General features: G+C 34.6%; 1 pseudogene; it reads right to left on the bottom strand.

The window, feature by feature from the left end:
- Positions 1-28848: 28848 nt before the first annotated feature.
- LOC124964971 (afadin- and alpha-actinin-binding protein-like) lies at positions 28849-38050 on the bottom strand (annotated as a pseudogene).
- Between the last annotated feature and the right edge of the window lie 34039 nt (positions 38051-72089).

Here is a 72089-nt window from a genome sequence, read left to right as displayed (position 1 = left end):
AATATTGCTTGGAAAATTCTAATCATTTTCTAACAGCTGTGTGCTCTAAATACTCCTTTTGAAGGTTAGTAACTAGGGAGAAGTTTTCACTTAAATCTGGCAAACACAACAGTTTAGCAAAGATTGCTTTAAATGTACATATTTATTGTGGTTCATCCTGTATTAATCTTCCTTCCAGCTAACTTTTAGACTTTAGATTAAAGCACCACATGGTCAGGATGGGTTCTTCTAGGGATATAAATACAGAGGGCAGAGAGACAGAGAGAAAGGGGGACAGCGAATGGACTGAAAGTTGGCAGAAAACAACTATCTGTTCTGACAAATGTAACCTTATCACGTTTAAAAGTGTCATCAGTGTCATTTACAAGCTATGTGGAAAAGATGGTCTGTTATTGTAGGACACTGATTCTATTTATTTTTTATTTGTTGTTTTTAGATATACATTACAGTAGGGTTTATTTTGACATATTATACATACATGGAGTGCAACACACTATGATTTTGACCCCATTCTTGTGGTTGAACATGATGTGGAGTTCCACTGGTCATGTATTTACATATGAGCATAGGAAAATTATATCCAGTTCATTCTACTGGCTTTTCTATTCCATCCCCACTCCCTTCCCTTCATTCCCCTTTGTATAATCCAATGAACTTCTATACTTCCTTTCTCTACCCTCCCTTGTTATGGATTAGCATTCACATATCAGAGACAAAATTTTGTCCTTTGGTTTTTTTGGGATTGGCTTATTTCACTTAGCATGATTGTCACCAGTTCCATCCATTTACCAGCAAATGCCATAATTTCATTCTTCATTATGAGTGAGTAATATACCATTTGCAGGTATACCACATTTTGTTTATCAATTCATCTGTTAAAGGACACCTAGATTGGTTCTACAGCTTAGTTATTGTGAGTTGAGCTGCTATAAACATTGATGTGGCTGCATAACTTTAGTATGCTGATTTTAAATCCTTTGGATATAGACTGAGGAGTGGGATAACTGAGTGAAATGTTGATGTTTCCATTCCTCATTTTCTGAGGAATCTCCATACTACTTTCCAGAGTGGTTGTACCAATTTCTATTTATTAATTGAAAAGATTTTTGATAGACTTCTAGAAAGGAGTAGAAAGGAGAATTTAATTTACATAGAGTGAACACATGTTCACTTTCATGTGTACATGTGCACACACATGCACACACACACAGGTACTTTAACAAAATTACAAATTGAATCTGGAAATCAAAGTGCTTATTGCCATTGAATACAAATTGAAGACATGCAATAACTGAATATAAATCTAGCTTATAGAAACTGTCTATCCAAATATCAAATAGACTCTAACTTCCTTGTATTTTTTAAACAAGAATTGTTGTTTGAATCAAATGTAGAAAGACAAAAGTATTTTTTTCATTTTTGACCAGAAGTAACAATCTTGTCTTTTCTGACTTACTTTAAATTCTATTACATACAGGTTCATGAAAACCATTCTTTCAAGACTTTCCAAAATGTATATATGAGGACAAAATTAATTCAATATATACATTTACTCAAAAATACTATTATAAAATGAAATTTTATTATTTCAGGAAAACATTCTGAAAAACCCACTAAATGTCTCTATGTCTTAGCATTTTCACCCAAAAGGGCATTGCAATGTTATAAACCAGCAATGCTCAGATTAATACTTTGATTTGCTGGAAAGGTCTGATGAATTTCATAATAATAATACATCCGTTTTGGTTGAACGAAATAAAAATTCTTAATACTCATTTATCTAGCAAAGGTATTTGGGGATATTATGAGATATGCATGAAGTCACGTGGTCCCAGATTAATACAAGTACTCATGGAACATTTGTTATCTGTTAGATACTTCTCTAGGAAATGGGAACATACTAATATGTTCATATACTAATGAAAAAAATGTTCAAAATTCCCAATCCTTGTTTGAAGACGATGAACGTCAAGACAGACATGGCGGACAGGAAAGAATTAGAGATGGAACATGGTGGGGAAGGTCTTAAGGATGTCATTTTCAAAAGAGTGGTCTGGTGTGACCTCCTTAAGAACATTATTATTGGGAAAGACTGGAAGATGGTGAGGAGGCTGAAAGAAACAACCAAAGCTCACTCCCTATGACAGGAACATGCCTGGTGTATTCCAGATGAAGTACAGAGGAAGCAGAAGATGACAGAGAGGGAAAGGAACTGACTACAGGATCTCGTAAGGCACTACATTCTAAATGGAATGGGGAGCACTGCCAACTTTTGGAACAGGGGTAACAGGATTTGACTTTCATTTTAACTGATTCATTCTAGCTACTGTTTGGAGAATTGTGGGGAAGAAAAAAGGCTAATTAATCTGGGTAAAAGATGATGAGGCCTAAAAGAGGGAAGAATTAGTGGAAAGGTGGTAAGTCTAGGTTTATATATATAGTTTGATAGAATTTGCTGATGAATATATGGGAGGAGTTGGGGAAAAGAGACTTTAAGAATTATATCAAGACTTTGGTCCTTGCACCTTAGGGACAGATGTAATTGCCATTTACTTTTATTGGGAAGATTCATTTTTAGTATTTATATGACAAAAAAAATTAATACAAAGAAAAAAGATAATTTGGGACGGCTATCTATTAAAAATATACTGATTCAGGCTCACAAATATAGAAGTTTTAAGATCCTTCAGAGTTAGACTAACCCAAGACTTCCTTTGTATTATCTACAAACACACACCCCCCCCCCACACACACACAACACACAACACACCTCTGTCTTTTTAGAAGAATATCAATACTGCCCACAGATTCCTAGGAAGGGAAGAGAGGAACATTAAATTAACTTGGAAAAAGACTCTGTTTAGAAGTACCCCTCTTTATGGGAAGATTTAAAGAAAGCTCAGTGAAGCCTGAGCTTGGTGACACTTATTTTTGTGCAGCTGTGAACAGCTGCGTTGCCTGAGTCAGCCGCAGGGCTCATCTGCCTCTCAAAGTCTAATACGTTCATGGGCATACTAAATGACTAAAAAATGTCAGCCTCCCTCATAATCAAAGTCATGTAAATTTAATAAACAGAGAGATTCCACCTGATATTCATCAAATTGGTAAAGGTTTTAATTGTTTAAAAGAACACCTGATTTTCAGATTTAAGATGAACTGAGCGCATCCATTTGTCTCAGACAAAATCCTACTTGTATTAGACTTAAGGAATGATGGTAACAACAAGGAAAATGAGTACTAGAAGCAGATAAGAGATTTTACAAAGTTCCAGAGGAAGAAGTGCAGTTAGGATGCCCAAAGAGAGGAAGTAAAAGCTCAGAATTTGCACACAAGAAGGTTTTTATCAAAGGTGAAAACCACCACTGACCTCAGTGCCCTGGAGAAGGGCCAGCTATGTAGTCAGCATATTTGTGGAGCTAGCATGAGCTGTGGAGCTGAAATCAATATAATTAGTAGCAAGGCTGGCTACAGAACAGCTGGAAGATCCCTGCCCGCAACATCACCCCATATACATACAGGATGCCAGCCTGATGGCGTTTGGCCTCTTAGCAGAAACTAGATAATACTGTCCAAACAAATATGTCAATACTGGGGAGACAGTTGGGAAGAGGAAATATTCTGAAATAAAGTCACATTATTCACTGATAAATAGCATCTATTTTAGTGGCATCAGTTTCCTAAAGATTATCAAATTTGGGCTGGGGCTGTAGCTCAGTGGTAGAGTGCTTGCCTTACATGTGTGAGGCCCTGGGTTCCATCCTCAGCACCACATAAAAAAATAATAAGTAAAATAAAGGTCCATCTACAACTAAAAAACATTTTTTAAAAAAATTATCAAATTTTATTATTCATAAAAGTATTAGGGAATCAAAGTTGCTCAAGCTTAAGTGTTCATAAAGTCATCAGGAATCAAACTAACAAGTTGTATCCAAACTCCAGAAAGTCCAACTCAATAGGTTTGCATTGGGACCTAGGAATATGCATTTTAAAAAGAGCCCTGACTATGTTGTAGGTAGTATAGAGTAAAAAGGAAACAAATTGGAGGTATAGTTAGATGTTCCTGATCCATATGTACTCATCTACTTAAGTATCAAAATCCAACTAAAAGGTTTCACCTGCCTCCATTAAAATCTGTCCCTCTAAATGCCTATCTTCTGCCTTCTTTTCTTCCTATTCACATGGCAACTATGTGCTCTTTCAATATACCTGTATTATAATGTTAAACTGCTATCAATGCATCTCATTGGTAATCTATGTTCTAAAACGTCTCTTGTCTCACTAAACGGAGTATAATTTACTCAAGTGTTTGGAATATATTGGCTGAAGCAGTATTTATTCATGAATGAAGCATTTATCATTTTATTGGATAAATTGATACATCACCATGTCCATGTCTTCCATTATATCAGTCAGGGGAATAAAAGTAGAGAGGAAAGAGAAATACAGAAACTATGAGAAGCTAACTCAGACACCATGTCAAAATTTTAATGTTTATCATCTTCATGTATAATCATTTTATGTATTTTTAAGTGGCGGTTAAATATAATCTTTAAAAACATGGATTATTAGATTGTTCAATGATCTTAAGTTTGAAAATATTGTTACTTTTAAAATACATTTATTAATTTTTTTTTTTGAGGCGACTCCTCAGTTTATACCCAAAGGATTTAAAGTCAGCAAACTACAGTAACACAGCCACATCAATGTTTATAGCAGCTCAGTTTACAATAGATAGATTGTGGAACCAACCTAGATGCCCTTCAACAGAAGAATGGATAAAGAAACTCTGGTATATATACACAATGGAATATTATTCAGTCATAAAAAATAATAATATTATGGCATTTGCACATAAATGCTGGAATTGGAGAATATCATGCTAAGTGAAATAAGCCAAACCCAAAACACCAAAGGCCGAATATTTTCCCTGGTAAGTGGAGAATGATATATAATGGGGGTAGGGGTGGGGAGTGAGAGAAGAATGGGGGAACTTTGGATTATGTAGAGGGAAATGAGAGGTGGGGGGTATGAAAAATGATGGAGTGAGACAGATATCATTACCCTATGTACATGTATGATTGCACGAATGGTATGAATCTACATTGTGTACAACCATAGAAATGAAATGATGTACCCCATTCATGTACAATGAATCAAAATGCAGTCTGTAAAAAATTAAAAAATGAATTAAAATAAATAAATAAATTTTAAAAATACATTTATTACTTAAAATATAAAAGTAAAATATACTAATATTAACAGAGAATTTAAGACTAATAGGTAAGAATGTTCCTCAAATTCCCTGTCCTTTTCTACTTATTACACTCCTTTTCCCTGGATAAACTACCATTATTTCTTTATGTGAATTATCCCAAAGTAGGTTTCCATTCAGTCAAAAATAATAACAGTGACATTTATGGAGTGTTTATGCAGAAAACTTGACTATTGCTTTACCTGGACTATCTCAAGGATGAGGTCTACAATATGATGAGATACAGTCATTAATATCTCCATTTTGTCAGGGAAGAAACTGAGACTTAGAGAAGTTAAATAACTTGTTCAAAGGCATGAAGTAACTGGTGAAAATGGGATTCAAATCAAAGTATAATAGCACCAACACCTGACATCTACATACCATAATACAACTACAAAAATATGTACTGAATTATCAGTACATATTAGGTCCCAGTGCAAACAACTGGTGTATAGAAAACACACCAATGAGAAACTTTTAAACATATGACTTTTATCACATAGGTGTGATCATATTACATATATTTTTCCATGGTTTGTATTAAAGGAATTGGTCTGAGGAAGGAGCAAGTATTGTGCATGACATACAATCACGATTACTGTCCCTTGGAACTAAACACAAAGAGGCATTCCACCTCGAGTTATTTCTATTCAACTCAGCACCTGTCATATACTAGGTACCCAATGAATATTTCTTTCAGTTTTGTTTCAATATTTAGATAGACTTCAATTTAGTTTTTAAAAGAAACATTTTTCCTCTTCACTTCTATGGCAAATGGTTATTGATTTTGGTTGTACGCATTTCCTTTCAAAAAATAATAAATTAATCCAGGATCTCATGTTCTGATTTTTGGCCTTGAAACCAATTTACCTCAAAAAATTGTATGGTAAGGAACTTAATGATAACATCAAGAAATAAGAACCAGTGCCCCATAGTAATATATTTTTGATACACATTTTTTAGCTAAAAAAAAAAATTTGGAATGAAAGCAGGAAATTAAATGTCAGTATGTTCTGTCTTTTTTTTTTTTAAGAAGGATAGCTAAAGAAAAGGTGCAAAAATTGGAAATGAATCAAATTGTTAAGTAAAAACCAATATGGTTTATACATTTTTGGTACACAATATGTAATTTTGAACAAAACAAAATAAGTAACAGTTAATGAGTGTGCTATTATATTGCATCCTTTTCTAAACAAATTTTGGCTAAAACCCTTTATTTCATAAGAGAGTTTATTTAAAATAAATGAAGGTAAACTGATCTGATAGCAGATGGCTGATGGGGAAATCAATGATAGGAATATACGTGTCCTTTTGATCCATTTATAATAAAATCAAAAGGTTTCTGGAAGACTACACATTTTTCCATTTTCAGAAGGTCACTAGATAGCAGTAACTATAATAACTAGGAAATAGATATTTAATAACAGATTATTTCTTTTCCATTTAGAATCAGTGATTTTAAATTTATTTGCATGCATTATAGGGAATTTAGTCTATCTCAAAGTGTGGTTCATGGACAACCTACAACTCCCTAGAGCAGAATCACCTGCAGTGGTTGTTAAAAAGTGTTATTTCCCAGGCAAATGCAGAATACATCAAGCACAATATGGGAATTTGCATTTTTAATAAGCATTCCACGTGAAGCTTATGTTCCTGAAATTTTTAGTATCATTGGTTCAGATTTTACAGTAGAGTTATGTTGCTAGAAGTATCAAAATACATTGAAAAATGTTTTAAAATTAAAGCAAAATTTCCTTAATTTTTAATGAAGAAATAATAGAAATAAAATATTTGTCAGGAATTTCCCTTTATGAATGAATGATTTCATTTAGATGCTTTTGTGTGTGGATATAAAAGGGCGTTAATATACATTTTGATGCAACATGTCACAACTCCTCATGTCTAGATAACTTTGCCAGCAATAACAAGTGTAGCCTTCCTTTAAGAAATTAAATGTTAGATTTTTCACACTTAGTTTTGGTTTCCATAACAGGCATCTTCTTTGCACAGGGCAAATTATCAAGTATTCACTGGTTTGTGTTTTCCTCTATGATGAGAAATTGCAGTTTTTGCCTCTCTCACTATAGAATGTGTTAAATCAAGTCCAATTTTTTTTGAAGAGACAGTATATAGCACGAATTTGAATTGAATCTATAAGCAGGAAAGGAGCCCAAATTGAATCAGAACTGAAATTATACTTTGATTTAGTTCTTTCTCCCCAGAAAAAGCGTTCCACAAATAGTAGGAAACAATGCCTCCAACTTACATAGGAAATAACATGTAGTTCCACTGATAGAAGGGCAGATGAATGACATTAAATTACAATATCATTTGAGCACAGGCCAATCCCTGTGCTCTGGTTGATGCAAAACACACACAGTAGAGAGGACACAGCCTTTGCCCTCCAGGCACCAGCAGTCTGTGAATAAGGAGAGACACCACAGACAGAGACAGAGACAGAGAGAGACAGAAAGAGAGAGAGAGGTGCTACACAGGAGGTATGCAGACAGTGTCAGGAATTCCAGAGAAAAGCAAGTTTATTATTTAATAAAGGATCATGAAAGTCTCAAATAATGTTGACATTTGACATATGTTTTTCTGTAATTAGAGATGACAAAGAGAACCTCAAGTATAGGGTTTTAACAATCCATTCTATCTCCCCTAACATTTTTTGATTATGCTGTAGTCTCCTTGGTGGGGAGAAGAGACAAAAAATAGAAAATCACCACATTTCACAACCCAAACCAATTACAAAAATATTCTTTCCAAGGAAATAAAATCTACTATTGTCCAATCCTGGAGATTCTTCCCATGTGGCAGTAAGTAGAAGAGATGAAGCAATGTAGATATACCAATATCTAGATTTATAATCTGTCAGTGGGAGATGTCAGAAGTTTTACCAAAAATATACAAGCTCAGAGAAATCAATTTTATAGACAAATACATCCAGTGTCCTCTGAGTTCTGAGTTCCTCTTTTGCCTAATACAGAATTTTATTGGGAAGTTCTTCCAGATTTAGCAGAAGGCATGACTAGTTAGACTGCACACACTGCTTCCTGATAACTATATATGAATATATATAGATATAGATATATGGTTTAGCTCATTATTTTATGAACTATAACATATAAAGGGACTTATCACCAATGTTTGCACAACCCAGTTTAAATCGTATTACCTGCACTATTTGATCCATCTCTAATTTGATTCCTGGCCAATCAAACTACCTTTGAGACATAAATGTAAATATTCTTCAGTCTCCTCCTCCCTATCCTGTATTCTTTTCTGCAGTGTCTTTCTGACCTATACATTATTTCCTTAATTCATTGATTTTTCTCAATCAACTATTGATAATTTAAAGCTAAATAAGTCATAAGATTTTATTCCATTCTTACAGAAGACTTTCTTGATCCTCCATGTTTATCTATATTCTAAATATGTATCTATTTAGCTCATGCATCTGTGGGTCAAATGGGTGTCAACTGATCTAGGCTGGGCTTAGCTGAGTTCCTCTGCTTCTTTTGACTGAAACTGCTCATGTATCTCTCATCCTATGTCTGAGACCAACAGGATATTAGGTATGTATTATTTATGGGATAGCAGAGGTACATGTTAGCAAGCAAAAATGTAACAGACCTCTTAAATCACTTCTATCCCATTCTATCATTTACATTCCCCATGAGTTGAAGGGGAATAAAATCAGATTGCAAAATGACCAGATACTCCCCACATTTGAATTAGTCATTTCACCTATACACTTCTTCAATATATATTAACCTAAGAGTTATCACAACAGTACAGTAATCTGATAATTTGTTTTCTCCAAAGGACTTTCTTTGGGGCAAGAATCCTGCTATATTTATCATCATGGCATCTCTAGAACCTCAAATTCTGATATGTAGATATTAACATTATCTCATAAACAAATGGGTCAAGACTTGGAGAAAGATAGACCATACCTAACACAAGGTATAATTGTTGCTATATTACATAATTCTATTTTCCAAAATTTTTAGGTCTGGAACCAGTTTTTTGCATTCACTTTACAAGAATATCTAAAAATTATGTCTTAATTCTTGACGTAATCAAAGATAAACCAAAGATACACTCAAGATTTTTCCCTTAATTTTCTTCATGAATTCTTGGATTAAAATATTCCTTTATTCTGTGTATTAGTCTGTTTTACATTGCTATAACAAAATATCTGAGACTGGTTATACATAAAGAAAAGAGGTTTTATAACTCATAGTTTTGGAGACTGAAAGTCCAAAGATCACTGTGCTGGATCTGGTGATGGCACCTACTTGTTGCACATGCAAGGAGAGATCACACGGTGAGATGGGAACCAAGAGGGAGAATCAAGGGTCAGGCTTTTTATAATAACCATTGCAATAGGAAATAATTTGGCTACCACAATAGCTTAGTCCATTTTTGTTGTTTTCTAATAATGCAAGAATACTAACTGGATAAATTATAAACAGGTATATTTTGGCTCACAGTTCCAGTCCAAGGTCAAGGGACTGCCTCCAGTGATGAACTTCTTACTGGCAGAGGCCCAAAACAGTGCAGAATATCACATGTTGAGAGACAGGATATATGTGTATATGTGTTCTTTGGTCTGTCTTTCTTATAAAACCACCAACGTTAATCAGGGGACTCCACCCTGATGATGTCAGCTGATGCTGGTCACCTTGCAAACACCATAGTTGGATTAAGTTTCCACTTTCTTAATGCCTCATTGGAATCATATTCAAATGAGTTATGGAGGGAACAAACCATATTTGAGCCATCGTACCCAAGCATTAAGTAAATCCCTTTGGAGGGTAGCACTCCACCCTGCTAAGCCCCACCTCCTGAAAGTTCCACCACTTCCCAACACTGCCACCCTGAGGACCAAACTTCCTACATTGAACCCTGGGGACACACTGGAATCAATGGATTAATGTGTGGATGGGCTACTCCAAGTTTGATTGGATTTTATATTTGTAGATTATCTTGCTAATGGTTGTTAGTTCTCTATATTTGCAGGGCATTTTTTTTAACCCAAAGATCTAAAATTATGTAATAGCAATAGTGATTACTAGATAATTAATACCCAAGTTTTGGGTGCTTACAGTGTATCCAGCAAAGGGCTAGAAAATGTATATACATTATTTTTTAACCCTTAAAACAATCCACTGTTTTTACAGAACAGGAGACAGAATCTTAGAGAACTCATGACATGCTTGAACTAAAGAAATGTCAGAATCACAATTTAAACACAGATCAATATGATTCTGAAGTTTTTGGGTTCTATGTTTTGGATCTTGTGAGTAATACTGCAATTAACATATGAGTGCAGATATCTCTTTGAGATCCTGATTTCAATTCCTTTGAATATATGCCTGGACATGGAATTGCTAAATCATATGGTAGTTCCACTTTTAATTTTTTGAGAAATCTACATTCTATTTTTCATAGTGACTGCACCAAATCACATTTCTAGCAACAATATACAAGATTCCCTTTTCTCTACATTTTCACCAATACTGTTACCTTTTGAGTTTACAATAGTCGTGATCCTAACAGGTATGAAGTGATATCTCATTGTTGTATATTTGCATTTTTCTAATGGTTAGTGACATTTGAGTAAATTTTCATGTACCCATTTTCAATTTGTGTGTCTTTGAAGCAATGTCTATTCAGATAACCTGCTTTAAAAATGGGCAAGATATTTGTTTTGCAGTTGAGTTGTAAAAGTTATTTATATATTTTGAATAACAATCCCCTATCACAAAAATGGTTTGCAAATATTTCTCTGATTTTATAGGCTACCTTTTCATTTCTTTAACTATTTCCTTTGCTGTGCAGAAGTTTTTCATTTTATGTAATCCAACTTATCTATTTTTGCTTTTGGTGCTGTGCTTTTGTTGTCATATCCAAGAAATCACTGCCAAAGTCAATGTCAAGAAGTTTTTCCCTATGTTTTCTTCCAGAGGTTTTAAGGTTTCAATTTTAACATGTAGGTCTTCAATCCATTTTGAGTTGTTTTTTGAGCATGGTGTATAATAGGGTCCAATTTCATTCTTCTGCACACAGATATCCAATTTTCCCACTACAATTTATTGATAAGACTATCCTTTCCCTATTGCGTGTTCTTGGCCCTCTGTCAAAGATAAGTTGACCATATATGCATGAGTTTATTTCTGGGCTCTCTGTTCTGTTCCATTGTTCTATATGTTTTTATTCCAATTCCACTATTTTGATTGAAGTAGCATTGCAATCTATTTGAAATAAGGAAGTGTGATGCCTTAAGCTTTATTTTTCTTGTTCCCAAAATGCCTTTGGCTACTACTTGGGGTTCCATATGAATCTTAGGTTTTTGTCCCTAGTCTAAAAAAAAAAATGCCAATGAGAAATAAATAAAAAATTTAAAAATGCCCTGTAATAGAATGATCAGAGAAATGTAGTGTGTGTGTGTATGTGTATGTGTGCACATACAATGAAATATTCATTCTTATAAAAGGAAATCCCACCATTTGCAACAACATGGAAAAACCTGGAGGACATTATGCTAAGTGAAATAAGCCAGACACAGGAAGACAAATAATACATATGCTATCTATGTAGTGAATCTACAATAAACTCAGAGAAGCAGAGAGCAGAATGGTGTTTGCTAGGGGTTGAGGAAAGAGAAGTGAAGTGTTAGTTTTGGGCACAGAAGTACAAAGTTTTGTTGATAGAAGATTAGTACTAGAATAAGTACTAGAGAGCTATGGCACAGTGCAAAGCCTGTAGTGCCATATTGAATAGATATTTGCTAGGAGAGTAGATCTTGTTATTTATATAAGAAAATGTGATAATAAACAAAGAGGGAAAAAGGAAACTTTTACAGGTGACAGAGGCGTATAGCATAGATAGTGGCGATAGCTTCAGGACTGTATACTTGTCTCTAACCCCATCAAGATGTGCATATAAAATATGTATAGCTTATTAAAAGTAAATCATACACAGATAAAGTGGTTTAAAAATAATAGTTATAAAATTGTGGATTTTATTTGCAATACTTGATTATATCCTACCTTATAAAACATTATTACTTATTTAGAATAATAATTGTCTTTTTTAACCAATAGACTAGAGCCTTGAAATTTCAGGCAATACCAGTTTCCAACTTGTTTCATTCCTGGCAACCTGTGGATGTTAAGCTCACATGTAGTTGTTAAAACTCAACTAATAACTTCTTCAATGTTCAGGAGTTGAATTGAGATGTAATAGAAAATCAAAGTGTAGCGAAAGTTACCTGAAATCTACATATTTACCTATATGTACCTATATGTACCTATATGTACCTATGAAATACTAATGTCTCAATATCTCAGGTCACATGCATTTATTTTTAAAACTCTAAAATTACTAGGAAAATAAGAGATGACATAGTGAAATAAAGGGGTCAGGAAATGATAATTTTATTTTAAATTTCAGATGAAGAAATCAAATGTTTCATGACTCTTATTCACATCCAATTCCTGGAGTTCAGATGTAAGATTCCTTCTGCATTCTCTTTCACTGTCTACCTCTTTCTTTCTTTTCTTTTTTTTTCTTTTGAGAAAGTAAGGACAAAGTTCATTTATTAATCAGACAACATTTTAATAGCACAAATGCAATTTTAAATAAATGCTGAAAATAATCACTCACAAACCCTCTTTTTCTCTCTCAGTCTCTACTAATGATGAGGAGAAAATAAGATGGCACAGGTAGACTGAAATAAACACCAAATAATTATCTCTGCAATGAATTTTTAAAGTACACAGAAAGGACAGCACAAGTCAATGAATACGTCTTATCAACACATTAAGAAGACATTTAAAAGTGAACTGTGATCTTTAGACACTATTGCTTTGGAATTACAAACAGAAAGATCAAAAACCTAGGGCAGGAACTGTATTAAATTGGAATAAAGTGAAAGACTGGAACTATGTTTTTGTTTGTTTGTACTTAAATCAGGCTGCCCTTATAAACATTTAATTTAAGTAAACACAATGTTTTTAAACACATTGGTTTCAAAATAGGACTAATTACCATATAATCAATGGCATTACAAACATCTTTGCCCAGTATTCAGGAATCCATACACAAAATATAAACTGGAAGGAACCCAAATGGGAAATCTGAGAGAACGGGCAGTCAGTAACTAGACAAAGGCCACTTTGCTATATAGTGACAGAGCCCCAATTGGATACCAATGAGACAAAGAAGAAATTTAAACAGCAGATACCTCATATTTTTAATGTTACTTTAATCCTAAATATACCTCTCAGTAGACATATTATTAATAAAAAAACTTGGATTTCTCCAAAAAGAGATAGTGAATATGTAGATAGAATTTGACTTATAACTTATGCTACCATACCGTTTCAACATTTTATTTTTCCTCTCCTATTGAATAAGAAAACCCTCGAAAGTGGTTATCTTCTGCAGATTTGACAGTTGATGTCTTCATACCTTTATTCAAGATCCTTTTGTGGATATTGCATTGAATGAATTTCTGACCCAAGTATGTGGTACCATGCTACTCATACTGATGTGCCTAGTTGCCTAATATGCTTCCTGTAACTGGTATTCTCTTGCTGGTTTTGAAAGAGGGGCATAGTCAGCATTATTCTTTGCATATGACATTAGAAATGAAACTGGAAAGTGAGACACAGAAAAGATTCCTAAATGGGTGTGGTGTAGAAATAAGGATGAACACAAAAAGAGAGGGAGAAATACATTATTTGAATGTAGAACTTAGGCTATGTAGTTTCACTCATCTGGATTCAAAGGATAACTTTTGTCTACTCAAGTAGAAAATGAAGGTATGGCAGCAATGCCCCTAAAACATGAAGACTCTCTCTTGGGCAATTCGTTTACATCCCATAACTCTGCGTAGAAGCTGACACTATCCTTAGCTAATAGATGTGGAAAATAAGGATCAGAGAGGTTCATTAAGTTACCTAAGACTATGAAGATAAATGATAGAGAATAGGGATTTCTGAAACTGAAGTCCACGTTCTAAACAACACAAACTGCCTCTCAACCGACCACTTCTGTTGCCCAGTTACAGGTTCTTTTTGATCACATATGCCGTTTTTAGATATGAAAATTTAAATGCAATGCAGCCACGCCAGAATGGGAAAGTTGATTCTTACATCCAGACTGACAGTCACAGAAGAAAAGTGAAAGTCAATAATTCTTTCATCACAGTGTTCACTACTTCACATTGAGCTATCTCATATTTCAGTTTCTCATTTTACCAGACTTCAGGAAGCTAGAGAACAATAAATGCAGGATCTCACTCACCTAGGATGGTTTCTAGCTTATGGATAATCACAGTGTAAATGTTTCTTGACTAAACTAGTCAAATTAACACCATTGGGGCTGACATTTTTTCCAGTATTCTAGGAATTTTCAACTCTTTTTTTTTTTTTTTTTCATGACAAGTCAGAAAGTAATGTAGTAGCCATCTATCCATTGATAGCAGTGGTGGCAGAAGCACTCTCTCCCTTGACACTTAAAAAAAAAAAAAAGTTAGCCCCCTTCTTCCATGGCTATCCTCTCACCAAAGAAAGCAAGTAGGGTAAGAGAACAGAAGTGATCATGCATACTAAGGCAACCTTCACCTCACACAAAAGTCTTTCTGCACTACTCAGAGAATGGGTACTCTGCCTGTAGTCATCAAAGATTATCTCACATAATCTCTGCAAAGGCTCTTCGAAAACCAGACGATACAGAGCCTTGGGGCTCACCGTCACAATACAGACAGATGTGAAATATAACTACCAGCCTCCTGAAATAAGTTCATCAGCTCAGAAAAGAACAAACGAGACTTGACAACATTCTTGTCAAGAGAATTGATAGGAAAGGCCAGGGCTTTGCCACATGAGTACACACTGATTGTTGCTCAGGGCTTAGAGAATGATGAGCAAGTGGAGGCTCTTTGCTAGGAACGTTACCCATGAACATTCAGACAAAGAAAAGGGTGATTAGAGGAGAAAAGTTGTGCACTCTTGGATGCCATTGTACCTGAGAACAAACCAACTTCTTCACTTTGATTTTTTGAAGTTGATCTAAAAGGAAGAAGAAGAAAAAGAAAAGCAAAAACCTGCACATTTTTTTTCATTCAATTGTGATAATGTTTCAATGCCAAAGATAAAATGTGATGAAAATGCCAAAGAAAAGAACTGTGGAATCTATAGGATTCATTGTGTTTATATAGAGATTATGCTTCTAGTTGTTAACAACCTCCAGAGGTAAGCAAGTGTTATATGCATTTAAAATAGAGGAGACCAGGCACAGTTCCCATTTTTTAGTATAGCAAAATGATTTGAGGGCTGAATATAACTTACTTTGCCATCTAATAAAAACTTTACAAGAAGTTATTCTCTAACTCAGAATTCCTTTTTTTTTTCTCTTTCCTTTCTAAAAAAATCTTCATAATAAAAAGCCACAGGCAAACAGTTTTGTTCTTTCACTGCAAAATTTCAACCTGAAACTGTGATGCAATTAGAATTTTAGAAAGGATTAGCAGTGATATATTTCCACTCTTGTCTTTATGTGTTCTGATTATGGTCACAAGTTACTCCCAAATTCTATGCCTTCCCCACACTCACTGCACCACATATTCACATATTGGAAAACATGGACACGCGCGTGCACACACACACACACACACACACACATTATTTCAGGCTTGAATATACGTTTATGCTTGATAACTCAGAGACAAGCATAATGTGTTCCATTTCTCAGGGCTGCAAATAAATCAAGTTGAGAAACACAGAGGAAATGTAGATATGAATAAATTATTCCAAATGACTCCATTTGCAATATTTCCAATATTATTGCATCAAGAAGGGACCATTTCTACTGGTTAAATGAATTATGGTGCAGTCATGTAATGGGCTACTATTGGGGCCTTTAATAATGGTGTCTTAGAAGAATAAATAATGACTTTCAAAGATAACTTTGGTATATTGTGGGCAGAATAATCCAGACCACAAAACAACATCTACCCAATTTCGAAGTTACAAAATATGACTCTTTTACAACCAGTGTTACTGCATCTCCTAGAAAGGAACAGTCTAACCCAAAAAGTATGTATTTTGAAAAAGGATGGAAAGGAAGCATACCCACAAAAATGTTCAGTGTTTTTTATCTTTGTGTGGTAGAATTTTCTTCTAGTAATTTAGCTTAGGGAGTAAACTAAAAAAAATGAATAGGCTGACAAATGACACGAGGTAAACTCAAACTGGCCATACTTTTTTGGAAAATCAGTGAGTTTAAAAATTTTTGAAGCATATTCCCGCAACAAGTGATCAATCATTGAATATTTTTTTAAATTCAGCTATGCTTCAATTATTCAACAGAAAATTTTAATTCATCTCTTCTGTCTTCAATGGTAAAATGATAAAATACAGAACTAGTCAAAGTCCTATTAATCATCAATACAACTATGTAAAAGAGACATCTCAAATTTCAAAAGTTTCTACAATTTGGAGCAATGAGAAATAGAAAGTGAAAATATGAGGTAAATGAAAAGTAGTAAAAAATTCATCCCCTATGACCTACTTTCCATGTATTTGCTTCTCTGTAGATAGTTTTAATTAGACTAATTTTAAAATTACATGAAATACTACATGTAAAAGTGAATCATTTAAGACTCATAATGTGTCTGCTTTCATGTTTTCTGTAGGCATGCTAAATTCTCATCTACCTTGCTTTTCCATGAAGATAATTATCCATTCTAGAAAAACTAAAAATGATTAATATAACCAGAGAAAAACATTATCTGATGCTGAACTCTATAATTTTTCTTCAATAAACATGAGTCTGGATTTAAGTTAGTACTCAAATTTATTGGCATTTAGTAAACACTAAAACCAATTATGTAATGGCAAACTATTAAAACAGCAGGAATACTCAGTTATCAGATATTGACCCTTTACTCTGGGTTCTTTCTTATACATGCATGCATATACATACATAATCTTCATATAACCCAACATAGGCAAAATAATATATTATTTCTATAATAATACAATCATAGGCATGTACATATGTGTGTATATATGTTTATACACATATATATAGAGAGAGAATCCTCTTAATCCTGAGGTATTTTTATCTTACAGTTAAATTTAAAAACAAAAACAAAAACACAGAGCTGCAATGTACCCCAATTTACCCCAAATCAACCAGCACCTGGCAGCAGAACTGAATCAAGAAAAAAGTTTGTTCGACTGAGAATCTATGCACTAAATATTGGTTGTAGACTTCACTGCTGGCTAGTGTTTTGAAAATAGAAACCTGGTCAGTCATTGCTCTTCCAAACTATCTTTTAAGTTTAATTAATAATTCTACCTTAATGTGAAAATGAAGTTGTGCAGGAGATGTGATTGGATGTGCATTCAAATTACAATAAATAGGTCTAATACTACAAATAAACTTGAGAGGACCTTAATGATCATTGACTAATTTTGTTAGTGCTAATCCATCAAACGAGGTTCAAAAAAAACATAACAATCCTGTCTTGGAAATGGAATTCATGCCACAAGAGGGTACTAGATGAAGGTATTATAATTAGCAATTCAATTGAGTATCTCTGTGAACATTATTTGCATTTCAGGTAGGTGAAATATATTTGGACCTGTTTTATACTTTGGAGAAGGGGAAGGATAGAGGAAAAAGGAAAGATGATGAAATGGGCAAAAAGAAAGAAAACTGGAAGATCCATATATCATCTTTTCCCTCTGCTCACAGCATCCAATTCATTAATTTAAAGTTTCTGAGATGTAATCAGTTTTGCTTTTTTTTTTAAATTCAGATTGTCAAAAGTGCAAAATAAATCAATGTCGATGTAACAAAACAAGTCAGAAAATGAGAAAAAATGACATCTTTCAAGATCAACTGTTCCACAGAGTACAGAGCAAGCTGGCAGTCTGCAGAAGATCATACATTAACTAGCATAAGCACTAAAGGGGGAAGAAAAAAACCTGACAGTCACTGCATATCAGAGTTAGGAGGCAAAAGAATCAGATCTCCTTGGAGACTGATATGTTATGATATCTCTGTAGGTGGAAATCTCTTAACCACATCCAAAGGTCTTATTTTATCTACCCTAGTACATATTTTTATGTCTCTCTTAAAATAAAATTCACAATCATAACAAGTCACATAGAAGAGCATAAATAGGAATTTGAGATTTCTTGCCTGAAAGTGCAATTCACTTTCGTCCATTTATGGAGACCATGCAAAATGATTCAACAATGAATGTTATGGACAGGGGAAAATGTTTAGAAACTAGATAAAACTTAAAGAAAATGTACACTAATATAATGCTTACTCAAAAGATCATCATTTATTTCTTCCCTGTTATACATATCTTCTTTGCATTCATTATTTTTGTTGTTGTTGTTTATTCCATAAATCTGTGCCAATTATCTACTATGTAACATTTTCATAGGCATAAAATACCAGAGATGCAATCATATACTAAAACCTTACATTTAAGGCACATAGCCAAGTAAAATTTTGATGCAAAACATTGACCAATCTTATAAAACAAAGGTATCTCAGACATTTGGGGTCAAAATGTACTGAATGAGAGTCAAGAAGAAATAGCAACACCTTAAAGGAGCAGTCGAGGAGTCTGGAACGGGAGGAGAGGAAAGAAAAAGTGATGAGAAATAGAACTCCACAGAGGAAGAAGAGAGGGATCTGGCACAGATGTGATTAAGAATCAGGCACTGTAAACTAAAATACAGAAGAGCATCATCACTGGGAGATAAAGGAAAGAGATAAGAGAATAAGATTTTGAAAAGTGAAGAAAAGTAAGGCAAAGAGACTCGAGGGAATAAAACATGCGAGAGAGGAAAGAGACAAAAAGGAAGAAACAAGACTGTGAAATAAAGAGTCAAAGCAAAGGGAATACTGATTGGGCATGGGGCATTCTGAGGACAAGAACACCCACCAAGGTGTTAAACTAGAAAGACAACTGGCTCTGATCCTCAAGGTAAACAGTAGAGAAATGGAGAGGGAAACCCAATTTTGGAAGAAAATAATAAAGACAATATATAGGGGTTGAGAGGTGAGCGAGGGGAATGTGGTAGTTGTTCAAATGGACTTGTTTGAAGTAGTGACCCAGGGCCCAGTGTGGCTATGTCAGGAGGATAAGGTAGAAGTTGCCGGCATTCTCATTTCTCCTTGACCAGTCTTAGGTAAGTAGTCCTTGTTTCCATAACAGCAATTCAGAACTATGGTGCAAATATCAGCCAGAGAAAAATTAGAGAGAACAGAAGCCAAAAGTATTGAGGAGTTGAAGGAGAAAAAGAAAAACTGGACTAAGGCAGTTGTTTCCTCATTCTGTCTTCTTTAAAACTCACAGCTGAGAGTTATCACTTAAAAAATATGTACTTCTGGCTCTGATTCTACCTGATGGACCAGAACGGATCCCTCACCTGGAGTGACCCTGTGGGGTAAGGGTCCCAAGTTCATCTGTCTTAAAAATGGGTACCCAGCTTCCTGCACACACAGGGTCTGCTGGAGAGGACAATGGGCCCAAGAAAAATGGAATCACCAGATGGCAAGTTAAGCCACTTGAAGAAACAGTTTGAAACAAAAACTATAAACTACATTAGAAATATCACTGAAGGATAAAGTTAGAGTTGGTAAATTAGAATTTAAAATGGCTTAGTGAGAATACTAAAATGATAAAAAAATTAGTATTACCAAAGAATGAAGAATAAATAAATATATTTTGAAAGAATCAGATAAAATAACTTGGCATGAAAAAAAATGCAGTCGAAAGAAATACTGTGATCAATAGGATAAATAGTCAAATGCTAAAAATGAGGAACAAATTAACCACTTGAAGATAAAATGATAGAATTATTCAGGAAGGAAAAAGAGAAGGAAGCCAAAATAGATGATATGAAACTAAGGTCAAGAAATAAAGACAACAGAAGTGTAAACATATGGAAGACAGGTATTTCACAAAAAATATAAGTGGAAATAAGGAAATGTTTGTAAAAGCAATAAAGTAAAATTTCCATAGTTAAAAAGGTGATAAACAGATTTAATAGACAGCATTTTACAATACCTCACATGCAAAAAAGAATATTTAAGACTATTAATGGCAATATTTAGAATTACATAATTACATAATCACTATTAATCTGTTGATTATAATAACAAATTACTTGATGCTGACCATTTCTTGTATCCCTGGGATAAACACTAAATGGTCAAGATGTAATTATTTTTAGTGCATGGTTGTATTTGATTTGTCAATGTTTTACTTAGAATTTCTCATAAGTGAGATTGGCCTAGGATATTGTTTTCCCTTTGTGTATATTTGTTTTGTTTTGTTTTTTTGTTTTCAAAAGACTTTTCATTTTAAACACACAGAGAGCTGGATAAAAATACTTCCCTTTGTGTATTTTTAAATTTGTTTTAACTTCTCCTTTCACCAACTTGTTATTAAGATGATAATGCTCCCTTATATCAGAATGACTTAGGACATTTCCCATCTTTTTCTATGCTCTGGAATGGCTCAGGAACATTTCAGTCTCTTAATGACTGGCTTTCAGTCTGAATGCCTAGTAACAGTGAGAGGTGTTACATATCATGTGTCATTATGTATCTAAGTCTGTTTCCTGACTCTGTATGTGTATATTTTGTGTAATTATTTTATTGTCTTAAAATATCTAAATACTATGCATTCTTCTAATTTATGAATATATGTATCTCCATCTAATGATGTAGGGTCCCATATGTTTTTAAATTTTATTCCTAGGTACTAGATACTTGTAATAGTACTTTAAATGGCATCTTTTCCTATTATTTCACTTTGAAGTCTTATATTCCTGATATTTAGAAAATAATTGATTTGCTATCTTGACCTTTTATCTAGCAATGTGAATAAATTTACTTTATTCTAATATTTTATTGGATCTCCTATGTACAAAAATCACATGTTTCACAATACAACTAGTTTTGATTCTCCCTGTGGTCATACCTTTCTTCCTTCCTATGCTCCCCTAATGCCTAAAATGTAAAATAATTTTAACTATTATTTTCGTTTAGTTATTTCAACTATGTCCATGTACATATTCTAACTCTGAAGTATAAAGCCATATCAAGATTATTCATTTTTACTTTTATACCTTTATTAAATAAATCTCAGCAACCTCTATACAACTAAAAATCAACATGACATCCCTCTGTGCTCTTACAGCCTCTGCATATAGTTTTACAGTTCAATTTCCAAACATGCAGAATCAGCACTTGGAAATGATTGGTAAACCAATTCACCTGCATATGACTCCACCAGTTAAACAAACCAATGTAAACTTTCCACTTATACTTTTCCTGTACTTTTCTCCTTTGTGACAAGCCCTTCCCTTACCAAAAACAGAGCCAGAAGAAGTATCATTGTTAGCCCTAAGATTATGCATGACAGTCTGGACAAATGTCTTATATACTAGTATATATATTTATATACTAATTTTTAAAAATTATTTTATATTTTTACAGACTGCATTTTGATTCATTATACACAAATGGGGTACATAGTTTTGTTTCTATGGTTGTACATGATGTAGATTCATACCATTTGTGTAATCATATATGAACATAGGGTCAGGATGTTTGCCTCATTCCACCATTTTTCATGCCCCCATTTCCCTCTCGTTTCCCTCTATGTAATCTAAAGTTCCTCCATTCTTCTCTCACCCCACAAACCCCACTCCCATTATGTATCATCATCCACTTATCAGGGAAAACATTTAGTCTTTGTTTTTTGGGGATTGGCTTATTTCACTTAGTGTGATATTCTCCAATTCCATCCATTTATCTGCAAATGTCATAATATTATTCTTCTTTATGGCTTATATACTAATTTTAATATACTAATTTTAAAAGAACAAAATAAAAAAGCAAGATACGAAGCAACCATCTAAATAAGCTCAGCAAAATACATTTGAGGACAATTTGTTTGATTTAGGTTTATATTTTATTTAACTTAGATATTCCAGTTGGGTATTTCATTAATTTACCTATTATAATGAGGGTTCTAGATTTGAAACTCAACTTATAAAGGGGCCACCAACATAGAAAAAAAACAGACATAAAAATATAAAATGGAAATATATAAGTGGGTATCAGTTTAGAAAAGATATATTGCTTAAACACTGGGGAGGAGACAATCTGTAAAGCAATAAATTGAATTCTTATAAAATATACCAAATGGACAATAAAATTTAATTATAAAACATATAAAGTATTAAAGGAATGTTAGTTTTATAGATCCGAAGAAGACCTCTCCAAGTATGTCACCAAATATTTCATAATAAATTAAAAGACTGATAGGTTGACTACAGAAAAATTTTAAATATTCTCTAGGGCTAAATCTCCATCATTAATAAATAAATCCTGTTAGTAAGTTAGTTAATTAAATATCTATTAGAAATATCATTGTACCAAACATTTGAGGTGACTCAGTAATATATACAGATATATTAATTTCACTGTTCTGAAAATACATACAATAGAAAATCATAGAAATAAGAAGATGAGGGTTGAAATATGATGATTTCATAACATCACAAAACCACCTATCAGATACTAATTTATCATGCACTAAATGAATTGATTGCTGTCTTTAGCTCTCTTATACCTACATAAACATTCATACCTATTTTGGATTTCATATTGTAAATGATCCCAAATCTGTGCTATGATTTAACAGAACCCACACTTGTAAGAGTTTCAAGATGACACATTCGTAAAACTCTTCTCTCCATCCTTAACAATGAATTCAATTTTTGGTTAAGGTGGTAGCAACCTTTTAAAACATGTTTCATATAGGTTTAGGACTATAATGAATCATACATAAATGAATATTCACTGAGAGAAAGTAAGAACGTTTATGATAGACAGATTAAAACATTATAATATTTTCATTCATATGAAGTAATTAGAGAAAGAAAAATTGCTGTGATAGAGCAAAATAATTTTCAATGCATACCTTAATTGTTTGCAAATAGCTAGACAGTTTCAAAATGCTCCCGAAAGTTCTGGGTATTTTGTTTTTATGATTGTACATTTCATTATAAAATAATAGAAACATATTACTTAAAATAGAGAAAACTGGCAGAAATTTCATATGATTCCACCAGCTAAACAAACCAATGTAAACATTCCACTTACACTTTTCCTGTACTTTTCTCCTTTGTGTTACTTAGATGTAAGAACTTGTAACACCTACTCTACAATCTCATTTCTAGTATCCTCCATGAGAGAAAGAATTTTCTAAGCTAGCCCTAGCTCTAATCAGAGTGATCAGCAATTCTAAATCAGGAAAAGTCCAGGTAATGAGCTTTTACCATATCATAGAGAAGATCTGGGGCCCTAAACCTTTGTGTAGGAAATACCTCATAGAATATGCTGAACCCAAGTCTTGAAAGTTAAAAATAGTTAACAAAAAATGTGTTCAAGATCTCTGCTACATGCCTTTTCTTTTTCTTCTGTTTCTCAGTACTATCTGTGCCTGTTTTTAAAGGAAACTTATTTCTTATCAGGCAGCTTCACAGATTAGCAACTTATCCAGGACCAATTCAAAAAATAATTCTTATGTTTTAAATTCAGTTTCTGTTTTCTGCTTGACTAGGTGATGTGATGTGTGAAGAAAGTAAACCTTTTTAAAATTAGTATGGGCTGGAAAAATCAAAGGTACTTATCTACAAGAATTTGAAAGTTTGGGGTATTTAAACAGAATTCAGTCATCTGTGTGTGAGATCTGCACATAACTAGTAGTGACATTTTACAAATGCAACATGGTCCAAATGTTATAAAAACTGATTGTAAGGCTGTACTAGTAAAATATTCAACTTGGTGTGAATGAAATAACATGTTTTCTCCACATAAAGAGATAGTTATAATTCTCCAATACGTGAAGAACTATATGCAATTTCTGATTTTGAATGGGAAAAATGCCTATCCCTTATAAAATTGCTATCATCTTCTACCTTTCCTTCATGATTTTACATACACATATATTGGGGAATTATATAAACTGAATTCATTTTTGTCTTTGTTTTCTAGAAACATGACTCCCTTAAATTTTACATTATTTATTACCTACTCTTAACAACAAATGAGGAACTAATTTCATTGTTCTATTAAGAATAAACAATTCTTTATAAAATTTGCTGTCATATCTCAGAGACATCAGACCTGACTGATTTGAAAACTCAATCAACAGAACAACCAAAGACTGAATGAGACCACCAAACCAGGAATCACTGTACAAATCAAAGTTCCACTCACCAACATCTTACCACTCTTTATTCACAGTTGCTTTCTGTGAAGCCATTGCTACATTGTACCAATGTCTTTTTTACCCTCAACTTTCACAATATTGTTCCATCTCTGACTATGCTCAAATGATCTTCAACTAGTCTTTTCACTTTCTGGGTTGAGATTCTGTGAAAAAGTATGAACGCTACAGAGATTCAGGGACTATTCTAGTAAAAGAAAAAAAAAAAAAGTCAACCAATATTAAGTGCAGCCAGGACTCTGAAAAGTTAAATCTATGGTTTTGAATGTTTTCTAAGTATGTCAACACCAGCAGGAGGCAGAGCTGGTAATTTTCTCATTTGTGAGCAGTATTTGAAGGGAAATGACATGACAATATTATTGTGGGAGTTTTTATTTTCTTCCAATTTCAAGCAGGTGAAAATCATTCCAGAAATTATTTCCATAGGATTACTTGCCTTGACACAGGTTCTTCTTCCCATTTTTCCTTTATTTCTCTCTGTCTGCAAAATCACTTTTACTTCAACCTTTTTTTCCCCCCTCGCTTTTCCTGGGAGGCAGATAAGAATCTACTCAACCTCTACACTCAAATCTGACCTTGTACCTCTCACCTCCAATTTTCCCTGTGTGACAAGGGGTTGAAATCCCAAGTCTAACCCATATGGAATAACAAAGGGAGTGGAGGAATGGGGTGGGGTAGAAAGAGGGAATCCTTCCATGATGTTCCCCACCTCAAGTACCGCCTGGATATTTCCCTGACATTTCAGAGAGTTACTCTACTTGACAAGCAACCCCTACCCAAAAAGGAAAAGAAGAATCCACCATGTGAGGTAGTCAGTTTCTCAGATCTTGACAAAAATGGAAAATCCAACAGTTCAATTTCCTGTTCTTCATTCACTGAGATTCTGTGGGCAGTAGTGTTTCTCAGAATGTACTTCAGAAAATATGCAGATAATTTTCTCATATTCTATACGAGCAATTAGCTCCCATTTCCAAAAGGATTTCCCTGCCCTCCAAAAATGTCAATATCCATTTACTTTGATCCCTTTATAGTTGTCCTTCCTCTTTAGCTAGAAAGTCTTTCTTTGATGTTAAGTATCTGCCAATTTGGCTAGCTAAAGACCCAAAACTGGCAGAGATACATCATTGTCTTCCCAGTGTTTCATTTCTCCAGAACCCAGCATGGGGAAAAAATAAAAAAATAAAAGCCTATTTTCACATGCAACTGACACTAGCTCAGTTGCTGAGATTAGCTTGTGAGGGTGGAGGAAACGTGTACCAGTTCCCTTTCATATATGTATCCTTTTTATCCTCTTCCATCTGCAACTCAATGGATAGAAAATGTGATGGGTTGGAGAAATCTGTTCATTCTGGTAAAACTGTTTGGAGGTGTCAAGGCTAAGAATAGTCATAGGCTGACATTAAATAGTAGGGACACATGCTGAGCTGGCTCACCCAAAGCTGGTGTCTACAGCAGCACACTAAATTAGAATTCAAATGGGAGACCGATTTTAGAATATTCCTGAGTCTGATCACTCAAGGACATTTCAATTTATAGATGCAATGTGGCCCTTGGGCCAGGCTGATTCAGGTGCTCTTAAAAACTGTTTTTAAAATCGGAACATAGAAAGGAAAGCTATTACAATAACCTATCATTAAAGAGAGGAATTTTCCCTGAACACGGGGACAGAACCTACAAAGGGTGAACAGGTTAAGCAATAAAGCCGATCTAGAAGAAGGTATAATGTTTTCTAAGGTCATAGAGCAACTCTGTCCTTTGAAGTTTTCCAGATTGCAGATTTTCACTCTGAAAGTTTAGTTGATTCAAATCTTTGCACCATCCATATTCAGACGAGGTTGAATACATGTCTAAATCTGTGTCATCATAAATGTCACAATTATGGCAAAAATATCCATTTCCTTTGGAAGCCATGTTCGCTTCTAAGTCATTGCTCCTTTAAATCAATTACATGTTTAGATTTAAATGCCTGAGTGGTAAACTGGTAGCTGTAGAAAAGAACAGGTCATTCTGAGATTATATTTGGGAAGCAATTTGTGGATATAATTGATGCTCTGCTCTGAAGATTTTCCTGATTTCTCTATTAAAAAACAAAACTTTTCACGTCTTCAGATTTTACCAAACTGCTATTTAAGTCTGTTTTCTTTCACAAACTATCAAACAAGTTTGTTCAAAGAGATGTGTTAATTCACAGACTTACAGGGCAAGGAGCCTTAGGCTGGAGAGCTCATGTGGCATTCAAGTACATAACCCTGCCTCCAGGCAGGACCCTGCCAAAAACCTATCAAACGAATTGAAAGTGTAACCCATCTTCTAGGGCTGGAGGAAAGAAATTTTCAGTGATTCCAATGTTTAGACACCCCATGTTGCCTATCTGTATGCCTAAAAGGGATTCCTCCCATCTTGTTATTTAAAACAATCTCTTCACATTTTCTTCACCACAGAGCTGGGACACATTTGCTAACAATCAGATAATCATGCTACTTCACAGACCTTAGGTCAAATGAAACCTCATTCCATTTTCCCCTTTTCCTCATAGTCCCACTTATTAATTCAGTCACCATTACGACTCTATGCCCATACAGTGCTATGGCAAGATTTTGTTTTTTTCTAATTATTCTCTTCCAAGTAAATAAACTACACTCAGTTTCATCCATCCACTCAACAAATATTCACTACAAAATGCCATGATATGAAGTTCTAGAGACTGGTATTAAAGCAGTAAACAAAACAGATAAAATCTTTGCCTTCTTGAAATGTAGACCTAATCTGGCAAGGGAAGATGGGCAATCACTAAGTATGCAGGTAAAACAAAAAACTACAGTTATAGCTAATTGGACATTTTTCATTGAGAAGGGAAAGTCAATGGCAAGTATGGGTTTAGAGACAAAGCAAGGTGCTTGGGTTTGGGCATCTTGAGAATCCTGTTAGATTTCCATTTCCTTTGTTAAGTAGGCAGTCAGATAATGGTTTCCAGAGCTGAGAGAATGTTTAGCTAGAAGGTAAAAATTTTGGAGTCACTTGTTAACTCAAATTTCACTTAGAATTAACTTTCCCATATCACTTATTTTGTAGTAAGGAGCCAATATATTTCCATTTCAATCAATCTCCTTAACACACATGTCCTTATCTTTCAATTGGAGCAACTGCTTTATCATTGTTTTTCTAATTTCCTAGTATAATTTGACACAGATCTACTTGAGTAAATTTAATCTTAAAACAATAAAAATTTCATCTTCTTTGAGATCAAATTTTTATCTAAAATAATTATGTTGACTTTGTGCCTTGCATGATGTTAAACATCTATGTATCATGGCATTGAATCTTGTAAAACCCTTATGAAATCATTATTATGACATATGTTTTGTTGATGAAGCAATTGAGAAAGAGACATTAAGTGACCTCCAGAAAAACAGCCAGTATCTTAAACATAAAGTTATGCTAGTTAAACAACTTTTAATGAGTTAAAAAAAATTTTCAAATATCAGGCTATTTCAATACTTTTAAATACATTTTACAAGTCCACACATGTTTATTCTTTCTCTTTTTTTAAGCTTGTCACATATTTATTGCCGTGATGAATTTAAAAAATAAACAAAAAGCTTAAATGCAATATAAAGTGTGGCAATGGTCCTAATGTACCTATAAACAGAATACCACTAAATTTTTTACTATATTCATGGTGGTGTGAAGTTTTTAAGTCTTAAAACCTCTTGACATAATCATGTATGTATGTCTATGTACAAAACATATATAAATTTCATTTGATTTTAAATATATGAAAGAGATAATTCCAAAATATCACTAAACATAATAAATATAGGACTTGCTTTGTTACAAATCCATAGTTACATCCAAGTAAAGGCTAAACTTCCAGTGCCAACTATATTGGGGACAAAAGTTAAACATTTACAATAATCAGTTTCCTAAAAGTGCTATTTTTAATACCATGAGGAGGAAATTCACTCTAAGGCTTTAGTTTCAATCCAAACATCTATTCCATCCTTTATTCACAGAACCAGATGTTTCTGTTACTAAATATACATATCCAAAGTTTTTATAACTTTTTACATAGACTTAGCATTTCAGGTCTTTGGGAGAAGAGAGGGAAGTCTAAACAAACAACTCAGACCATCTGGAATTATTAGAGATGACTGACTTTAGGACATACCCTAAGTTTCAACTTAGATGTGAATTTGATGAACATGTTATTTAAAAAAAAAAAATCCCTTCCACATGTCTAAGGTAAGTCATCTTTTTCTATATGAGAATTTGTATAGGGCAAGGAGCAGCCACTGTCCAAACCTTACTGTGACCTGGGTCTGATATCATGTTCCACTTTGGATTTGTACATTCTCTGCCAACCCAATTTGGTTTAGTTTCTTCCAGAGTTATATTCAGTACATCGACTGAACTGTGCTCAGATACACAAGAACGTGTCTGGCAGAAGTCTGAAGTAGAAGGTAAAGCAGGAAGGAATTGAGTCAGCTTCGATGTGCACACTGGAGACCCATTAGACATGCCGTGAGGCTTTTGCTGTGTCCTTGAGTGCACTATAAGACTATCCCCCAATCAGAACTGCCTAAGAAAGCACTGAAAAGTTTACCACTTTCTGAATTCTGGTGGTCAAAGGTAGTCCTATTTAAAAACTTCTGCTTTAACCAAATCGTTCCTTTTTCTTCAAATGCCTTTCTCTCTACTCCTGGACATACAGCAGCTTCTGTAAATCTTCGTCTTTCTCTCTCAAAATCCTTTTTTCTTTTTTTCTCTCTCTAGAAAGAGACCATTCTTCTTTGAGGGGTTTCTTTTCTTTCAATAAAGACAGTCATAGTGTCATAGTGAAGTGGTATCTGCATCAGGAGCAGTAGCCAGTGACTACTGTTATTTAATCATTCCTTTACATTGCTGAATTTCTAACTCCAGTTTCTCAGTTTTCTGTTCAAGGTCTTATAATATCACATTTTCATCATTAAAACCTTCCAAGTGTACCTTTGAAACTTGGTTACTAAGATTTTTCTACATGACTTTTCAGTACCTTTGAGACTTGGTTATTAAGTTTTTTCTGCATGACTTTTTAGAGTTCTTCACCATTTCTTAGTGCCATTTGTAAGCTTCTCTCTCACAGTATCACAGGTCCCACATACTGTCTGGTAAGTTTCTCCTTTGACATCAGAGATAACAATTCCAGCATTCTCATCGGCTCTTTCTCCAAGCTTCTTCATTTGTGGAGAAAGAAGAGAAATCATTTCCTCTTCCATTTGCTGAAGAACCTTCTTGAGTTTAGCATTTTCCATTACGATTGGTTCCTGACAATACTTAAAATCATTCATGAGAATTTTTTACATTTCATTTCCATTCCTGGCTTCTGTTTTACCCATCCTCTGGGATCCTCTTTTTCCATTAGCTTCCCTCATATCATTTAAAACATTCATGGCTATTTTTTTATTCTTCTTGGTCATAACAAGTTGGTATAGAAATTCCTTTTGTATCTTTTCATATTCTTTTCTCTTCATATCATGATTATAATGAGTAACTAGACTTGCAATGATATTTTGTAATTTTTGTACTTCCTCTTACTCATTTTTCAGGGGCTGATGCAAATTCCTATTCCTGCATTGTAACTGTGTCTCTCCTAAAGCCTGATTATTTGCCTTCCTGTCGTGCCTTAAGTTTTGCATGGCAGTTCTTTAGATAGTCCATATCACCTCCCAGTTTCAGATTCTGGGTTTCCACATTTTCCTGAGCTAGATTGTTCTTCTGCTGAAGTACAAGTAGCTCATTCATATAATTTAAAATAGTAACTATATTTAATTTTCACTTCATCTCTTTACTTTTGGATTCTCCATATAATGAAAGAAAACCAAAAGTAGTCAATTCCTACCAAAATATGAAATACTTTATCATTCTTTTACATGCAGAAGGTACTGAAAAAGCTATGCACATTTTTTGATAAAGATATTGAAGAACATAGCACTTGTGGCAACTATAAACTTGAAGGATACATCTTTCTTTCTGAGAGATATTTTTGCTTTCTATAGACAGACTTGGATCTGTAATAGACCCATACAGGTGTGGCAGAACCTTCCAAGGACTCTTTCAATGTGATACAAACATCTGAAAGACTGGGCTCCAGATGAGCAAGCAGCCATAAAAGTCCTACATTGCTGTTTAATAAAAAGGAATGAAACTGTTTGCATTACTCAGTGTTTTTGTGAATCATGTGAGGTCCTTCCCACAAAGGAGTTAATAATATCTAAAATTTCAAACAAGTCAAATACCAAGCCCAATTCATTAGAAAATTTGAGATCCTTGACTTGACTTATGGCAGGTTTAACTCTAGACTATCTTTTTCTCCACTGTGATAATCTGTTTCACTAATGAAATAGTAGTGGATTTTTTTTTAGACCCTCTTAAGTGGAAGAATCTAAAAATTAAGAACAATTGCTTATGAAGACTAAAATGTCTTCCCAGATACTTTCATAAATTTGTAATTAAATAGTACCATTTCTCTATGAAAGATGGAAAATAGTATCACTAATTGAGGAAAGTATATACCCAACATAAAAGAAATCTGAAATGAAGAGCAATTAAGTGATTTGCCCAAGGTTGTACATAAAATTAAGGGCAAGACTTAGAATAAACAAAGGTGCTTTGCCACAAATCCTGTTTTCTCTGCTGCTATATATGTATATAATAGTGCTATTTAATGCAGGTTGTGCAGTGAGACAAACACTATAAGAACTAAATTAAGTTTATTCTCTCAAAGCCAACATTAGCCCTTCTGCTCCTTGCCTCATTTCAGCCCTGAAAGAAGCCTAGAAAACAGACTGTTTTCTAAAATGGGTTAATTTGTGAAATTTAGACCATGTAACAATATTATTGGGAGTGTGATGAAGTGAGGGTTTCTTCTTGCCCTATCTCTTACATACTTGTTTCCTAAAACAAATGCACATATTATGCAATTCCCCTAAATTTTTATAATGCTTAGAATTGCTCTATTGCTAGGTTTCATACTGTGAGGACAACTTCCAGAAAGGTTTATTTATAAGGTCATTTTGAAAATTCAGTAGCTAATCCCCTTGGATGGTTTCCAAGACATACCTGCTTTATGATGAATTTTTCTCTGTCATGAATAGAATCTCAGAGTATAGCAAGGTTGGGTCTAATATATCCTTATTTCAAGACACAGAAACAGATGAATTGAGACTGAACTTTCTTACAATAACTAGCACCAAAACAAATTCTTAGCTATGAGAAGGCAAAAAGGAAATTGATTGCAGGACCAAAGTTGCCAGAGAAAACAAGTTATGAAAGTAGCTTATAATAATTGATAATGATTTATAATTTTCAATGCTTTTATTACATATTCTAATATTTGGTCCTGATAACCTGGTAAGACAGGCAGATGAGGTATTATTATGTTCAAAATACTGGTGAGGAAAGTGAAACTAAAAGACATTAGTTTACCCATCGAGAAGAGACTAGAATTTCAGAGATTTATTGGCAGAGTAGAAGTAGTACAGGGTGCCTTTAGAGGGCCCTGCAGTTCTGACAATGAGAAAGAGAAAAAGGGGACAAGAGGGTTGAGTAGGGTACCACTGGTGCAAGAGAGTTTCAGTCAGAGGATTTAAGGTCTGCTAGCTAAAGATCCTTATCAGAAAAACATCCTATTGTCTTGCTGGCATGGACCCACCTTAATTCCCCTCCAATTCTCTGTCTTTGAGAATAGCCCTCAGAAAGTATGGACTCAAAGTGACCTAGTGGTGCATACAGCGGGGTAGTAGCTGGGAATATCAATCAATTAACCTCCGGCAGGAGATCTGAGTGCACACTTTCATAACTGCAGGTCTCTTATCATCACTCAAACACCAAGTATAAACCGTGGGCCCAGAAGTATACTGATAGTTAGCATTTTCCATCGGCTTTAATATGAATGATACATCTTACAAGCTTTTTTTAAGCCAAAATCATCTGATCTTTGAATATAGTTGTAATCAATTATGGGTCAGATTCTGTTAATATTTTAAAAGGCAAATCTGTTTATTATCTATGCATTGAAGTACAAAGCTGTAGAATGAATTTACTGAAATGTTTTAAATATACAAACACAAGTGGAAGGAGAAAAATATCAATATCCTGAAATTTTGAAAAAGATGGCCCATAGATTAGTTTTGTCACTAGTCACCTCTTTGTATATATTGTAATACAAATGTTTTTAGGGCTTCATGGGTGAAACTTTGATGGATGTATGGCATTGTATAACTCACTTACTTTCACCTATATATCTACTAAAGTGAACATACATAAATGAATGATCTAAAATCAAAAACTCATTTTTCAGATGAAATAGCAGCTATATTTATCAAGTACCACCAGCTCAATGCATTGCAAGAGAACCTTCAGTTCATCCTGAAAACAAGTGTGCAAAAACATATCCATCATTCCTTCAAATTACATATGAAGAAACTAAAGCTCAGACATATAAACAACTTAAGATTTAACAGGGAGTGCTAAAATCTGGATTTCAATTTGGCTTCATTGTCTATCAGAGAGAGAGGTGTAATATATCAAATAAGGATACAGATTAGAATACTGAAGCTTTAGACATATTAATTTGATTACTTAAACAATATTCCAGGAGCTCAGCACAATGACTCACATCTATAATCCTGGAGACTGAGGCAAAAGGATGGCAAGTTTAAAGCCAACCTCCACAACTTAGTGAGGCCTTTAACAACTTAGGAAGACCCTGTCTCAAAATAAAAAAAATTAAAAGGTCTGATGATGTAGCCCAGTGACAAATTATCACTCAGTTCAGTCCCAATACTGAAAAAAATATACACACACACCCCTTAGATGTGCTTTACTTTAAAAGTAGACCATGAAAAGATTAAAAGTTTTGAAAGTGGTGAGTCCCCATGATTGTCTTTGTGATAAGGAAGAATGATTTTCCATATTCACTGCCTATTCCACTTCTGATAAAACAGCCTGGCAAGAATTCTTCTTGGAATTATAGATCAAAAAGAATACCACTAAATTGTGTTTATCTGGTATATTTTTTGAGATTATAGGGTATAAGTCAGATACTTTTGATTTAGTGGATTAAAATTTTTCTCTATCTATAAACGCATAGTTCATAAAAGAATTCAAATGTAATTGCTCAGTTTTTCTCCCTTAGCACCATATCCATGTCATTGGGTATGCTTATTTTCTTTGCCTAAAATACTCTTTTCCATATCTCTGCCATTAAAATCAGTCCTTAAAACTCAGCTTAAATCTACTTTTCTTTCTCCTCATGAAATCTTCAGCATCTTCCTGCCATCCACCCTTCCTCATCACAATGGCAAGGTGGTTGACTCAGCAGCACAATAGCTCCTTGGACAGTACTTCCATACCACTGTGTACAGATTTGCTTCTTTGCCTTCTGAGAACCAAAGTATGCCTATCACTGGAAAATGGCTTTTACTCAGTCAGGCTTCTTTCCCTTAGAAAAATATAAGTGGACTGGGCATGGTGGCACTCACATGTAATCCCATCTACTCAGAATGCTGAGGCAGGAGATCACAAGTTTGAAGTTACTCTGGGCAATTGAGTGAAAGCCTGTCTCAAAGTGAAAAATGAAACAGGTTGGGGATACAGTTAACTCTGTGGTAGAGCAGAGCACCCTGAGTCCAATTCCAGTAAAACAACAACAACAACAACAACAAAAAGAAAGAAGAATCACAGCCTTTGGGACAGGAGTCCCCTGTGCTTCTCCTTTGCTAGCAAAGCGATAAAACTCTTTTACTTTTTCTCAAAATAAAAAAAAAAAAGAAAGAAAGAAAGAAAGAAGAAGGGAAAGAGGAAGAAAAGGTTGTTTTCATCAATCTTGATAAGTAATGCCCATTTATCCATTATCTTCTAATTTCCCTTCTCCAAGTGCAATCATATGATTTTTGCAAGGAAAATTTGAAGTTAATCTTTTGTTCCTTTCTCTGTTATCATTATCATCAAAACCAAACCATAGAGATTAGTATCATAATCATGTTATACCCTCAAGAGAACCTTCAAAATAACACATAGATGATAGAATGATAAACAGCCGGATGGACAAACTATGCAAAACTATATTAGTATAAAACCCCAAAGAAGTGCCAAAGTTTTTAAAAACATTGACAATATTTCATGTGAACAGAAACTCAACAGAAATGACATATTGAACATGACTTCAATGTTACAGTAAACTTCCTCTTTGCACTAACCTTGAACTTGTATTGTCTTAATGTGTCCGAATATAGTATATTATTAAGTTTTAATCTAAGGAAAAAAACTGACCAGCTACCTTAGAAGTCTTCTACAAATTGTAATATAGTGATTTTAATTTCGTAGAGTTTCAATAGAACAATGTAAATAGTCTTATCTTAACAGACTTAGTATTATATAGTTTATGCATCAGAATATTTTATCAGACTCTAAACCTATTGATTTTAAGCCACCTTATAAAGTTCTCAAAGGCTAGCTTAATATATTGCATATAACATACATGAATAGATATTTATCAAATTCCATCATAATGTAAAAATAAAAATTGAAAAAAAATAAATATCTTAGAAGCAAATGAAAAAAATCAATATGTGGTTTCCTTTGGACAAATAAAAGCCACTATTATGTCTAATATAGCCATACAATGGTTTCATCATTTTTGTCCATCACCAAAAAGCATTCATTTATAGAACATTAAGCTCATTGGAGTATTATGTTATAAACCCAAAGACATAGCATAGAAAATTGCTGTGTCCTGTCTCCCAATAATATTCTTTCAGAAGAACAAAGCAACCTGGTCATCAGGAAAAATCATATTGCAAATCTTTCTGGGAGTAAAAAGAAAAAAAATGCTTTAAATTAATCTTTGAAAAATATGCAGTGCAGATAGAAGTTTATTTCAAATGTGTGTACATGGAAAGCAGATTATTCTACGTTAAAAACAGATTGTTATATAGTGGAAAAGAACCAGAGTTGGATAAGACAAATCTACTCATCATTTACCTTCATGACCCTGCACATGTACCTTGGTCTCTCACATTCTACCTCCTTTTCCATGAATACCAAGAGCACAGTTTTTATATGTAATAAATGAGATAATGAGTATTAACTCATATAAACTCTCTATTAGAATGATCAGAGACCATTATTATACCATGTTTATGAATTCCACATGAACTCATAGGCATACAGTGTTCATAGAGAGTTAAAACATCATTGCAGGAGCATATGTGCATTCCCCAAGTAGCTCCACATCCTAACAGATTGCTGTCACAGTACGTTTTCATCTGTAAGCATTAGTGCCATTTTCGCATACCTGTTAAGCAATCTTCTGTTATTACTTTACAACACATCATTTATATCTCTCTCTTTACTAACATAAGACCATTATCTTGCCATTCAGCAATGACACATGATTCATCCAAGATTTCAAATGACATCTTCTTGATATAAGAGGGGGAAAAAAAACAAAACAAAAAAATTTTACAAAGTGTATTCTGCATGTACCTTAGTTCCTCAGAAAAAGGCACAAAATACATATAGTGGCACAAACCACTAAGGTTTCTTTAAAGTTTTTCAAAGGGTAGAAGACAAGAGATACTTTTGTAAATTTTGATAATAGAGACTATTCTATATGGAAAATCCAAAATAGTGGGAACTTGGCATAGATACAGGGGATGTCATAAACTTAAACATGTAAAATAAACCCATGGCCTGTTTTCCCAAATGTCACTAGAGGAGAATTGGAAAAAATGCCAAAGGGGAAAATGATCTTCCTGCAGCATATGATATGTTGGTCTTATTTTCCATCTTAAGTCAGGATTGGCTATCTACGTAATTTTTTCTTTGACTTCTACATTTATATATGAATATCATCAATTTCAGCTAACTTGTATTGAATATTTAATATGTACTCCAGTATATCATCTCATTTAATCATTAAACCAATCTTATGCAGCAAGTAGATGCAAGTAAACAAACATTAGGTCACATGGAGAATTACACAAGAATTTTGTAGTGGATTTGAATCTAAGCACATTTACATCCAAAACCTGTGTTACTGACAGACATATTATGACAAAATGGAAGGTTAAGGCATATAAAGGCAACAAATTAAGATGTAGAGATTGATTATGAAATCCTCCTTACTGCAGAGTCTCTTTGGTGGTTGGGACGGGTTAATTCCATGCCTTTGTAAACACCACCCAATAAATATTCTTGAACTCTGTAGCTGTTCATGCAAAATGACACAAACATAAAGGCAATGTTGTCTGATAAATGCAAGGAGGTAGCATGTCCAGATACTATGAGAACATGGAGATGGCCTAAAAAGACTCAGAAGAACACTGGGGCAGGGAGACAGAGAAGGAGTTTGAAAGTTTCCAAAGATGCAGAGCAGGAAGGGGAGGTTTGAGAAAGGAGAGGACAGTCAAGGCAGAAGCACTAGCATGTCTGCAGGAATGGAGTTGTGAGAAGGCAGCATGCATTTGAGGAACAGGACATGAAGTCCCTCCAAAGGGAATGAATGGACATGGAGAGAAAAAGGGAGTCACACAAAATATGGTCTCTTGTGTCATGCAAAGAATTTAGAATTTAAGTTGCAGGCAAAATAAGCAATCTAAGGATTCCAACAGGGCAATAAACTTGTCTTTTTTTTCTTATGTCTTTTAATAAGTAAGACTTAGACTGGCTATCATGAGAGGGCTACAATAGAGAAAAACTACCTATGTACTATTTTAATTGCTGAGAGCGAACAAAAGAATAAAGATGGATTTGAAAATGATGAGTTTGTGCCAAGTAAAAAATAGTTCAAACATAGTGTGAATATAAAAAAGATTTTTGTAATTATTCAAAAGAGAAAAAGTACTTGAAAATTTGACTTTCATGTAGCACACAGTAGTGCTAAATATAAATAGGTGTACCAAATGTATCATATACATCGATTAAAAAGTTATCAATACTCAGTAACTTTTCATTACATCTTGATAGTAATAAATTATGTGATATACCATCAAATTGATAAATTCATTAAAATAATTTCTAAAATGATGATAAGTATAATGATATAAATGATGGCTTATTACATTTACAGTCAAGAGAAGTAAGTAGAAAATAAAATGAGGAACTTAACAATCATCAATCTTCAATCTAACTTAGGCATCTAGGTTTGAGTAGAAAATCTGACACTAAATAAATGCTGTTACCTTGAGTGCTATGGTTTTGCTATTTTTGTTTATATTGTTTATATTGAATTCCTAATTTGTTTTGTTTTAAGGCTTAACAAAAAAAGTATAAATACAAGGGATTTATGCCTAGTGTTAAATAATATGATTTAAAATAATTTAAAAATAAGCATTTGGAGTTTCTTAGATTATTTGTTCCTTAAAAGGGGACATATGCATTACTAAAGTTTCAGACTCACTGGCCTGCATGAGAAAGGATGAGGGTTTTAAATTAAGGTATTTAGGGAACTATACAAAGACAGGAGCCACAGTCCTGCTGGGGAGGAAGTGCCATATTTGGAGAGATCTTTATGTGGAACTCAGCCAGTGTTGTTAAAAGATTTTATTTTAATCTTTTAAAATTAAAAAAAATGGTTTAAGATTATGTCCAAAATTCTGTGATGCTCAAGAGAATATTTTTATCATTTTCCTACAAATCAGTACAAAAATTTACATGCCAGTCATTATTTCCTTTACAGTATTAAAAACGTAAGAAGTGGATAGCTTTAAAAGTCTTCAGCCAAGTCGAAATATTTACCAAGTCCCATCACTTTCTTTAGCCTTGAATCATCTGAGGAAGTACCCAGATATCACAGTACAAAACATCATAGCTCTTTTTTATTTGCCCGGTAAAAATAAGAAGCCTGTGTCAAACTCTGATTTAAAATTATATGCTAATATTTAGCCTGCCATGTTTACATTAAGTAATATTTCTAAATATATTAAGGTGTTTAGAAAAGAATTATTTTGCTGTTCCATGTATTAAGTAATGAGGTGTGTTTTGATGTAGTTATAAGAAAGGGAGAAAGAAGAGAGGGAGGAAAGAAAGAAAAGGAAAATGGAGGGGGGGGAGGGAAAAGGTAGGAGGAAAGAGAGAGGGAAAGTCAGGAGAGAGAAAGAAGCTTATCAGTAACAGGAAATTCTTAAATCTTGAAGATCATGTCATAAAACTATAACAATATAAAAGTCCCATCTTCATCTTCCGATTGGCAGAGGAAAGACAAACACAGTGATGTGCTTCAAGTTTTGGTTGAGACATTTTCTTGGAGCTCATATTAGTCAAATTTATCCCAATTCTTTCACTTATTACTGGCATTTACCATCTCCATTTTCAGTTTCCTAGTAAGAAAAATGGACACAGACAGTAATCTAACTTAGAAGAAGGACAAGAAGATTCATAGAGCTAATGCACCTAAAGTATCTACACCGGGCACATGCTAGATCCGTGTTTATTTTTGCCATTATCTTATTTATGGAGTGCCCATTGTGAACAGCACACCATCCTGGTGACTGAGCTCAGCTACTAGAAAATTGGCAGTCAACACAGATACTCTCCAGGGACAAGCCACACTGCTTTGGAACCAACAGTGTGATGAAACGTTTTATAGGGTAGCTCCAGTTGAACTAATTACCACCCACATCCATCTGTGCCATTTGGTTCCTTGCCAAAATCTCATGTGTTATTGTGTAGATATGGGCATATTCTTTCATAAATTTGCTCCAAACTTGTTGTTCCCAGAGGCTTATCTGAAGAGCAACTGCATCCGAATCTGGGGAACTTTTGAACAATTTAAACTCCTACGTCCCATCCCCAATGAATATGGATCTCGGGTCTTTAAAGATTGCACAAAAGTGACATTTATGTGCATATTGCTCATCCTCAGACACAAAAGAATGAAGCATAATTGAAAAGCATTCCAATTTACATGTTGAAGAATACAAAAAATACAAATTATTTAATTGGAAAGGAAATTATTCTGTATCATTATATGATTCACAGAGCCCTACCATGGCCAGACATGAAGAGGCATCAGTCTTCAGTGAGAGTTTTACATCCAGACTGAGTCCAAATCTGGCTTCTCCTCTAGCAGCTGTGTGACATTGACAGGATTTAACTACTCTGTGCCTCTAGCTCCTCATATGCAAGAGAGAGAATATATTCATAGGTCTTAGGTCATTGTGAATATTAAGTACAATAGGTTAAAATACTTGAGACACTACCTGATATGTAGTGTATACCCTATAAATGCTGGTTATGTTAGTTATCATTGTTATCATGAAGTATTTTGAAGTAAAGTCCACAACACATAGTGAATGCAGTACCAAAGGATCTCCCTCTATTCTTCTTATATTCTCAGTAATTCAATAAATTATAAGTTGCTTTTTGTTTCTTTGGCAGTTGTCTTTGAAAGTAAGCATTCCAAAGAAAAAGCTAGCAGATAACATTTCATTAGCTCAGAAATAAATCTTTCTACCACCTTGAATATTCCCTTTAATTTGGCATGTTCTAATGTAGCATGAGGAAAAAAAATTAGCTTAGCAAGTACTGAGCATTTACTGCAGACAACTTCAAATTTCCAAGAGAAATGTATCTAAAGGGGCGAAGACAGAAGCAAAAACTGGAGGAAGTGGAAAAATTAATCAATAACTTACCCTTTAGAAAGAATTCCATTTTCTTCAAGTAGATTTATATTAAAAACAAGAAAGAGACAGTACATACATGCATATCTGTTGTCAAAAAGTATCTGTTTGCTTCTCATCCCTGCCTAACGGATTCCAAGAATTCACAGATACCCTTTGTGATATAGAAAATTCATGAATTAGTCTCTAAGTTAACTACAGTGAATGAGAGATCTGGGGTTACTCTGTGAGATTCAGGGTGTGGAACACTCCTTCACAAATGCCCACCACACTTCAGGCCCATAAATGATTAATGTGTGTTAGGGTTGTTAGGGCAATGTATGGAAACGTACCCAGAATCCAAAATCCCAAATAAAAGCAAGTGGTTAAAAGTGAAAGAAAGAGAAAGAAGGAGACAGTTATATTTGTTTGGTGAGAGTTGAAACATTTCCACTACTCCATCAACATTGATTTTAAAGATCCGAATGACATACAGGCTGATGAATAATTCAGATTTCATTTATTAGTCCACTGACCCTACACATGGGCTTCATAAAAATGAAAATAATGTTATTCTCCTGCTTCCTTCTCCATAGATCGAAAATGTGTCTGTAGTTGGGTAGAGTTTTTTATGTACTTTGCTCCAGCACATTGTATACACATATATTTGCATGTCATACATTTATAAAAAAATGTTGAAATAAAAATTTCCAATTATGTGTAAAGGAGACCATTTTGCGCCCTACTGGCGGCTGACTTTGATCTGTGAAAAAACAATGCTGATTATCCTGTAACAACTGGTTACCTGGCAACGAGAAACTCTGAATGTAGCATGCAATTCTATGTCTAGGACTGACACTAAGAGACTTGCCACCAATGCATCCACAGGGTTACATTCTAGAAGACTAAGTCTCCTCCAATAGTCTCCCACCTCTGTTCCACAAATTTAAAGTCATCACATTAAAGTTGGTGATACTTTTAACCAAGACACAGATGCCAGGATAAAGAGCATGTGTCTTGGGGGTAAGATAGAATGAAATCATTTTTTGAACAGATTGAAACATTTTAGGGTTACCAATAACTAGTCTATTAGGAAGTTGGTAAACTTTGCTATGATGGGGAAATTATTTATTGTCTACATTGCTCCAACCATTCATTCAAAAGTCATTTATTTCCAGTAATATTAGGTAATCTGTTATTTTCTTTATTGGTAGGTATACCCTCAACGCAAATCTCCTTTTAGTTAACTCCATATATTCAATGTCCAATAAATGTTTTCCAGTCAATTATATAATATCAAACCAAAAATTTTGGCTGTGGTCCTATGACAATCAATACTATGACATATTAATTTACATATTAAATTTAGTATGCAATTAATTTACATATTAAAATATTTGTAATACCGTCTTGCTCTGTAAGACTATCAAAAACAGGTATGAAAACAATATGTATCATATTCTTGATATAAGAAACCTTTAGCAATCCATGCAAAAGGGGTCAAGAGTGGAAATTACAAAGAATTATGCATGATGCTCTTTATAGAAAGGGAGGAATTCTGGTAACTACTAATCCCTTGTAGATTAAGGGGTGCTGGCTACAAGTTGAGGTAGAGAGCTTCCTATAATTTGGAGATCACTGAACTATTTGTTAGGAGGCTGGCCTAATGAATTTGTGTTAGAAAGCTCAAGGGCTGTGATTTATAAGTAACTGCTGTCTCAGAATTTGTTGAAACAAAGGATCCATGAATGGTTTCTGCAGGGTGGGACATGGCCTGTACACCCAGCAGAAGGAAAGCTATTGATGGGCTTGTCTATACTGCCCACCAGGCACTTAAAGGGTGAAAACAGACATCAAAAGGGGGATGTTAAAAGTATCTCCAGATTCCCAGGGACTGAGGAAGGAGTAAGCAGGAAGCTGAAGATGATTTTATCATCCTCAAAAGACTACTGCAAATAAGAATTCACACTAGATAAAAAGTGTGCCTGTGGGATATTCCCAATTCGAAAAGTGTCAAAACTACTTGACCACAAACCTATCAGTCAAATAACAAAATTTCAGTTCTCTTTAGCTCATCACCTTTCCAGTTTTCCTCCCAAAGAAGAAGAAGAAAAAAAACTTGATTTATAAGATGAGGAAGGACAGGTAGAATGTGAGCTAAAGGAAATGTACTGGCATCTTTCGACAATAGCAGCCTTCCCACTTCAACAGGCCCAAGATAGGAGGGAAAAAAAAGAAAATGCCTCACCCTTACATCATTTGGAGTTGACATTATAGTATGGAAGAGAACATCATAATTAAGGAATTGGGACTTTGTCCTGTGGCTTAAAGTTTCGGTGTACCCTTGTCATTCCTAAAAGTGAACAAAGAAGGCTTGCTGCCTGCCCAAATTTTCATTCAGGATCGTAACCAAAACTAGCCCCAGCAAGTAAAGAGGCTACAGAAGAGTAGATAAGTTGCTTTATGGTAATATCCCATGAGCAATGCTGAGCAATACCCAAATTAATATGACAACCTCCCAACAAAGAAGTCTCTCATGATCCAGTCAACGGCCTACACCCTGCTAAATCCTCTGCTCTCACTTTACTGATTAACTTTTGCTCACATATATCAAACAATATGAGTATTTTGTGAGTGCTCCCTTTAAATATTATAAGTTCTAATTTTTAAAAGTCTTATAATCAATTTAAATACACTTAGAATCTTCTATCATAGTATTCTAATTCTGCCTTTTCTTGTTCCACAGAATAAAGTGCTCTAGGGTTCTTGAAAAGAGCCATTATTGTAGACTTCTTCCTCAGCCAGCTATTTTCTACTCCAAACAACTCTGGTTTCCCCCAATCCTGCTCAGTTCTTCTCATCATTTCCTTAGCAAAATATCAGGCGCATTCTACCTCTTCCTAAGAAGTACGAACAATAGCTGTGTACAAGTATAAACTACAAGGATCATTTTCATAAGTAATTGATGCACTTTCCAAACATAATTTTTTTTTGCAAAAGTGGCAAATTTTTGGAGTTAGTAGTCAGGTATTTAATTTAGTTTTGAGAGCTAATTGCTATTTCCCTTTTTCTCATATTTTTCTGGGGGTGACGTCCTAGAGTAATGCTCCTAACCTCTTACCCAACCTTTACTTATACATCGCCTGAGGGTGGCCAGGTTCATGAGTGATAGCCATTGCTCCAATTTTGGTAACAATAGTATATTAATAGTCCATAATCAAAGGGTTTAAATCTCTGCCCTCTCTGCCCAGTACCCAAAAAAGAGAATGATTTGGAAGACCAAATCCTCCCCTAGGCAAACTGTCCAAAAAAGCAATGGGGAGACAGTGAGAGAAGAGGAAGTGGGTTAAAGAGAGACACTGACAATAGCATTTCATAGACATTTTCTGAACTATGTTCTCCAAACAATTTTCTCCCAATGAACTGTGATATTTTAATCACCATTTCAACTAGTGGTAAAGAAAGAATGGACATAACTGATGCCCTCAAATTCCAATATCCAGTCCTCTAGTTTGTACCACATATGGAGGAGAGAGAAGACATTGAATTGTATTTGGAGAGCACATGAGGACTCCCACTTTGGTGAACTTGGTTCCATGGGATATTGACATTGAATGACCAGTAGTTAATCATAGCTACCATTTGTAAGCTGAGGTTATTTATTATAGGGTCGGGTGGTTGGAAAACTCAAGTTGTTAAGCCATGAGTGTGTGGTCTGCAGAAAATGACATTTGAAATCTACAGGTGTAGCTTTTACCTAAGCTGACCCAGCTGAGGCAAGTATTTAAAAACAGAGAAAACACAGTTTTCATCTAAGTAGGCATGTTAATCTTTGGAGAAAAAACTTTTAACTATATTTGTTTCTCAACGTTGCTTCCAAACAAGGAGGTCAAAACTGTGAAAGCAGCTGAGCTCTATGTGCATAAGAGAGGCAACAAAATCCAACTTCAAAATGTTAGTGCTGGAGCTGGACACCCAACACCATCTCTACTGTCCCAAAGTCCCTCCTGCTAAGACAAAACATAATAAAAAATTGACATGAGTGAATCTTTTAGTTTAATTTCTTTGGATTTCAATGCAAATTTTTAAGAAAATTTGATTTGGGACTTTAAAGACTTGGACTGTGATTTCTAAGAACATGTACAGGCCACTTACTACTTAAATTCTCTCTGGAAAATTCATACTAAGAATGATTTATATTAAAATTTGGAAAACCTCTGAATTGTTGGCCAGAATCATTAATATAATTTAATGTCATCATAATCTAATAATAAAACCTATATTGAGCTATCCTGGACTACATGACTGGGAATTTTGCAATAATAATTGAAGAAAGAGGAATATTTGTCCCTAAGTAGAGTGAGATCTTGATAAAATTTAATCAATATATTGTTCCAATCCTTTTCTGAGGTTAATGGAGGCAAAATTAACACCAACAACCAGCAGTCCAAGGAGACTCCACATGGAAGCAGTTGTCAGATTTGAAGAAAACAGACATGCAAATGGAAGCATGACCTACACAGGCTTAATGTTCAGACAAATACATCAGAGAACCAAAGCTCATAATGTTATGGACAAAGGATCAGGTGAAGAGCAGTTGGCTGCCGTTCCTTACTTTTCCTTTTGGAGCCACCTTGCTGAAGCAACACTCCTGACCACATTTCAACTTCTTTCTTCTTTTACACAAGAGGAGAAAGGTACCTGGTTGCTGAAAAGATAGCTATTGGTCTACCTCTCTCAAAGTCCAGAATCTAATCTACCACAAAGTCAAAGCCTCAAATAATTTGGTCTCTTTTCCTTTCTGTGACCAACAAGAAAGTGACACTAGAGAAATACATATCCACTCCGCAGAATTAAAACTTCCTGAAGGTGGGTTGTTTCTACAACTAGAATTGGAGGAATAAAGGGAGAGAGGATTAGTAATATCATCTAATTTGTATGCTGAGACATAGTCTCCAAAAAGAGACAAGATAAACTTGCCCTCAAAAATGAGAGCAAAATAAGCAAAAATTGAACAAATGTGTGCTTAGCAGACATAAAATAAAAGAAATAATAAAAGGAGTTACTCAGGCAGAAGAAAAATGACCTCAACAGAAAAGAAATGAAATACATAAACTCAGTAAGAAATAAGCAGCATAGGAAACGTTAAACACATGGGAGTAAATCAAAAGAAATCATCTCCAAAAAAATTCCTATATGTGTAATATGCATTATTAAAATACAAAACAACACAAATGGTGGGCAACAGGTCATAAATGAAGTTGAAATGTGTTCAGGATATTATCAGGAAACTGGTCAAAATAATCATTTTCATTAGATTCAATAAACCAGGATACATTTTGTACTTTCCAGATTAACAAGTGATTAGAAAAACAAAAACAAAGTATTTCAAGCAAGTTAGGCAAAGAGACAAACAGATGGATAAAAAATTTTAAACACCAAAAAACGATGGCAAGATAGAAATGGAACCTAATATAGGGGCTAAATAGAGGCAATTGTGTAGGAACAATAACTGTACATAAAAGTAGATTAAATACTCAAACAAAAGTTTTATTATTATACTTAATTTAAAAAAGCAAAACCAAAACATCATATATGAAAGACACTTTAAATTTAGTGATCACAAAAATGTTCAAATTAAATGTTGAAAAAAGGATATGCCATATAAACATTAACCAAACATATGCTGTGTAGCAACAACAGTATCCAATAAAAATATCGGAGGCAATAAAAGAAATAAAGTGGGACATTTTTCAATGATAAAGAGAATGGTGGACCAGGAATAATTTTAAAAAAATCTATCTCTGTATCAAATAGTAGAGCTTTAGATTATATGAAAAGCAAAACTTAAAACTGAAATAGAAAAATTCATAAATATGGGAACTTTTCATGAGCTTCTCTCAATAACTGGTAGAATAAGCAGTCAAAAATCAGTAAGAAAATACAAAAACCAAACAACATAATTAACAAATCCAACCCGCAGAACCTGTATCCAATCATAACAAAGACATATTCTTTTCAGGAGCCCTTGAAGTATTTTCTAAAATTGATTGTTCACTGTATCACAAAGCACATCCCAGAAAATTTCTAAGGATTGAAATAATTTGAGATATGTTTCTGATCATTGTAAAAGAAAACTGAAAAACAAAAACAAAAAGGTAACTGGAAAGTCCCCAAAGAAATTCACTGACTTAGGCAAGAACAACAGCAGCCATTGAAATTAGAACGTTTTGAATTGAGTGATAATGAAAATATGAACAAATCAAAACTTGTGGAGATACCTAAAAAAATGTACTTGAATGGGTTTCATTACCCTTAAATGTACACATCAGGAAAAAAAGGGAAAGATTGGAAATCAACTAAGCTACCATATCAAGAAGCTAAAAGAATCACATCTAAAAAAATTCAAAGTATTTAGAACCAGCGTCATAAACAATCAGAAATCAATTAGGTAACAAAAAAATGAAGAAAAATTGGCAAAAAGAAAACTTATACTTTTGAAAAAATAATAAACTAGCCACGCTATTCAAGAAAAATTAAATAAAAGAGAGCAAAAAAAACATGAATCAGGAGTGAAACAGTTGAACTTCCTATGGAAGCTAGAAAAATTAAAAAGATAATCAATGAATAACATTAAAGTATGTATCTCAGTAAATTTGATAGTAAAGATGAAATAAAATCACTGGTAAAAGAGAAAATAGAAAATTTGAGTAATCCTAAGTTGTGAAGGTGAACCTGATAATAAAAACATTTTCACAATGAAGAGAAATCCCAACCCAGATGACTTTGATGTTAAAGATTCATATGTAGAATAATCTTTCATAATTATAGAGGCAAATAAAGTAACAGAGAAACAAAATGTATCCCATTTGTTTACAATAAAAAAAAATCTAGTTTTTAAGTAAATTGTGTGTCATAAAGTTTCATGCCAATAAAAAAAAATACTGATATTTTCAATAATGATGTAACTTTTATATAGATACCCTAAGTAGAACATAGGGTATCTTATTCTTGATCAAGTAAATAAAGATTCTTTAAACAAAAAATATATATATATCAATTATAATCGTAATATAAAAATGCCTTTGCACTCTATAAATCAATAAAACTAACCACGTTAACAATGTGGAAGCAATGATTATGTCAACAGATATAAAGAAGGCACTTGACAAAATTTCATAACTATTTGTGATAAAAATGCCTATTGGAAAATGGGATGGTATCAAACTAAAAAGTTTCCTCACAGCAAAAACAAAAAAACAAAATACAAAAAACAAAACAGAAAAAATCAATCAAGAGCATGAAAGAGAAAACCTAAAATTTAGGAAAAAAATCTTTGCCCCCTGCACCTCAGATGGGGTGTTAATTTTCAGGATATACAAGGAACTCAAAATACTTTACACCAAAAAAAAAAAAAAATCAATAAATGGGCAAAGGAACTAAATGAATACTTCTCAAAAGAAGAAATATTAAGTCAACAAATATATGAAAAAATGTTCAACATCTCTAGCAAACAAAGAAATGAAAATTAAAACTCTGCTATAATCAGAATGGCAATTATCAAGAAAACAAGTAACAATAAATGTTGGTGAGGATGTGGGGAAAAGGGTATACTCATACACGGTTGATGGGACTGCAAATTGGTGCAACCACTCTGGAAAGCAGTTTGAAGATCCCTCAGAAAACTAGGAATGAAAACACCATTTAACCAAGCAATTCCACTCGTCAGTATGTATCTGAAGAACTTAAAATCAGCATGCTGCAGTGATGCAACCACATCAATGTTTATAGCAGTTCAATTCACAATAGCTAAGCTATGGAGTCAACTTAGTTGCCCTTCAATAGATGAATGGATAAAGAAATTGTGGTATATACATACACAATGAAATAGTACTCAGCCATAAAGAAGAATGACTTTATAATATTTGCCAGTAAATGGATGAATCTGGAGACTATCATGCTGAGTCAATCCTCCCCAACAAAAAAATGTTGAATGTTTTCTCTGATATGTGAAAGCTAATCCACAATAAGAAGGGGGAAGGAAAGAGTAGAAGCTCAAAGATTTAGACAAAGGGAATAAAAGAAAGGGACTAGTAAAAGGAAAGATTGTGGAATGAACCTGACATAACCTTCCAAAGTACATATATGAATACACCACAGTGAATCCCACCATCATGTACATACACCAGACTGAGATCCTAATTAGAATAACATATATTCTGTGCTTGCTTAATTATATCAAAATAGACTCTAATGTCATGTATAGCTAAAAATAACCAATGAAAGTATTCTCATTGAAGATAGGACAGAAGAAAACTTCCCTAAAGCTTATAAATAGAACCTTTAAAATAACCTACAGTAATATTGCTTTTAATGACAAATTATTGAACATCTTCCAGAAGCACAGAAAAATTAAAAATTAAAAAGTCTCTATCATGAACTTGAAGTCCTAAAGAAGACAATAAAGGATGAAATAAAGTTGTCCTTCTTCACAAATTGTAAGTTCGTAGAAAAATTCAAAAGAAACATCAAACTATTAAAATTCATTTATTGAATTTAGCAAGGTTGCTGATTACAAGATCAATATGCAGAATGAAGTATAATTTCTATATACTAGGAATAGTGAAATGAAAATTTATTATTTTCATTTTACTAAATCGAATACACAGGAAGAGGTTTCAGCAAAAGATGCCAATAGTACTCATCAATAAAAAACTATTATTGAGAAAAGAATCAAAGAATACGTAGACGAAATATGATACCCATGGATTAGAAAGCTCAACTTTGACTTGTAGAGTCAATGCAATTTCAATCAGAAACTCCGAAAGTTTTTTTTATTTTATTTTGGTGGGGGGTATAAAATAAATGTATTAATAAGAGTTAATTCAAAAGCATATATGGAAAATAAAGGGCCCAAAAAGCTCAAGTGATTGAAAGAGGTATAATATTTACACAAACACCAAAGCTTATTATAAAGTGACAGCAATTTGAACAGTGTGATCTTACTAAGAGATAAATATGGACCAATCAAATTGAATAGAGTAATGGGTCTCAGACTCAAATATGAGACAAAAGGGGTAGTATAGTAAAAGATCCATATGTACATGGTACTCATTTATAACAAAGGTGATGCTATAGTTCAGTAAAGAAAAGATGTCATTTTAAACTAATGATTATGTAACCTGGGACTTCCCTTCAGGAATCAGAGCTTCACCCAGGGAGGCAGCTATGATCATGGTCTCCAAGCCCACATGGCATCTGGCCCCACGAGGACCTAGATCCCAGACCAGCAAAGCAACTGCACATACACTTGCCCCTTGGTGTCTGAAGTTCCTCTTGCTCCCAAGAGGAAACCAAGTCTTTGCCAATCTGTCTCTTCTGCACTCTGGGAAAAACAGCCACAGGACACTGCTTCCCTGAACTGGACCAACTTTCTAGTGTCCTATTAATCTTCTGAAAAACCCTCCCTAGAGATTACACCATCTCACTAGAGAGTGGAATACTTTTTGCACTGTTCCCCATCCTCTGGATTCCGAACCATAGCTGCAACCTTCCATTCCTGAGTTATTATAATTTGGAAAATCCCCCAAACACTCGTGTGTTGAAGGCCTGATCTCCAATGTAAAATGTACAGAGGTGGGAGGAAGCAATTGATCATGATGGCTCTATCCTGATCAATGGATTAATTCATTGATGAATTCAATGCTAAATGGACTACTGGGAGGTGGTGGAAATTGTAGGAGATGGGACCTAGTTAAAGGAAGTGGGTCCTTGGAGATATGCCCTGGGGACTATGTCTTGTCCCCAACCCATTTGTGCACTTGTTTCTCTCTCTCTCTCTCTCTCTCTCTCTCTCTCTCTCTCTCTCTCTCTCTCTCTCTCTCTCTCCTCTCTCTCTCTCTCTCTCTCTCTCTCTCTTGCTCCTTCTCTCTCTCTCTCTCCCCCCCACCCCCCACCTTCCTGGTTGCTATGAGGTGAACAGCCCTGTTCTCCTACACCCTCTCTACCAGGTTACTCTGCTTCACCACAGGACCATAATATTAAAGCCAAGTCATTGTGGACTGCAATCTCTGAAACCACAATCTAAAGTAAATCTTTCTTCCTTTAAGTTGATTTTCTCAGGTATTTTGTCATAACAACAAAAAGTTAACACTATACCTAGTCTCATAGCTCCCAGACCACTGCTGTGTCCCACATGTCTAAAGTACAGTGCCCACTGTGCAGTACCTCCTCTCCTGGCATTCAAGTTTCCACTGTGCTCTGTTTACGCTCAGACCTGAACTGCAGTCATGCTCCCTGAGGTCCAAGCCTCTGGAGCATTACTTCTTCTTTGGAGCCATTCTAGAGTTGGTTTCTGACCCCTAGGATCAGAGTCAAAGTTACATCCCTGCCTCATGGGCCTAAGCTACCAGGAGTGCCTCAGAGTCGCAATCCTAAGTTTGGTTGGAGAGCTGCACCCACCTGTGCTTATTGGTGTTCCACAGTCCCACAGGCTTTATTTACTCCTTTTCATTATTTTCTTCTGCCCTCTACTTCACTGAGTTATCTCAAAACACTTTTATCCAAGTTCAGAGATTCTTTTTTTCTGCTTGAGTTAGTCTTCTGCTAAAGCTCTTGACTGCATTTTTTATTTCATTCATTGAATTATTCAGCTCCAAGATTTCAGTTTGGTGCTTTTAAAAATGATACTGCACCCATGTCACAGGAGACACAGTAGTTCAATAAGACACTGATTCAGGACTTCAGCTTCACATTCACGCCTCACATCTGGAAAAACAGCACCACTGTGGCCACCTAAAGGCCACGTTAGACCCAACACGAAAAGGTATCCCCTCAGCTAAGTCTCTCCACTGTAGAGAAAATAAGCACACAGTGACCTTTAAAGTGTTTGACAATGAGAACTCTAATAATCTACCTTGCTACACCCCTGCACCAAACTACCTTAGCCTAAGCCACTGAGGCAACCACAGTTATCACTGATGTTAATTACAGCTGGAACAGTTGCATGGAAATTATATTATTGCATCCACCTAGAATCAGAGACAATGCACTCTGCTCAACTGATACACTAGAATTTATCTATAGGTAAGGTTTTCTCTATGACAGCAATGCTATAAACCTGAAAGAGGTAACTGTTTCACAGTTATCTGTGTTGTTCAGATATCAACAAAAGGACACAAAACAAGAAAAAGAAAGGAAAGAATATTTACTAAAGAAATACAGAGGGGTTAGCATTAGGTTTAGGGTTAGGTTTAGGGTTAAGGATAAGGAGTGTGGTAAGAATGAAGGAAAGAAGGACTGTATAGAGGGAAAAGAGGGGTGGAAGGGGTGGGGGGGAAGGGAAAAAAATAATGAATCAAACATCATTGCCCTATGTAAACGTATGATTACACAAATGGTATGCCTTGACTCCATGTACAAATAGAGAAACAACATGTATCCTATTTGTATACAATAATAATAAAAAAAAAAGAAATACAAAATTCTCTAATAACTGAACCTAAAGAAATAGAAACGTAGAAATTGTCTATAAGCCCCATGGTAATCACAATCCAAAGGCTATAACAGATACATGAGAACCAGAATGAAATCAAAGCTTAACTTCACAGATGATCACCAAAACACAAAAGCAGACAACAAGAGAAAGAAGGGAACAAAGGATTTAGAAAACAAGTAATAAAAAATTGCAGCAGTAAGTCCTTATCTACCAATAATAACCTTCAATGCAAATGGATTATATTCTTCAATTAAAAGCCAAAGAGTGGTTGAATAAATACACACATACACACACATATATCAGGGGAAGAGAAGAGAGAGAGAGACACTTTTTGCTGTCTGCAAGTAACCCATTTTAGCTTCAAGCATACACACAGATTGAAAGTGAAACTATAGAAGAAAATATCCCATGTCAATAGTAACCAAACCAGACCATAGTGCCCATATGACATAAGATAAAAATAAGCTTCCAAAAACTATGACAAGGTCATTATTTAATAATAAAGGGATAAATTCATCAAGAGAACATAATAATAATAAATACATATGCATCTAATATCAGAGGACACAAATATTATATAAAGCAAACACTAAGCATATGAAGGAAGAAAGAAGCTTTTCAATGAAAAGTTACAAAACAACTAGATATCCATATGCAAAATAATAAAGTTGGAACCCCACCTCATACTATACACAAAAGTCACCTCAAAATCAGTCCAAAACTTAAGCATACTTTAAAACTCATAGACAAAAATGTAAGTGCATGAACAAATTATTCATGATCCTGGATTAGACATGGTTTCTTAGATAAGATACCATAGCCCAAGAAAACAAACTAAAATTTGATAAATCAGACTTCATCAAAAGTTAAAACATTTGTGCAGCAAAGGACAATATTAAGAAAGTTAAGAAACAACTTTTGAATGGGAGAAAACATTTACAGATCATATATTTGATAAAGGTCTTATATCCAGAATATATTAAAAATATAGCTCAACAATAAAAAGACAAATAGTCTAATTAATAAATGAACAAAAGATTTCAACAGATGTTTCTCCAAATAAGATATGCAAATGGAAATTAAACACACAAGATATTCAACATCACCAGCTATTAGAAAAATGCAAATCAAAATCACAGTGGATAACACTTCTCATCCATTAGAATGACCATAGTAAAAAAAAGAAAATTGTTTCTAAGAATATGAGGGATTGAAACCTTTATATATTGATGAGAAGAATGTAAAATACTGCAGTCGCTTTGGAAAACAGTTTGACAATTCCTCAAAATGTTAAAAATAAAGTTACCATATTACCTAGAAATTCTGATATATACCTAAGATAATTGAAAATATATGTCCACAATAAAACTTGTACATGAATATTCATAGCTATATTATTCACAATGATCGAAAATGGAAACAAACAAAATGTCCATCAATGGATGAATGGATAAACACAATGTGGTATAATCAAACAATGAAATATTACTCATGTGGGAAAATAAATGAAGTATTAATTCATGCTACAACATGGGAAAACCTTGAAACAGTGTGCCAAGTGAAAGGAATCAGACACAAAAAGTCATAAATTGTATGATTTCATTGACGCAAAATGTCAAATCCTTTAAAACAAGAAGTACATTATTATTTTCTAAGGTCTAGGAGTAAAGGGGAAATGCAGGGCAACTGCTTTGGGTACAGGGCTTCTTTGGGGAATGATGAAAATATTCTAGATTTAAATCATGACGATAGTTATGCAACAATAAGAAAATGCTTAAAAAAAAAAAAAAAAACACCGAATTATGCTTTTAGGGGTATTATAGTGTTTAGAGTATATCTCAATTTTTTTAAATATTAGACCTTAATGAGTCCTAGAATATATCCCCCAAATGATTAAAATTAAATGATTACCAACTGTTGCTCAAAATATGGATGAAGTGGAACTCTGATATAGTTTTGGTGGGAGTGTAAATTATAACAAGTGCATTGAAAACCCTTCAAGTAATGCAGAAAATATGCAATTTTCTCCTTGGCATATACATAACTGATTTAGTCAGTTTTTCATTCCTGTAACCAAAAGACCCAAGAAGAACACCTTAGAGGAGGAAAATTTAATTTGAGGTTCACAGTTTCAGAAGTCTCAGTTCATAGATGGTTGACTACATTGCCTGGACCAAAGGTGAGACAAAACTTCAGGTGGAAGGGTACGACATAGGAAAGCTGCTCTATTCATAGCATCCAGGAACTAGAGTGGGGAAGTGGCCTCAGGGAAGATGAACCCTTCCAGAGCCCCCAGTGACCCCCCTCTTCCAGTCAAGCTCCACCTGCCTACAGTTACCATTAAGTTTAGTACAGTTTAGATGGACTAATTAGGTTACAGCTCTCATAATCTATTTTTTTCACCTCCAAATATTCTTGCATTATCATAAGAGTTTTTTGGGATGATATTTCATATCCAAGACATAACAACTAGGGAAATACATAATTATGTTCACATAATATATGTTAAGGGTGTTCATATGAGTACTGTCTATAAAACCCCCAACTAGAAATAATCCAAATGCACAGCAGCAGAATGGAGTCCAAATATCATAGGAACATTAATACTAATGAAATACTATACAGTTGTAAGGATGAACAACCTCTTGGTACATGCAATAGCACAAACAATGCCGAGCACAAAATGCCATGCATGAACAAAGCAAACTGCACTATTCCATTAATACAAACTTAAGAAACAGGCTAAACTCATCTATTAAATACCAGGAACTTCTTAGGGTTCTTGAGTAATAGGAAAAGTAGAGCAGAAGAGACTTTCGAAGTCTTGATAATGTTCTCTTTTTTGATCTGGATGCTGACTGAATACCTGGGTTTGCTTTATGAAAATCATTGTCTTATATTCTTGGTTGGCATATTTAATTGAATGTATACTATACTCCAATTTATAAAGTTGATGTTGAAAATAAAGAAATAAAATCAAAAGAGAAAATCATGCATGTATGAATATTTAATATTTGTTGAAACTAGCATTTTGTATCATTTGATAACATTTCTCAAATAAAGATGGCAACAACTTTATGTGGAAATCCATTAATGACTTTCCTTCATATTGAAGTGCAATTGATAATTAATTTCAAATATATATTTAGCCATATTTTCCCATATCCAGTTTGATTCTTTTATTGCTATGATTATTACACCCCTCTATCACTGGGCTTCTCTTACTAAGTATTTAGCAAGTTTCCAAGGAGGAAATGAGAATAATAGACTTATTTTTCTTAGTCAATCTGTATTGTTTCCTGGGGATTACCAGTCTTTTCTAGATTTTTTGAAACAATTTAGAATATTAAATAGAACCAAGATCAAGGTTACTTGCCTATAGTTTAAGAATCTATATTGGAGGGGTGTTTCCTTATCTTCTCAAATAGTAATAATCAGCATGACTGTATGTTCATGCACATATTTGCAAAGGAATTTAAAATTTCATTTACTCCTAGTCTTTATATTCAGCTACTACTTCTGATCATTGATGCTTAGAATAAAATAAATAATTTTGATATTTTTAATATCACAAGCTGTGCATCTCCTTATGGGGAGAAAGGAAATCTTATTAGCTACTAAATTTTTTACGCTTGTAAGAGTCCACAACATTTTTCAAGGCTGAATTCAATTCTAATTCCCTGCCTTCACATTAAAGTCTACATAAACTGCTCCATATGAATAGTAATTTAATATTTTATTATAAGCTTTTAATTTTACTATCCCCTCAGTAACTTATTCCCCTGCTTACAAACCTTATGGTCAAGAAATTTTTCCCAACAGCTACTATAAATTTTTCATTCTGTTTTTTAACATTCTGAAGGACTTGTTAAATCTGCCCCCCACTTCTACCTTACCCATTATCTCTAACAAACCACAGTTCCTTTACATTCTCTCCATTCCTATTGCCAGCATTTGCCATGTATTAGCTGGTATAAGCTGTTCTAAATGAGCACAGTATATTTGCTCAGATCGTCAACATTAGGACCAGAAGACTGGGTTCAGTCCAGCCCTATTGCAAGTTTAATCTTAATTAAATTACTTAACCTCTGCTAACCTCAGTTTCCTAATCTAATAAATAGGAAGAATAGCAATATTCACGCCATAAGATTACTGTGGAGATTATATGATGCAGAAATTAAGGTAAGCTAATGTTTTGCTTATACTAAGAGCTCAATAAATACTGTTGTTATAATTATTACAACAGTAGTTAAGATGTTTTTGCTCTCAAGTAAATGAAACAAATAACCAGGCTAACTCAAAATTCCCAGAGGGCAAGGCAGAGAATTTGATACTTGGTGAAAGAACTAAGAGATTCAGTGCTTTGGACACATAGCAATTAGGGTCATTCAAGGGCCACAGCTACAGGGATTCAGTGCCACGGTACCCCAAATGTGTCTTTCCTCTACATTCCAAATATTAAATGCCTAAGAAAGAGGACATAATCACTCCAACTTGATTCAAGATATTCATTACTATTGATGAGGCAAGAACAGAAGGCCACATATCACCAACAGAGATCTACTCCTGGGTATAAAGTTAACATCAAGAAAGGGGATATTGGATTAGATTCCACATATGAGTGAGATCATGCTGCATTTGTCTTTATGTGCCTGAAATATTAAGTTCTCACCACAAAAACATGAAGTAATACAAGTTAATTAGCTACATTTAGTTATTCCGATACACAGACACACATGTGTGTATATATACACACACACACACATACACATATATACACATGCACACACACTTCAAAATATCATGTAATAAATGGTAAGTGCATGATTTTATCTATCAGCTTAAAGATAATAGTAATAATTTTAAAAGGAAAAAATTGATAGAGGACAATGGGCATCCATCTGGCTGGTGTGGTTTCTACTATTGTTGATGCTGCTGCTGCACCAGTTTCTACCACACTTCCAATTTCTGTGCTCTTGCTGCTTTACTACCACTGCCACATCTCATTTTATTCATATTAACAAACCACTCTAGCTCAGCATCTAGAATCAGTGAGAAGCCAGAGAGTAAACACAACAAAAACCCTTGCCCCACCAATCATGCCAGGTTGAAAATCGTCACTGATGCCCCTTATACTATCACAATGAAAGAAAAGAAGACACATTAAAAGGCATTTATTCAGAGGAATTCAACGTCATCAATTTGAAGAAGACATAATCCTATTCACAGACATAGAACCAAAATAACTTTGGGACGCCCTCATTGAAACTGAAATACGAAGGTATAGCAATGACAAACAGCTTTCAGAGGCTTTCTCATGCTCTCTGATTTGCACCTTAATTCTCACATAACCTAGCACACTCTAAGCAACATTTAATTTATGCATAACTTTTGCCCTAGTTTGGCATATTATTGCAAGTATGTGTTTATAAAATAAAATTTAATTAAAATAGATTTAGGATTCGAGATGGCAGAACAGAGGAGGTCTCATTGCTGGCTGCTCTGAGGCTAGAAACCAAGAAAGCAGACAGGCAGGTTCTCCACAAAGTGGGTGAACTCCAAAAGTATGGGGGGGCTTCACTGGAATTTAAAACTGGACATTCAAAGCAGGGGATTCTGGAGGTTGGTTATAATAAAATAAGGAAGAAATCCCCAGTGCACTGCTACCGCCACAGCGAAGCCAGAAGCACCAGCCAGAGTGGTCCTTCTGTGAGCATAGAGGAGGGATAAGGAAATTAAAGAAAGCTGCATTTTTGGGAGTCCCGAGGCATGTCTGGGTATAGAGCATTTAGAGATCAAGGTCATTGCCCAGCAAACCTGAAAGATGTGCTGCACAGTATCCACGTGTAGGGAAAGAAGGCGCCATTTCTCTAGGTGGTGTGTGGAGGACAAAGGAAGAAACCATTTTGCAGCTGCAGTGCAGAAGCCAGTAGCTGGGAGGACCAATTCTTAGCAAACCCGAGTTTGGATCAAAATACAGGCTTAGTAAACACATCCTGCATGATATAGGATGTGCTTAAGTGACCAGGAGAAAACACAAACGTGGAGAGAGTTTTACACATGGGAGAACTGGTCCTGGAAACCCACCCGGCTCTACCCCACCCCCTCCAATCCTACTGCTTGTAGGACCTGCTGGAAGACATGCATCTGGCCAGGAACTCAAAAGGTTGGGGTGGGAGAGATTGTTTGGAGACTGAACCCGAGACCAGGAAAGACTGGGTCCGCAATCTAGGGGACTAAGAATTGGCTCCCCTACCATATGAATGGAACCCATGCCAGATCCCTGGGGTAAAGTCTTCCAGCATGGACCAGCAAGTACTGGGCATTGGAGGCACGTTGATTTAAAATCTCCAGACCAACTGCCATTCAGCAAAGAGCCTGGAGCCCGCCTTAGCCTACACCCTGCCTCCAGGAACTCTGCCCACAGGGTTACATCTCTCACTCCAGCAACCAAAGGGTGGGGCATTACTTTTCAAATGACCCCACCTAAAACTGCTGATAAGAGAAGCTAAAAATATCTTAAACTCCAACAGAAGGAATTCTTTAACTTTTCATCAAGATTTTTTCTTTTATTCTTTTTTTCTGAGTAATTGTGACCTTGATGATACATGGACATTTATACATTTTTATAGTTTTTCTCATTGATAGCATATTTGAAGCCAGTTCTTTTTCATGGTTTAGTTTTTTTGTGTGTGAACAAGGATGATTGATTAGTATATTTGTTTTGTTTTGTATTCTTTAATTTTTATTTTTAATTTATTAAAATTTTTACTTTACATATATTTATTCTCTTACCTGTTTCCCATGAATCTCTCTTTAATTCCACCAACAATTTCTTTTGATCTCTTTCACTCTTCCTGTAATTTTTTATTTCTCTTTTCCCTTCTCCTCCCTCACAATTATTATATCCTTTATCACTTCTGTTCTCTCCCTGTCCATCATTTGAAATTATAAATCCTTTTGCAAACTTGTTGTTTTTATTATAGGCAATAACTGTCATATAATTTCTGCTTATTATAATAATTAGCTTTATAGACATCATAGGAACTATTTGGTTTAATGCTGTATATTGCTTGCATTGGTTGTAGTTAATACTTGTCTCCTGTAAACAGTGAAGTACTGGAAATCCTCAGGGACACCATAAATTCATGGAGTAGGAAAATCTACTGCCTCAGATCCAGACTGCTAGATGGGTAGACACACAAACAACATGAAAAGGCAAGGGAACAAATCACCCCAAGCAAACAAAAATACTCTAATAACAGAATCCACTGACACCACAGCGGAAGAAATGTCAGAGAAGGAATTCAGAATGTACATAGTTAAACTGATCTGAAAAGTAAAGGACAGTATAAGAAATGAAATCTAAGAGAAAATATAGGAAGTGAAAGATCATTTCAATAAAGAAGCAGAAATTCTGAAAAAAAAAACAAGCAGAAATCCTCAAAATGAAGGAAACAATAAACCAAATTAAGAATGGATAAAGAAACTGTGGTATATAAACACAATGGAATATTATTCAGTCATAAAGAAGAATAATATTATGGTATTTGCCAATAAATGAATGGAAATGGAGAATATTATGCTAAGTGAAATAAGTCAATCTCAAAAAACTAAAGGCCAAATGCTTTCCCTAATAAGTGGATGATGATATATAATGGGGATGGAAGGGTGGGGAGTGAGAGAAGAATGGAGGAATTTTATATTATGTAGAAGGAAATGAGAGGGAGGGGTGTATGAAAAATGGTGGAATGAGACAGACATCATTACCCTATGTACATGTATGATTACACGAATGCTATGAATCTACATTATGTATAACCATAGAAACGAAATGATGTATCCCATTTGTGTACAATGAATCAAATTATAGTCTGTAAAAACTAAAAAAAATAAATAAATAATTTTTTAAAAATCCAACAGAGAGCTTTCACCAACAGTCTAGGCTACTGGGAAGACAGAACCTCAGCCAATGAAGGCAAAATATATACTCTTGAAAACAGAGTTGGCCATGGAGAGAAGATGTTAAGAAACCATGAACAGAACTTCCAAGAATTATGAGATATCAGGTAAAGACCAAATTTAAGATTTATCAGGATAGAGGAAGGTGGGCAGATACAAACCAAAGGAACACACAATCCCTCCAAAGAAATAATATCAGAAAATTTCCCAAATCTAAAGAATGAAATAGAAAATCAAATACAAGAGGCTTTCAGGACCCCAAATGCATAAAATTACAACAGACGCACATCAAGGCACATTATAATGAAAAAGCCTAGCGTACTGACTAAGGACAGAATTTTAAAGGCTTTGAAAGAAAAAGATCAGATTATATATGGGGAAACCATTTGGATCCCAGCTGATTTCTCACCCAGACCCTCAAAGCTGGGAGATTCTGCAATAACATATTCCAAGCTCTGAAAGAAAATGGTTGCCAACCAAGAATCCTATATCCAACAAAACTAAGCTTCAGATTTGAAGATGAAATAAAAGGCTTCCATGATAAACAAAAATGAAAAGAAATCACAACCAGAAAGCCTGGACTACAGAATATTCTCAACAAAATATTCCACAAAGATGAAATGGAAAAAATGTGAAAAAAGTGAAGGAAGGAACCACACTAGGAGACTAACCAATCAAAGGAGAAACTAATTCAAATTAAAAATTAGAAACAAACCAAAATGATTGGGAATACGAATCACATTTCAATAAAAACCTTGAAAGTTAATGGGCTAAACTCATCAACCAAAACACATAGACTGGTAGATCAGGTTAAAAAACAAACCCAACAATATGCTGTCTCCAAGAAACTTACCTCATAGGCAAAGACATCCACAGGCTGAAGGTTAAAGGATGGGAAAAACCTCTCACTCACATGGGTCACATAAACAAGCAGGGGTTTCTATCCTCATATCAGATAAAGTTAACCAGAAGGAACAAAAACGGACATTTTGTACTGCTAAAGGGAATTATACAGCAATAAGACATAAAAATCATACATAATGGAGGGTCTGCATATATCAAATAAACCCTTCTCAATTTCAAGAATCAAATAGAGCACAACACAATAATACTGGGTGACTTTAACACACCTCTCTCACCAGTGAGAGATCTTCCAAACAAAAACTAAACAAAGAAACTATAAAACTAAATAATACAATCAATAATTTAGACTTAACAGACATATATAGAATCTTTTATCCATCAATGACTAAATATACTTTTGTCTCAGCAGCACACAGATCCTTATCTAAAATAGACCATATCTTATGCCACAAAGCAACTGTTAGAAAATAAAAAAATAGAAATAATACCATGCATTCTTTCATTCTTTCAGGTCATAATGGAATGAAATTAGAAATCAATAATAGAATAAAAAGTAGACGCTACTCCAACACCTGGAGACTAAATAATATACCATTAAGTGATGAATGGATAAAAGAAGAAATCAGAGATGAAATTTAAAAATACTTAAAGGTAAATGAGAACACTAATACAACATATCAAAATCTCTGGGACACTATGAGGGCAGTACTAAGAGGAAAGTTCATTGCAATGAGTTCATTCATTAAAAGAACAGAAAGTCAATGATTAAATGACCTAATATTATCTCTCAAAGCCCTAGAAAAAGAAGAACAAATCAACACCAAAAGCAGTAGAGGCAGGAAATAATTAAAATCAGAGATGAAATTGAAACAAAAGAAACAATTCAAAAAACCGACAAAACAAAAAGTTGGTTCTTAGAAAAATAAATACAATTGATAAAGCCCTAGCCACACTAACAAAGAGAAAGACAGAAAATTCAAATTATTAAAATTCATGATGAAAAAGGAAGTATCCTAATGGACACTACTGAAATACAGAAACTATTTTGAAAATTTATGCTCCAATAAAATAGAAAATCTTGAAAACATCCACAAATTCCTAAAGATGTACAAACTACCTGAACTGAATCAGGAGGACATACACAATTTAAACTGATCAATTTCAAGCAATGAAATAAAAGATGCCATCAAAAGCCTACCAACCAAGGAAAGTACAGGACCAGATGGATTCTCAGCCAAGTTCTACAAGACCTTCAAAGAATCAACACCAATACTTCTCAAATTATTCCATGAAATAGAAAAGGAGAGAGCCCTTTCAAACTTATTCTGACACTAGTATCACCCTGATACCAAAACCAGACTAAGACACATCAAGGAAAGAAAACTTCAGACCAATATCCCTGGTGAACATAGACGCAAAAATTATCAATAAAATTCTAGCAAATCACACACAAAAACATATTTAAAAGATAGTGCACCATGATCAAGCAAGGTTCATCCCAGGGATTCAAGGTTGGTTCAACATATAGAAATCAATAAACATAATTCATCACATAAATAGACTTAAAGACAAGAAACATATGATCATTTCAATAGATGCAGAAAAGGCATTTGACAAAATACAGCACCTCTTCATGTTCAAAACACTAGCAAAACTCGGCATAACAGGAACATACTTCAACACTGTAAAAGCTACATATGCTAAACCCAAGGCCAACATCATTCTAAATGGAGAAAAATTGAAAGTATTCCCTCTAAGAACTAGAACAAGACAAAGATACCCTCTTTCACTACTTTTATTCGACATCATCCTTGAAAGTCTAACCAGAGCAATTAGGAGAAAAAAATGAAAAGGATACATGCCAATGACATGATTCTGTATTTAGAAGATCTAAAAAATTCCACCAGAAAACTTCTAGAATTAATAAATGAATTCGGCAGAGTAGCAAGATATAAAATTAATACCATGAATCCACTGAAAAATATATTAGGAAAACTACCCCATGCACAACAGTCTCAAAAAAAAATAAAATATTTGGGAATCAAGCTAACAAATGAGGTGAAAAATCTCTAAATATAAACTACAGAACACTAAATAAAGAAATCGAAAAAACTTAGAAGATGGAAAGATCTCCCATGCTCTTGGACAGGCAGAATAAACATTGTCAAAATGGCCACATTACCAAAAGCGTTAAACAGATTTAATGCAACTACCATTAAAATTCCAGTGACATTCTTCATAGAAATAGAAAAAGCAATCATGAAATTCATTTGGAAAAATAAGAGGTCCAGAAGAACCAAAGTAATCCTTAGCGAGAAAAGTAAGAGGCATCACAATAACAGAACTTAAATTATACTACAGAGCAAGAGTAACAAAAATGGCATGGTATTGACACCAAAACAGATACACAGACCAATGGTACAGAATAGAAGACAGAGGGACAAACCCACATAAATTCAGTTGTCTCCTACTAGACAAAGGCACCAAAAAATATACATTGGAGAAAAGATACCCTCTCCAACAAATGATGCTGGAAAAACTGGAAATCCATATGTAATATAACGAAATTAGATCCCTATCTCTCACCCTGTGCAAAAATCGACTTAAAGTGGATTAGGGTCTTAGGCATTAGAATAGAGATTCTGCCCCTAATAGAAGAAAAAGTAGGCCCAAATCTTCACCACGACAGCTTAGGAACTGACTTCCCTAACAAGACTCCTAAAGCACAAGAAGTAAATCAAGAATCAATAAATAGAATGACATCAACCTAAAAAGCTTCTTCACAGTAAAGGAAACAATCAAGAACATGAAGAGAGAGCCTACTGAATGGGAGAAAATCTTTACCACCTGCACTTCAGATAGAACATTAATCACCTGGATATATAAAGGTTCAAAAACCTTAACACACAAAAAAACAAATAATCCTATCAATAAATGGGCTACGGAACTGAACAGACACTTCACAGAAGAAGAAATATAATCACTCAACAAACATATGAAGAAATGTTCAACATCTGTAGCAATTAGACAAATGCAAATCAAAACTACTCTAATATTCCACCTCACTCCCGTTCGAATGACAATTATCAAGAATACAAGCAACAATAAGTGTTAGTGAGGATGTGGGGAAAAGGTACACGCATACATTGCTGGTAGAACTGCAGACTGGTGCAACCACTCTGGAAAGCAGTATGGAGATTCCTCAGGAAACTTGGAATGGAATCACCATTTGACCCCATTATCTAGGTTTATCTAGCTATCCCACTCCTAGGTTTATACCCAAAGGACTTAAAATCAGTATACTATAGTAATGCAGCCAAATCAATGTTCAAAGTAGTTCACTTCATAATAGCTAAACTATGGAACTAACCTAGGTGCCCTACAACAGATGAAAGGATAAAAAAATTGTGGTATATATATACAATGGAATATTACTCAGCCTTAAAGAAGAACCAAATGATGGCATTTGCTAGTAAATGAATGGAACTAGTGAATGTTATGCTAAGTAAAATAAGTCAATCCTAACAAACCAAAGACTGAATGTTTTCTCTGATATGAAGATGCTAATTCACAATAAGGCAGGGGGAGATAAGAGGTACTTTCATTAGACAGAGGGGAGTGAAGGGAGGGGAGCAGGTATAGGGGTTAATGATAATAGAATAAATTGGATGTTATTGCCCTATGTGCATAGATGATTACACAACCTGTGTAACCCTACATCATGTACAACCAGAAGAATAAAAAGTTATACTCCATTTAAGTATGATGTGTCAAAATGCATCCTACTGTCATGTATAACTAATTAGAACAAATTTAAAAACTTTTTTAAAAAGATAGATTTTCAGCATATTACAGTGATGCAGCTAAATCAATGTTTATAGCAGCCCAACTTAGAATAGCTAAACTTTGGAACCTAGGTGTCCTTCAACAGATGAATGGATAAAGAAAATGTGGTGGGGGTATATATATATATGATGGAATATTACTCAGCTTTAAAGAAGAATGAAATTATGGCATTTGCTGGTAAATGAATGGAGTTGGAGAATATCATGCTGAGAAAAAATAAGCCAAACCCCAGAAAACCAAAGGCCAAATGTTTTCTCTGATATGGGGATGCTAATTCACAATAAGGTGGGGGTGGGGGGGTACTAGGGAAGAATAGAGTTACTTTAGATAAGGTAGAGGGAAGTGAAGGGAGGGGAAGGGGCATGGGGGTAGGAAGGATAGTAGAGTGGAAACAGACATTATTACATCACATACAAATATGACTGCATGACCAACGTGATCCAACATGTACAATCAGAAAAATGAGAAGTTATACTCCATTGATGTATGATTTATCAAAATGCATAAATGCATTCTACTGTCATGTTTAACCAATTAGAACAAATATTTTTAAAAGATTTAAATTATCCAATTTTGATTACATTCTTTATTTAAATAGTTATTTACTTGAAGAAGTAAATCGCCATGACTATTGTACTTTGTTCAGTAAGTGTTACCAAAGGTAGGCTTTCAAAAGTAAATAACATACCTCTGAAGCACTATGAAATCGAGACACATGGTCTACTACTATCTTTACTATTCTACCTAATTGAAGGGCAGCTTGTTGGAGCATTAGAAGAGAAGAAACCAAGTTTAAAAGGATATTGAGACTCGCGCTGCTGCCGCCACTCTCGGCGCTACTTGGGGTCTTGGCTTCTAGCACCAGGTGCCCTTGGGACCTTTCCCCAGGGGCTGAGGCGCATGTAGCGGCCAGGGGCTCGGCTAGACTGTCCAGGCCTGCTCAGGCTGAGATTCTCTTTGGGTCCAGATGGGTTTGTATGGACAGGCTTGTCTGTGTGCAACTTCATTAAGGATGACATCTGAACCTAACCTCTATGGACTGGTTACCACAGCTCACCATGAGAGCAGCCATCCAAAAACCTCATGCTACACAAAATGCACATGGAGCCGGAATTTCTAAGAAGAATGCACTCCTTGACCTGAATCCAACTCTGGACCAGGAAGAAGTCCAACAGTACAAAGATGGGAAACCTCTATACTGTAATGCCTGCCTCATTCAGTACATTTGCAATTAATAGCTCTCACACAAAGAAAATGACCATAGGTGAGATTCACCAGTGGATTTGTGATAACGTTCCATATTACAGATTGGCAGTGGTTGGAAAAATTCCATACATAATCTGTCACTGAACAAATGTTTCCAAGGATGACCCTAGAAAGTGTTTCCTGACTTTTGAGTTTTTCCAAAACCATCCTTATCACAGTTGGAGAAAACCGTTGAGCCGAGGTAAGGTGGGAGTAGATTTTGGTCTTGGGTATGAGGTGGACTTTAACCCCTTAGGATTTTTCCTGATCCCAATAGGTCAAAGACATAGAAGTAACTCATATAACACCTTCCTCTCTGTATTCTCATTATTTTATGAGAGAGGAATAAAAATCAACCTAAACTTGAACTATATTGTTGAATTATAGATGCTTTAAATGGCTTTTTTCCTTGCTCAACATTTCATGAAAGAACCTTTTATTATAAAATTGCTTTATATTTGGTATGCCTTCATGTACATTGATGATCTTAAATCCATTTTCCTCTATTCCCTGTAACTCATTTCAAGTAGTCACATTATTGCTTTCTTTACAAGAAACACAAACAAAATTAAATTATATTTTGCATCAAAAAAAAAAAAAGGATATTGAAAAACCAAGGAGAAGTCCATGACTGAAAAAAATTATTTTGGTGACTTGATCTTATTAAGCACAGTAGCAAAATACTAGGAAAAAGAGCATTAGCAGGTGAATAGGAAATTATGCACAATTGACCCTATTGTTTGAATGTTTTGTCCTGTCAAACCTCATATATTGGAAAAGTAATCTCCAAAGCAACAATGTGGGAAAGTGGGTCCTCATGGGAGGTGTTCAGGTCACCAGGGCTTTAAAAGCCCTCATGCATGGATAAATGTCTCCTGAAAAATGATTTATAGGAGTGAATTCACTCTCTTCCATTCTACTATGTGAGGAACAGTGTTTCTGCCCTCCAGAGGATGTAGCATTCAAGGAGCCAGCTTAGGCAGAGAATGGACCCTAATCAGACTCCAAACCTGCAGGTGCTTTGATCTTGGCCTTCCCAGCCTAGGAAATTTGTAAAGAAATTTCTATTCTTTATAAAGCACCCAGATTGTGGTATTTTGTTATAGTTGCACAAAATGGATTAAGAGAATTGAGTACATACATGTTGGAATAATGGAAAAAGCACTGACCTTGGAGATAAGCAACCCTGGATTACAATTCTTGTTCTGCCATTATTAATTTGTTGCAAATTCATGAACCAATTCCAAAATTTATTTGATCCTCAATTTCTTGGAGAACAGGCACAGGAAAATCTACTTCAGTTGTTAATCTCAGAAGACAACACAGAAACAATGATAATGGTCTATTCATGGAGCATGGCACACAATAAATTGTTAAATCACCTCTTTCTCAAAAGGCAGATGCTCATTCCCATGGAAAGTGATTTATTTTGCAATTGACATAGGGTCAAACGTTATGTATAATTTTGCCTTTATGGAAGCCTGAAATTTAAGTTATGTTAAAATAGTACTTAAATTTTCTCTTCAAATATGTCAGGCATGGCATCTCATTTGATTTCATAATGAGAATGCCAATTATGTAAAGCAGATAAAGGCTTAAAGACACAGATTAGTCAAGGGATTTGCTCAAAGCCAAATGGAAGTCTGTGGTCATGTCAGAACAAAAGCCCAGGTCTCCTGACTTTTAGCTATGTTCTAAAATAAAACGTGCTCCGTTGCCTCAGCTGCAGGTGACATCTGTTGCAGGGTTTTGGGTGCTTGCCATACATTAGCTCTCCTCTTCATACTTAAATATCAGAGCAACAGCAAACACAAGTAGGTAGAAAATCAGAGATACTTGCTGTGTTCCGAGCAGACAGAACGCATTGCTTGTGTCAAAAACAAAATTAAAACTGTAAGCAAAGAAAATAAACATCACAGCGAGTACAGAGATCTCGACAGAAGAATTTTTACCTTGGTTTGGGGGCAGGGTTTGGAGAAAAGTATGCAGATGGAATAGAAAAATCCCACTGGTATACCTTATTTGGCTAATAGTATAAGCCAAATACCTCCCTATTCTGATGCCTAGTCTTACCACGCCTGTCCAATTCAGCCTCAAAAGAATAGCTTAGCTACAACTAAAGAAGCCAATACTCTTATGGCAGATTCTAGCTGAAAACACGCAAAACGTGGAATGAAGGGGGAAAAAAAAACAAAACTAGGCTGTTTTCCCAAAAACATTTATGGAAACCATGCTGCAAAGATCCTGAAGAAAAAGAAAAGGAGGATTATTGTGAGATGGAAGGAATCAAGACTGGAATGAAAGAAAAATAAGCATAGAAAAAAAAGGCCTTTCACAGGATTTGTACTACGCACGTGCATTATTTTATTCAGAAGAGTGTTGCTACAGAACCCAGCAGGGGTAAACTATTATTTATCTCTGGTTATTAGCCAAGCCTAAATTGTGTAACAAAAATAACAAAAGATTTTCTTTACATCTAATTAGACATAAAGGCTAGAACAATACTCTTGTGACAGGATGCTTTTAAGATGCTTTTTTGGAATTGAAATAGTAACAACATTTGTTTTGTGTGGTAAACAGAAGGCTTTTGGCAGTGCGGTTGCTTTCATTTTGAAACTGCCAAGAATTATTTGCTTATCTGTGGAATTTCAACTACTTTGCCTGCCTGTGAGTCATATGGATGCTGATGTAGAATAAACAGGAGAGCACTGGGGCCCTCCCCCACGTGCACACACCTACACACACACACACACACACACACACACACACACACACACACACAGATGTTGGCACTACTCTACAAAGTGCAGCAGGTGGGAGAAGAAAGAGAAGAGAATACAAGGTGTGGGGGGGGCGGGGAGAAAGACACAAAAGCATCATATAAAAGGAAATGCAATGAAGTAGGGAAGGAGAGGAGAAAAGAAGGGAGAGTGATGTCCGACAGCATGACAGAACTCCTCCAGGCAAAAATTGAGACAGAAGGAAAAGGTATCAAAATGCAAGCAAATAAAGAAGAGGAGGAAAAGAAGAAGTGGTACAAGGTGAGGGGGATACAGCAAGAACTGAGAAAGCAAAGGGAGCAACAGAAGGAAAAAATGGGAAAAAGCTGGGAAAGATTTAGTGAAGCAGAGGCAGTCTAATAAAATTTGGAAGGGACTGCAGAGTTGTCTAAATGATAATGGTATTTGACAGTTTGATATGTATTTATAGCTGTTTCCAACTCTCTCTGAATACTATATAGGATTATCCGGATTTTCTGGGGTTTATCACCACAGGCATGTAGGATTAGCAGCCTGATGAAGTAAAGAATTATTTGCCAATCCAATCCTTAGGCTTGCATAGCACTCTTCCCAAGTTCCCTGAGTATGGTACATAAAATGCAATAATCAAGGGTAAGTATGTGGCGTGTGTGTGTGTGTGTGTGTGTGTGTGTGTGTGTGTTAAAATGTATACATTTGTCCATCAATATTTAAAAGTCTTCATCTAGGTTTAAAATCCACAGAAGTACTAGGCTCAGAAAACTTCCCTAAATTAGCAAGTACTATTGAGTACCTAATATGTGTAAAACACTAGAAGACCAGGATTTCCATTGTCAAAAAAAAAAAGAAGAAGAAAAGAAAAGAAAAAAAAAAACCTGTTTCTTGAAGATGAGAGTCCAGGGGGGTCTGGGATATGTGGCAAGTGATAAGTCCAACAAAGTACAGAGCCAGAGGGACCATGTAACCAGAAAACCAACTCTGTTCATGTTAGAGATAATGTCTATTCCAAAACTAAAATGATTAAAAACTAACCAGGCAAAAACTGAAAGGGAGGGAGAGGTGTTGCCAGGAAACAGAAGGGGGATATTCAAGGCAGGAGGAATATCAGAGTAATAACATAGTCTTTCTGCGTTAGAGTAAGTCATTCTCTATGTCTGTGAATACAGTCTATGAAGACAGTGCGGAGGCAGGACGCTGTAGGAAAGTAGAACCAAGTCGTGGAGGACTTACATATCTGCTACGGATTTAGGACAGCATATCAGGGTAATAAATAGCTACTGAACAGCACAAGATCTTTATTTTTAAAATATTCTTCTTGGTAAAGTGGATGAGAGTAGGAAAAGTAACGCCAAGATGTTCAATTAAGAAGCTCTGTAATAACACAGGCAACAGAATATGGTAGTCAGAATCCAAGTTATTGATAGTGGGGTGAGAGAGAATGTGAATTCTGAAGACAACAACTTTCAGAATCAATGGGATTTGGTGATTGACTGGAGGTTGAAAAAAAAAAAATCAAGGTGATGCCCAGAAACTGTGCAAGCAAGATGGATGTTGTTACTTCCCACTAATCTAGAACTCAGGAACCAGAAAGGTAGCTCCAAGTCAAGCTATAAAAATCTCAAACTCCCTGACATGAATCATTAGCAATAGATTTTTTAAAAAAAATTTTATACATACTTTTAGTTGTTGATGGATCTTTATGTATATGAGGTGCTGAGAATTGAACCCAATGCCTCACATATGCTAGGCAAGTTCTCCACCACTGAGCTACAATCCCAGCCCAGCAATAGTTTTGATTATTGAACTGAATAGTCAGTCCTGTGTCTTCTGAATTTCTCCTCCTATATCTCCAGATACTCATTAAATGAATTCCACAAAGGTTTATTGAAATGAATGCTTAAACTCAAGAATAGAAATGAAGAATTGAGCAAACAGAAATGAGAGTAAAACCAATGAAGGAGAGATGCAAGAAATATAACAAATTTATCTCCTCATCAGCAAGGGTAATAAATCTTAAATCAAAATTGAACCTCCCAGTTTTAGAGAATCCAGTATCTAAGATGCTAAATGTGCAGTGCAGATAAAACACATAATAACAGCACTGGGGTCTGAGGAAGCTTCATAAGAATGCAGAGGTTTGTTAAAATTTTAAAACTACTAGAAGAAAATATAGGAAGAAAGTTCCATATATTGGTTTGGTCAATGATTTTGGGGGGTATGACTCCAAAAGTAAAGACAACAAAAGCAAAAATAGACAAAAAGCATAACATCAAATTAAAAAAAAACTTCTATAAAGCAAAGAAAATAAAGAGGGGAGACTATATTTGCAAATAATATATCTGTAAAAGTGTTAATATCCAAAATACATAAGGAGATCATACAACTCAAAAGTAAGAAAACAACCTGAAGTCAAAGGACCTGAAAAGAAATTTCCCAAACAAAGGCATATATATGGCCAAGAGGTATATGAAAAGATGCTCAACATCATTAAACCACAATGAGATATCATCAACCTGTTAAAATGGCTATTATCAATAAGATTACGGATAAAAAGTGTTAGGATGCAAGGAAAAGAGAACCTTTGTACACAGTTGGTGGGATTGTACATTGGTAGTAACATCATGGAAAATAGTATGGATGTTCTCAAAAAGCCAAAAGAGAGCTACCATATGATCCAACAATTTTACCACTGAGTACATACCAAAGGAATGGAAATCAGTATGTCCAAGATATATCTGTACTAACATATTCATTGCAACACTAATCATAATAATCAATCTATAGAATCAACCTAAATGTCCGTCAGCAAATGAATGGATAAAGAATGGGATACATAAGATGAATTCAACATTAAAAAGAAGAAAATTCTGTCATATGATAACATGGATAACCCTGGAGCACATAATGTTAAGCCATGTACAGAAAGACAATCATATAAGTGATTTCACTTACAAGTGGAGTATGAAAAGTCAAATTCATGAAAGTACAGAGTAAAATGGTGGTTACCAGAGTCTGGGCTGTGGAGGATTGGGGACATGTTGGTCAAACTACACAAAAATTTCAGTTAGGAGGAACATATTCAAGAAATCCATTGTACCTCATGATGACTACAATTCATCTCTTACTCTGTTCAGTTGTCAGCAGTCAGCACATTTAATAAGTCAGAGTGGAGACAGCTCTATTGCTAAATGATAGGATGATTTGTCTGATAACAATATCAATATATAGAGGAAATATATATATATATATATATATATATATATATATATATGTATGTATGTATAAGTCCATGGGGAAAGGGCAAAATCTTAGATAACTACGGTACCTGTGTCTATGAGTCAGAGGGAGAAGAAACATAATTGCTCGATGCTTAAATGATCATGTTAATCTCTATATAGTAAGTACTTTTATTAATTTTGCTAAAATCCCATTCCCTATAATTCAGAATTCCAGAAATTAATAGAAATTGTAGTTCCTACAGAATCATTAACTATTTTGGAAAGCATTCAAAACATAAGAACCTAGAAAAAATTTGCCACTTATTTTATTGCAAGTTACTACTAACATTTATAAACCTTTTCCTCCTCATCTTTAAATGGGAATAATCATTATCTTTTGGTATTATTGAAAAGAATGATTTATTTCATGTAAACATTTAACACAT

This window comes from Sciurus carolinensis, chromosome 14 (genome assembly GCF_902686445.1).
Source record: "Sciurus carolinensis chromosome 14, mSciCar1.2, whole genome shotgun sequence".
Taxonomy (NCBI): Eukaryota; Metazoa; Chordata; class Mammalia; order Rodentia; family Sciuridae; genus Sciurus; species Sciurus carolinensis.
This window is presented reverse-complemented; position numbering and strand designations above follow the sequence as displayed.